The 71,277-nt window shown below is 44.4% G+C and overlaps 3 protein-coding genes, 1 long non-coding RNA gene and 2 pseudogenes across 5 annotated transcripts; 4 read left to right on the top strand and 2 right to left on the bottom strand.

Moving 5' to 3' along the window:
* Positions 1–13,774: 13,774 nt before the first annotated feature.
* LOC125916206 (uncharacterized) lies at positions 13,775–13,942 on the bottom strand (annotated as a pseudogene).
* Positions 13,943–17,983: 4,041 nt separating this feature from the next.
* LOC125916092 (zinc finger protein OZF-like) lies at positions 17,984–21,329 on the top strand. The gene is given in 2 exon segments (XM_049622259.1): positions 17,984–18,116; positions 19,409–21,329. Coding segments are annotated over 2 exon segments (1,335 nt in total). The 3' UTR covers positions 20,611–21,329.
* A 4,737-nt stretch (positions 21,330–26,066) lies between these two features.
* LOC125915893 (uncharacterized) lies at positions 26,067–27,873 on the top strand. Its single transcript, XR_007455788.1, has 3 exons — positions 26,067–26,295; positions 27,292–27,400; positions 27,558–27,873. It is a non-coding gene; the product is annotated as an uncharacterized LOC125915893 (long non-coding RNA).
* A 6,381-nt stretch (positions 27,874–34,254) lies between these two features.
* Positions 34,255–37,115, top strand: LOC125915871 (vomeronasal type-1 receptor 1-like). The gene has a single exon (XM_049621922.1). It carries the CDS (start codon positions 34,278–34,280, stop codon positions 35,073–35,075), a length of 798 nt encoding a protein of 265 aa, XP_049477879.1. The 5' UTR covers positions 34,255–34,277; the 3' UTR covers positions 35,076–37,115.
* Positions 37,116–41,196: 4,081 nt separating this feature from the next.
* On the top strand, positions 41,197–48,038 carry ZNF134 (zinc finger protein 134). 2 transcript variants are annotated; one of them, XM_049621902.1, is made up of 3 exons: positions 41,197–41,466; positions 45,520–45,619; positions 46,257–48,038. In XM_049621902.1, exons 2-3 carry the CDS (start codon positions 45,580–45,582, stop codon positions 47,489–47,491), a joined length of 1,275 nt encoding a protein of 424 aa, XP_049477859.1. In that variant the 5' UTR covers positions 41,197–41,466; positions 45,520–45,579; the 3' UTR covers positions 47,492–48,038. The 2 variants fall into 2 exon arrangements, with proteins under 2 accessions (XP_049477859.1, XP_049477858.1); XM_049621901.1 differs by lacking the exon at positions 45,520–45,619.
* Positions 48,039–60,934: 12,896 nt separating this feature from the next.
* On the bottom strand, positions 60,935–62,440 carry LOC125916091 (ornithine decarboxylase-like; annotated as a pseudogene).
* Positions 62,441–71,277: the final 8,837 nt, after the last annotated feature.

The raw sequence follows: 71,277 nt of genomic DNA, 5'->3' as shown, positions 1-71,277 counted from the left end.
ATGCCCTGCCTCCCATTTCTAGGGGGGTTGTGAGGGACATGAATGTTTTCTTTCGGTGGCATTGACCTCTCGTGTCATCACTTATACATTATGCTTTTATATGTTAGCACCTGGCACAGAACTACTGTCAATAGGTATTTTAATAATCTCTATAGAGTTAATGAAATTACAGTTAAAATTCTTAAATTTTTTTTTTCCCCAGGGGAGTTGAAAAGCTTACTTTGAAACTAGTATTAAAAATAAGCATATGGCCAAGAATAGTCAAGACATGTAACGAGGGCTAATCATGTATTTTCTGTGGTTTGTTATTATGACAGGATATTTTATTTATATCCATTAAGGCAGAACAGATTCTTGGGTCCTACTAAATGTACCCCTACCCCCCCCCCCCCCCCCCCGCCAATCTAAAAACTCCTTTATTCCTACATAGAGATAAGGGAACATATTGAACTTGTACCAGAGTATCCTGAGGAGTAAACTGAGATACTTGAAGAAACTAGTGATGATAGAAGCAGAAGATTAAAGCATTTTAATACTTTCTTTCAGGAAACATTAATGTTTTTTTATTTTGAGAGAGAGATTCCCAAGCAGGCTCCATGCTGTCAGAGCCCAATGTGGGGCTTGATCTCATGAACTGTGAGATCATTACTTGAGCTGAAATCAAGAGTTGGACACTTAACCAACTGAGCCACCAAGGCACCCCTGTTCTTACATTTTCTTCTAGAAAAGTTTCAGATGTCTAGAAATGTCATAATAATACTTCAGTGAACACCAATATGCCCTTGAATACCCATCACCTAGTGTTTACACATTAGTAACATGCTCACTCCCATCTAGCACCCCATAATACTTTTATGTTTATCATCTAAGCATCATAGCAACCGTGTTGCTATCAAGTTTAGGAAATTTAACATCGATAAATGGTATCTAACAAACACTTCCATTTTTACCAATTGCTAGAGATATTTTCGTTGTAATCTTTTCTGATCCATGATCCATTCTAGAGTCATAGATTTTGTTATGTATCTCAGCCTCTTTCAATTTGGAGCACTTCAACCTTTGTCTTTCATGGAACTGCCTTTTTGAAAATTAATGGTTATGGGGCACCTGGGTGGCTCAGTCGGTTAAGCGTCCATCTTGGGCTCAGGTCATGATCTTGTGGTTCGTGAGTTCAAGCCCCTTGTCGGGCTCTGTGCTGACAGCTCAGAGCCTAGAGCCTGCTTCAAATTCTGTGTCTCCATCTCTCTGCCCCTCTCCCACTCATGTTCTGTCTCTCTCAAAAATAAATAAATGTTAAAAAATTTTTTTTCAAAGGTACAGAAAGAGTACCATAAAGCCATCTAAATAATAGTCCAGAAGGGACATCATTGAGGACCAGACTAAATGAAATGAGGCCAAAGAAAAGACACTCATGTTCTAAATTTCTATTATTTTCCTACTTTTAATCATGTTTTGTAACATCTCCTTTTCATCCTGAGATGCCATGAAAGCGTGGTGTCCACAGGACCCGAGACGACTTGAGTCCAACCGTTCTATACAGGCTTCACAGAGACTCTGGGAAAATCAAGGTTATATGAAATGATTTTGGGAGAAGTTGACCATGCAAGGAAAAGGACATTAGGTGAAGCAGCCAGAACTGCAGCCAGTGGAGAGAAGAGAGAAAAAAGGGAGAAAACCATGCTGGCTAAGAGTGAGTCTCACAGAAGAAAGAGCTCATGAAAATGGTCTGACTCTTACAGAATAAAAGAGTGGAAGAAAAATAGGAATGCTACACACCACGGAGAGTACTATTGACACATATATACTGATTCAGTGACGTCTTCAGTCAATTGAATAAATAAAAGTGAGATTCTAGTGATTGATAACACGGTTATCAAAAGAAGATTCAAATACAGAGACCAACAAGACTTTAAAGGAGGAAGAGTAAGGTCAAGTGAAATATTCTGATTCCAGGATGGAGAATATGAACAAAAGACCAGAGGTGGACAGGTGAAGAAACAGACTGAACAAACAGATGACCGTCCACAACAGCAAAAGACCTCAGCAGTCAACACAGAGCAGAAGATGGATGTAAAATGGACACATCCCGTGTGATTCTTAGAAGGAATGAAGTATACAGAGGAAACCCTCCTACTAAAGGCTTCTTTTCTGAGGACTGATTCTGAGAGAGCTTAGGTGAGGAGCATTAAGGAGGAGAGAATAGGTTCAGAAAGAAAAGTTGCAGAAGAATTGAGACACACGAGAATCAGCACAGCCGTAGCCTCCTTAAGGGGGTTACAGTAGCATCGCTATCTTTACTAGAGTTTGTGATCCCACGTACCAGAGCTCTGACATCAGTCACCCTCATGAAAGCTGTTTCTCATGCACACTTCACAAATTGCCCAGTCCCACCTAGCTCAGCACCAGGTTTATGTGGCCCCTTTCCCTTCCAGCCCTCCCAATCCCACTGGAGCACAGGGAACATTGCAGGGATGCATATATGGAGTTTCTGACTGGACTGCAACCACGAGCAAACCCAACTTTGAAATTCCACTCTTCTGTTCAAATATTGTGTGATGCCCCATGACTGTTCTGAAGGTATCATCAAACAGCTAGCTTACTTCTGCAGTTGTGTTTGGAATTTATTTGAGGGCATCCAAGTGGCACCAAACACTTCTGGACTCAGTGGCAGCAACTTGAGACCCAAGTGACTTAAGAGTCTTCTCCTAGTGAAACTGCAGGGGGTGGCGTGGGGGGGAGAAGCTTTATCGTAAATGTATTCCTAAAGTCTTTACTAGCCCATGCAAGAATGAGAGGGGAGAATGGGATCTCATGTTTTTAGGAGTTTGTGTATTTAATCAAATAAAGCTGAGAATATATTTAATGACCATGTTGTTTCAAATGATTCTAAAAGGAGAGAAGGGTAGAGACAGGAAATTTAGCAGGACTTATAAGAAAGAGAGGTTGGTTTGTTTTTGTGAGAAAAATACCCACTTCTATTCTGCTGTTATGGGATGTGTACTGCAAAGTAGAAGTGAGAATACCTCCCTTATTTGTGCCTAGCTGTTGGCTAAATTACAAATAATTTTATGGGGCACCTGGGGGGTTTTGTCAGTTAAGCATCCCGACTCTTGATTTCTGTTCAGGTCATGATCTCACGGTTCTTGAGATGGCGCCCTGCGTCAGGCTCTGCGCTGACAGCACAGAGCCTGCTTAGGATTCTCTGTCTCCCTCTCCCTCTGCCCCTCCTCCTCTCATGCATGAGCGCTCTCTCAAATAAATAAACAGAAAAAAATAAAAAGGGTCAGGCTCACCCTGTCTTGTTCCTGACTCTGTTGTCAATCTGACTTGTCCATAAAGTGCTTAAATACATGGGAGGAAAGGTGAATTTATAAATGGACAGTATTCAGAGACCTACATTCTAACATTTGTAGTGACCTGACCAGTGTATGGAAATAGTTTCTTTTGCATAGTGGGCAAAGTGGAGCCTAAAGAGAAAGGAGCATGAGAGGACCGAGGGTGGGGGGCATACAGCAGTCAGTGCACTGAGACTCACCAGCCACAACTGGGTGCAGCAGAGTGAGCCAACCAAAAGGCAGAAGGATGAAGACAGCGAGGTAATGGAGACAAATGTGCTTACCTGGATGAGGATGCTCTGGGTGACTTTGGTCTCAGCAGAGCATTTGGGGGACAGGTTTTTGCTGTGAATGTGGAGAACGTCCTGCATACGTCTGTACAAGATGAACACCACAGAGCCGCTAGCCCAGACCATCAGGCCCAAACGCAACACACCAGTGGGAAAAAAGAACACTAAATACAATACGTATATATTTCTGTTAATAAGTGTCAAACCAGCACACCAGGTCTGTTCTCTGTGATTGGCTTTCCCTTGCGTCTGTAATACGCAAAGGAACATACTATTTACCAGCATGTGGGGGGTCCAGCAGACAATAATGGAAAACCTAAGTTCGAGCTTTGGCCTCGAACTTCATCCGCTAGGGTATGCTAGGGCTAATTGTGTAATTTCCTTTTCAGACTGCTTTCCCTTCTCCAAGAGAGGTTCTTTTAAGGACCACAGATATTGTCCATCACTGTGTGATGATCCTTTAATCACATCCAGGGTTCAAACAAAGAGCAGTAAATGTCTACATTTTGACGACTGTCACTCAAGTACATGCGGGTGCCTGTGATCAGAGAACTTACCGAGTGTCGTATCGCTCATCACACACATGGAGGTAACAATAGTATGACTCCTGCTGATCCTTAAAGCGGAGTCTGAAATTCTAACTACAGAATTACCATCTAGTAACTAGATGCCCTCCTTGCCAACCAGTGACACTGATGATCACACCAACTGAAATAGGAGGAGTCAGAGACGGACGTAGGATTTCTTAGCTGCCGCTGTGTTCAGAAGTGTGGTTCATGCCTAGAAAATGTCCTATCTGTATGTGTGGAAGCGTGTGTCAATACCAGTACCACCCTGATAAGCAGAGTTACTTTGCAGACGTTACACGTTGTTACTCCAATGCAGAGACCTTTTCTTCTGAGCCTCCGTCTCAGACTGGTATACAGAGAGTCATCCACAGTGTTGCCTTTTTTTTTTTTTTTTTTTTTTAAAGGAGGCTGGACCTGTGGTCTGTGGTGACAGTCACAACAGAGGATGGGAGGTGGGGAATCAGTAAATCCCTGAGGCATAATTTGAAATTCTCTGATCTCACCTCACGTTATCCAATCACCTGGTACAGTGACGGCAGTGCCTGTCTGGGAAGTTGAGAATAACTCTGGAAAGCTTTTTGTCTGTTCTGTCAATTAGCAGGGACAATTCATAGTGGTTAATGCCCTCCCGAGAAGGGAAAGACATTAGTGAGAGAAACTTTCCTGTGATCTGTGGAGACTGACAATCTGTCCCCAGAGGGGGGACAATGAATAGTGAGATCTAGGTCAGGAGATGCTGCGGACAGAGGAGAGAGTCTGAGTGGACTATGTCCTTCCATGATAACGTTTGTTCCAAATTTATCATTAATATTAACCATTCTTTGGACCTCAGAGAAGCATCCTTATTCATGATGTGAATAACAGAAATAACATCTTACAAAAGAACCAGAAAATGAGTTGATAAGGGGAAAAAGGAAAAATGGGAGACTATGGGATTGATTTCAAGAAAAGAGCCTAAAGCATCAAAAATACTAGAGTGGCTGTAGAAGATACTAGAAGGCTGGGAAGTGACCATAAACGTTTGCCGGCTGTGCTAACACTACTGCCACAGGAGTTGTAGGTAGAAGCCTATTGGCAGTAGGCGGCCTGCAATGAGAGAGAGAATGGAATGACAGGGTGCAGGAAACCACTCTGGGTTACTAAAGGAAAAGACCTAAAAATCTCTTCCTCTCCCTCGACCCCTCCCATACAACTAATTGAAGTGCACGAGAAGTGCAGAGAGAACAAAAAAAAAAATGGCCAACTCTCCCAACTCCTCAGTCGACATTACTAGTCAACGTATGAGTCAGAGCATGTCAGTCTTTTGGTTAAAACCCGGCAGCGTTTCTCAGTTTTTCTGAGAAAAGGCAAAATGCTTGCAGCGGCCTGGAGAGCCTCGCGGGACTTGGCGCCGTGTTTCCCCGTGGCCGCTTCCCCGACCAGCTCCTTCCGCGCTTCCGGTCCCGTGGGCACGGGCTGCCGGTTCCGCCGAACACGCCAGCGCCCGGTGCCTCTGCTTCGATCACACCTCCTCAGCTGCCCACCGGAGCACCCCCTCCTCTCTTTTCAAGTCTTGGCTCATATGAACGAGGCCTCCCCTTACCACCCTACTTAATAGCTCGTCCTGTCCCCACCCCCGCCCTACTCTCTAACTGGTCGGGGCGGTTTCTGGTTTCCTTCTGTGGTCTTTCTCACACACTGAGAAGAATGGGCGACCTGTTAGGTGCTTCACAGAGTTGAGTGAACATCGCCTAAAGGTTTCTCCACTTCCTCCTGGTTCCTCTCGAACACTGGCAATTCCTTCTCATCTCCCCTCGTTCTTCTCCTCTTCAAACCTGTTACTGTACGTGGTTCCCGGCAACAAAACGTAACCCTAGTTGGGAGATGCGACCGTCAAGTTGGCCGCAAACGCAGCCCTACCTTGTCCTCAGCGTCCATCCCCCCTGCCCAGACCTCACTGCCCTCGCCTCCCCTGTCGTCTCCATCCGGCCCTTTCAGGCCTTGTGGTTATGCTTGCCCTCGCTGCTCCCGCCTCCGCTCTCTCTGGACAAATTAGTACTGATTAACAGGGTACAGCAATTGAAACACTTCACAAACTTTCTTCGGAGACAACCTCAAGTCCCTGTACAGGCAAGGTCAGTGCAGTTACAGATGACACGAGTCACTTCCCAACTAGGGGCTGACCTGGAGGCCCGAACCTTTACCGTGAGGGTAAAATGCCCCCTTTCCGTACGTGCCCTATGACCATGATGGCCACTGTCCCTCCCAAGGAAATGATGTAATTTGGTAAATAGATTTTCTTTTTTGGCAAAACACAGAAATAGAATATTTACTAGAAAACCTAATATACCTGAAACTAATATAATACTGTATGTTAATTATACTGGAATTAAAAAAGAAAACCTAATAAATACCATGTGGAATTTTAATTATCTTGCTTCTCCTGAGGTTATAATATGAGCCCTGATAATTATGGATAAGAGGCATATTTTCTGAGGGTTCCTGAAATGTTCAATCTTTCTCACCTTCCTGTCCCAGGGGTGCCTGATATTAACCCCTGTCTTGTCTTCTATTGCTGCATCTGGAGTCTTCTTCCTAAGTAAATACATTGAACTCAGTGTTTTCATCTTCTTACATGTAAGACATGTAAGAACGTGCTCAGCTCATAACTTCTGAGTATACGCCTATTATCTCATGACAGGTGAATGATTCATTGTGCGTGTGCGTGTGCATGTTGTAAATGGGGGAATGAGTTCCCTTGTGGGAACTTTAAGAATCACTCAAACAGGGATGCAGAAATTACACTCACGGAGGCGTATGCAATAAAGGGTTTGTTAGGGGCGCCTGGGTGGCGCAGTCGGTTAAGCGTCCGACTTCAGCCAGGTCACGATCTCGCGGTCCGTGAGTTCGAGCCCCGCGTCAGGCTCTGGGCTGATGGCTCGGAGCCTGGAGCCTGTTTCTGATTCTGTGTCTCCCTCTCTCTCTGCCCCTCCCCCGTTCATGCTCTGTCTCTCTCTGTCCCAAAAATAGATAAAAAAAAAAATGTTGAAAATAAAAAAAATAAAAAAAAAATAAAGGGTTTGTTATATTCACATATCCTACACAAGGGAGACCCCATACCCCACTCAAGGAGCCATATTGGAAGTGTGCCCAGGGATAGGGCTCAAGCAAGTATGTGGGGAGCCCAGAAAGAGAGAGGACCCCTAGGCAAGTGTCTTTACTGAAGGAAATGGGGGGATACAGAAGTAAAAGGCATGAAGGGACTTTACTGATGTGATTGAATGTCCCTAGGTCACAGTCAAGGGAGGGCAAGAGGAGGAACGTGTGGCAGTGACCAGTGATCACACTGTATGTACAACTGGTCATCTGGTGGGGTGCTCATAGTCTATTTGTAGGGATGATGAGGCATCAGAAAAATTTGAAGTTTTATCAGTTTACAACACAATCTATTTTGTGATGCCTCAACATCATTAACAGTACTAACTAGGATGGGTACCGCTTGTCATCTGGGTTGTGGAGATATTAAGGGTCAGTGATATTGCTTGACTTAGCCACATAGACAAATTTATTGATAAGGGTGACAACAAGGAAAAGTCCTATGAGGCATCTGAGGAAGGTTTGGAACCAGTGGATGAAGAACTGTGGAAATCCTCAGTGTAACCATTGCACACTGGCATATGGTTTCGTTAGGGAAAATATATTGGGGGGGGGGGTGTCAGTACATAAATAAATAAATAAATAAATAAATAAATAAATAAATAAAATAATCTTTTAAAATAAAGTGCTGTGCCTGGGGTTTGGGGCTTAACAGAACCCACAGTTGCCATTATTAGAGTATAACGTACCCATGAGAATGTGTTGTTGTGCTTAACCAAAGGGAAGGAATGGTTGTGTGGTCATGGTTGTAGATTATGGTAGAAAACTGAAGGAGTATGGTAGGAAATACATCAAAGAGTGGGGGACTTGTTTGAATGATATGAGGCAGGTACCTCCTAGGGGAAGCAATAATTTCTCTTAATTTTAGGAAATTGCATATGTAGTAGCAATCTCTACCAAATTTCCCATCGGGCACAGGAGCATAGGCATGTACACTTTAGTAGAGAGCAAAGAATATACCAGGACCAAGGGCCAAGTGGATAGCAAGCTCAGAAGATAATAACATCCCTAATATCAAAGAAAGGAAAGCAATAAATGTCTTGTGTCTAGTTTGTGCTCTAAGGAGATGCAATTTCTAGGTGTTGCTGGAGGTTTTAGTGCCTGGGTGTAGCCATCTTTGATGCAGGGGTGAAGTCGTTTCCAATAGAGAGGCCTTAGGTTTGGCCATGTCATCTGAGACAGCGTCATCTCAAGTGGTGAGATTTGGGGTCAGAGTGATGTGGGATGGGGGTATCATTTCCCAGTGGGTACCCACTCAGCAGATGTGGGTCCCAGCATTTGCCACATTGACCTGAAGCAATGGCTTGTTTTGTGGTCTTGGGCCTCTGGCTTGTGAATTAATGAAAAGTAGACCAGTAATGATAAGACCGATGTCACAAGAATGGATTGTAAACAAATGACAGCACCCAAAGCAGAGTAAGAGGATCCACGGTTAACTCAGTGATGCCCATCTGTACCTGACAAGGTTTTGTAGTGGACTTTTAGGTTCAAATGGGTCCCATTTCTAATGGGAATCTGCCTGGCCTGTGGGATCTTCTGTGGTTAATTTGTCCCAGGAAAGTGTGGGTCCTCCATCTGGCCTCCAATGCTTATGGATAAATAGGTTAAGGACCAGAGCAAGACAGAGAATATTGGGGGTGTAAACCTAATATTGAGTTGGACTGGAATTTGAAGAAGAGTTGTCTGAGGAGACCACTCTGGCTCTCAGTTAAGCCAGTTATCTGGGAACTATTAGGGACATGGAAGTTCTATCGACTGTCTGTTGCAAGAAGCCAGCATTACGTATTTTGAGAAGTGAAAATGTATGTCTTGCTTACAAGTAGTACAGTGATGGTTTTAACTGTGGATGGAATAAAGTATTCTGGCAATGCCTTGTATTGTGGCCTTAGGATATATAGAGGCATGTGTGACTTTGATTTATATTTTGGGCATCTGTGAGTCAGGAGATAGCCAGCGTTATTTACCTTGAAGGGAACATTTTTTAGGTAATAGCCCAATCATTTATAATAAATATGAAGAGGGGCCATTGCAGGCCAGGGCCGCTGGTACTGAGATAACTACCCGATATCTGGCCAGATGTGCTGTTTCTTGGGTCCCACCCTCATCAGGGACATCCTAGCTAAGGGATGGAAAGCAGCAACACTCCATTGGGCTCATCACCTACGATGGTTAGCGATGTCATTTACTCCTACATCTGTTCATTCAGTTAATCCCAAGGGGTTCCCTGTGTAGCCAAGGGGTCTGGGGGAGGGTTAACCACCTTCACCCTGGCATCTGGAAAGGGACTGAGGGCAGCAGAGGTCACCTCCTCCAACAGATGGAATATGCCATAGGGCCTCGGTTTGGTTCCATCCTGTCTTAGGGAGGCCTCGGTAGCTGTGCGATGCCTGTGGGGTGCTGTTTCCACGCCCCACAGCATATGGGAAGCTGGAGGTGGAGGGCCACAGGCTCTCTGCTGAGAGTCTCCCCTTCCAGCAAAGCTTGGTGTGTGGCTAGTTATTTGTTGTTTTAATGATCCATATACCAAGGCTGAGAGGGGTAGTTTTTTGCATCAGAGGCACTGGGGCAGCTAATGGCTGTCATACTGGTCCAGACACACCAGGAGGCAGGAGAAGAGGTTGCCAAAGCCTCTTAGTGAAGGAGTTTCTGAGGACACCAGCAGAAGTGGCTGTTGAGATTAATTTATAAGTAAAATTTGTAAATGAGGACTATGTTGCCACCAAACCCCAAGGACTAAATGTTGGACTTTTTTTAAACTTTTTTTTTTTTAAGTTGATTTATTTATTTTGCGAGGGAGCATGAGAGAGGAAGAGAGAGAATCCCAAGCAGGCTCCACACTGTCAGCGCCGCCCCACGTGGGGCTCGATCCCATGAACTGTGAGATCATGACCTGAGCCAAGATCAAAAGTCAGAAGCTCAACCCCCTGAGCCACCCACGTGCCCCTAAATGTCAGACTAAATATGCGCATCAAATGAATCTCCTTGAAAGAGGATGTCATCAATATAATGTCACAACCATGCTTTTGGAGGGAGGTGGATGTCGTCAAGAACTGTGTGCAAATTGTGTGTGATGGCAAAGCTGTTGGGATAGCCCAGGGATGGACTAGCAAAGATTTATTGTGTCCCTTTGGAAATAGAAGCAAACTGCATTTGGGGGCCTGTTAAAATAGGCTGAGCTGAACAGAACATGTTAGCCAAATCTATAAGTGCAAAATATTTGCCAGTTATTGATTGAGTAGAATCAGTACTTTTCATAATCCTGGGTGTAGACAGGATTGTAGACAAGAAGCAAGAAGGTTGTAGACATCCACCAGGCATTGTCTCACCACCCCCAAGATTTAAAAGCAGGCAAAACTGGGCTGGAAAAACAGATGATCACCCCTTTGTTAATTGGGTTTCATATAATAACGTTTTTAAAATTTTTTGTTTATTTTTGAGAGAGAGAGAGTGCCAGCAGGGCAGGGGCAGAGAGAGAGGGAGACACAGAATCTGAAGCAAGCTCCAGGCTCTGAGCTGTCAGCACAGATCCCAAAGCGGGGCTCGAACTCACAAACCATGAGATCATGACCTGAGCCAAAGTCCGCCGCCTAACCGACTGAACCACCCAGGTGCCCCTCACGTGATACGTTTTAATACTGAAGGTCCTGGTTTAACTTATACTGGGCCATATTAACTATTTTAGCTGGGTGTTCATGGGGTCTCATTTATCAAACCAATGTGCAAGTGTCAAAACTTCTTTAATTTTATTATTTATTATGTAGAGCATCTCTGCCTAATATGAGTATTTTAGGGCAACAGCTACTATAACTATGGGAAAGACTACAGTTAAAGTGAGGCATAACCATTAAAAAGTTTTCCATTTAGTCACTTACTTTAGGTTATAGGGAGGTGCAATAGATAAATTGAACGGGGTCCTCAGTTGAAACAACGCTTTGAGCCCCAGGATTGATTAAGTGCATAACGTTTTGTCTGTTGGTGCATTTCAGCACATGTTCATTTTGTAGAACTAGATTGCACAGGCAGGAAAGCCAGTCAGTGCCAGTTTGATCTTTTTTTGTTATAGAAATTCTTCAGTGTATAAATTTTGGATCCTATTGGATCAGATTACGGAACTTGTTAATGCGTATGCACGCCAACACACGCAATTTGTTTGCTCGCCTTTTCTCTTTCTTCGCCTGTATCTAGGGGTCTGTTTTTAAAGCAGTTAGTAGTCTAGAGCTAGCATTAAGTTTGCCACACCTGGCATTTGCTTAGTGCCTAGGGTTTGTAAAGTTCTATTTTCCCCTCCATCTTGGGCTCATAGTCCCTAAAGTGGCACACACACCAGCACCCCCACCACCACCCCCTTTGTTTTTTTACTCTGTTCCTGTCTCTGGTTGATAAGCTGAGAGGGGAAGGGGGAGGAGAAAGGGCCCCAGTCTCTCTGGGCTGCAGCCTTCCCTGGGAAGGCCCCAACCACAGGATAATCTGCCCTTTCTGCCTTTTTTCTTTTTCTTTTTCTCTTTCTCTTTTTCCTTTTCTCTTCCTGCTTCTCCTCTTAGCAAAACCTTTAGAATGGCTCTTCTCTGTGGGTGGCTAATTGATTCCCCCCTCGATGGCTGTCCACCTGACCATGTTCCCTTGGTTCTGAGTGGCTCCCCCTCCAGCAGGGCGTCCCCAGCAGCCTCAGAGGTGTTGGGGGCCACCAGCGACCTTGGGAGGGATGCGGGGTAGGGTAGGGGCAGCCTGGACCCTTTAGGAGGGGCTGGGGAGGGCTGTCCAGGGACGGGCCACCTGTCCCCGAGGGCTGCTGCAGGCACCGAGCTCGGGGTAAGGGTCCCCCGCCCTGCAGCGCTCTGGGGAGGTGCGTGGCTCAGTGGCGGGGGACCTCCTGACATTGCCGTCACCAGAGGCGCGCTGAGAAGTATCGCTTCGCAAGCCGGGTGGCTGGGCGTCCTCATCCCGGTGCATTGTGGGGACGGGGACAGGGCGACTTGGCTGCACGCGGAAGGCAGGGGCAACAGGGCAGCAGAGCAGCCCCGAAAGCCAACAGGGGGGCCTTCCCGGGGGATGGGGGTGGGGGGAGCCAAGCAGTAAGTGCGTGGGCAAGGGCATCTCTTGGGGACTTCTCCGAGTTCCGATCATCCCCTCCTTGTGGGCCAAGTGGAGGAGTAACCCCCCTTATGGGGTCTTCAAGGGTCACTCCCACACGGCAGCAGAAATTACTCTTGGGGAGGTACGAAATTAAAGAATTTTATTATACTCACAGGTCCTAGAAGAGGGAGTCCAGGTGCAGTCGCAGAGGCCAGATGGGAGGGGAGCAGAAAGGAGACAGAGACAGAGACACAGAACGAAGAGAGACAGACAGGAAGGAGTCAGAGACAGGGAAAGCAAGAAGGGGAACTTGTGGCGCAGGCCAGCCTTATCACTCTGGTGCATTTGGTTACCTGGTGTTCACCTGGTGTGGGGATGTTGGAGCATCAAGAAAATATAAAGTTTAAAAATGTTAGTGGAGAGTGTGTGTGTGTGTGTGTGTGTGTGTGTGTGTTGTTCTTGTTTGATGGTTTTATCTTATGGACCATGCTCTGTTTGGTTGTCTGTAATAGCATTTCTCTAAAAACAGTGAGTGATAAGCATGAAACTGAAAACCTCCACCTTCTTTCTGTTGTATTTCTGGGTGCAGGATTCTCTTTATTGGGCCTGTGACATTACATTTGTAGTAAATATCTGTGGCCAAAGCAAAGAAGGTTAAATTAACTTCCATCTCCTATTTAGAGAAATAGAAGTCATGTTAAATAAGAAGTGATATGAAGGTTGCAAGAGTTGGAGAGCAAGAATGAGCAGGAATTGCAGATGGGGTTTGGTCTATGTGTGACCCTGACATATAGCCAGATGTAAAAGTGCTTTGATATATTCCGAACTAGGGACTTGCTTTGGATCTGGTGAATTTATTGGGATTTCTAAAGTCTTCATCCCTCTCAGCCTTTGATCAGTGATAACTTAGTCTGTTCTACCTGCTTAAATCCCAGCCAGAAAAACTGTGTGGTGGGCATTTTCCTCTTACTGTCCCTGAAAGAAAGATACCCCTAGCTTAGTCCCTAATTCTGTCTCTACAGTAAGTACTTTGATCAAGGAAATGAGATAGGACTTGATTTGTCCATGAATGACTGCAGTTCTTAAATGGCATGTTTGTCTAGAATTCACCAATATTCACAGAACTTTTATAGACTCAATTCACCTTTTTTATTTAAAAACTTTTTGTGTCTTTCATCTCACACAGATTGTACATTTTTACATACTCTCTATTTTTAGATTCTATTTTTGGCATTGCTTACTAAGTATTTGCCATAATTCTTGTAAGAAATACACACAGTTCTAAGTGGTTTATTTGTGTGTTCAGTACACATTTGTTAGAGCAGTGAGTAAACATGACCCCTCAAATTCTGTTTATGTTTATTCTTTTTTTTTTTTTTTAACCAGGTCAATGTGTGGAGTGGGCGGGGCAAGCTCCTATTCCATCTCCGTGCTCCAAAAATTCATTTAATATGTTGTCCTCCGATAGAGGACGTATCAGATATTAAATTGATTAGAACAGATACTATACTTGATCTTAGCCATAAGGCTGAGAAGCAATTATGTTTATTCTTCTGGCTACTCTCAATGACCTCTTTAAGTCTCCAAGCCGGTATCGCTCAATGTGCTCATGAATGAAAAAGAATCACCTTTTGGAGACGATATCTTCTGAGTGACCAAGGTTCCAGCACAAACACATGCTCAATGGATTCTAGCTCTTCTCAGACTTAAATGACTTGCTAAATTTCATTAAAGTCTGAAATTTTTACAACCTTCACTGATGGTTCCTGTCACTAACTTTAAAGAACTACATAAACATTATTAAAACTCTGTAATTTCTATTTCACTACTGTCTTTCTGAGATAATCTGAATTACTCTTGCAGAACTTTCCCTTCAGTAATAGCAGAAATGATCATTTCCCAGCAAGGCGATGAGATCATGAAGTTAAGGTGCTCCCTTCCTCTTGAGATTCGGATACCCCCTTAATATTGGGGTTCAGATGGCCCCCTTTGCACTCGTGCTCCCAGTGTGAAATTAGTCGCTCTCCATTTGAGACACACGGCAGATTCCTTAAAGGAATTGAATATCTTGGAATATGGGGAAAGAAGTATTCTACGGATTAAACACTGGGATTAAACACTGTTCTGCACTGGATAGGACACAATCACAATATACAGGTGGGAGAGACGTTTTCCGTGGGATCTAGAGGCAAAGCTTCACCCTGCCCAGTTTCTTCAGGGCAGCCCACATCCCTCTTCTGTCTGTTAGGAACCCGTCCACTCTTTTCCTCTTGTTCTTGACCAGATGCACTGACACTCACAAAAGTGACGCTAATGCTTGAGGTTACATGTGTATGAAGAAGAATACGATAATGTCGATTACTTTACAGCTAAGAATGTACATATTTTTATGTCGAAATGACTTTATGGAATATGTGCATTTGTATCAGTAACAGCCTTTGGTAGCACCTAAAATACTCTTTTTAGTCTCGGGAGCCTGCTGAGCTTCATGGGGTCTGAAAGCATGCTTCTGAGAACTTTTGGAGATCGCTTGCAGGCAGCACTCCCCACAAATCTGCGTAAATCCCTTAAGGAAGCCTCCGGGACCTTCGCATTCCCCGCCGAACCTGAGCCTCTGGGACTGTTCTGGTGCGGAGCATCTTCGCCAGCGCCTCTACTACATTACCCAGAGGGCTCCGCGCCGAGAGGCAGCGGGCTGAGCCAATGAAGGCCCAAGATAAGAGCTCTTCCGTGCGCTTACAGCGCTTCGGGCGGGACTTCCGGCGTCCTGGTTGTGGCGGTCGTTTTGGGTGTTCCTGGTTTTTTTCCGTGGCGACCGACAGGGAAGGGGCGGGAAGAGGCGCCGTCCCCGGCGCGCCGACTGGGGTTCGTGGCTCGGCGACGCCGCCTGTGCTGCCCCGCGCCGGGCCCGGGACCGCGGGGCCGGGACAGAGTCCAGTGGCAGTGGCCGCGCCCAGGGACCCGGCTGAGGTAAACTCGCTGTCCCCGGGCCCTCCCCGCCCTCTCCCCCCGACAGACCCTCCAAGCCGGAGCGCGGGGCACCTGCTCGCTCCCTGCGGCCCAGGTCCCGGTGTCCGGGCCCGGGAGGCGCTCGCGGGCGGGGACCCCGCGTCTAAGCGCCGGCGTGACGGGGTGCGGGAGCGGGCTGCAGGGGAGGGGCCTCTCGGTGCAGGGCTGCAGGGGGGCCCAAGGCGGGAGGATTCAAGAGTGTGGGGTCCGCCTTCTGCCCTCGGAGAACGGAGGATGTGCGGCGGAGTCACGGGGGAACTGGCGGGCTGGGGCGTGGTAGGGGCGCTGGGACCCATGGATGGTTGTGAAGACAAGAGGGACACGGTCTGATTTAGGGGTTTAAAAGTTTTCCAGGAGCTGCTCAGGGAGAACCGACTGGAATGGGGGTGATGAGGACAGCGAGGCACAGGGAGGTTGGGTCCAAGCGCAGAGAACTGGCAACGGGGAGCGCTGAGGACTGAAATTCAGACTTTAGTGTTACAGCCCTAGGTCTGGCCTCCAGGGCTGGAAAGATGCACGGGAGGTTCGGGCCGGTTGAAATACACCGTGGTCCCCAGCCTCTGTGGCCTCTATGGCCTGCTTCTGCCTGTAGGGCCCCGTGGCTGAAGTAGCACTCGTGGAGGGTGTCCCTGGGCCTCGCTGGTTTGGATCTTGCCCATGTCAACTTTGGGATTGTGGTGTTCTGGGACTCTTCACCTGCCTCTCTGCTAGCCCTTTTGGTGTGGGGATCTGGGAGAAATCCCACCGCCAGGAAGTGATCTAGACTCGTCCTGAGTCCAGGCTGAGGGTTGTATGCAGGAGTTCTTGTTTCTGGAATGGAAGGAGGCGTAGAAGGTTATCCCAGGAACAGGTACCAGCGTGTGCAGGTGCTTGTTAGTGTGGGAACAGGGCACAGCATGTCTTCTTTCTCTTAGGAACAAAGAGCAGGGGACTGGAGTTAGTCTTGGAAATGGCTGCCTGAGAAGTTGGGCAACTATAACGGACGTAATGGGAGATTGGGAGCGGAGGAGGGAGATGATCGTACCCAGGTCCAGATAGGCTCCATCGGGTTGTAGAGTGGAAAACAGACTTTGGGGGCGAGGGAGGAGGATGGGTGACCAGGGAAGAGGGTACTGGAATAGTCCAGGTGAGTGTTCATGGACCAGAGTGGTAGCTGTGGAGGTGGGAGAAGTGGTTGGTATTCTGGATGCATCTTTCAAGAAGGGCTGATTTTGAGGGTGTGAGAGAGAGAGAGGAAGGAGTGAGAGATGACACTAGAGTGTTGGTCTTAGCAGCAAGAAGGGTGGAAATTCTATCAGCTGAGACTGGAAAATCCGTGGTAGTGGTTTTCACTGGGGGGTGGCAGGAGCTCAGAGAACAGACGACTGTGGCATCGAGTGGGCAGCTGGACACAGGTCTGGAAATCTGGGGTGGGGCTTAGGATGGAGACACCCAAAGGGGTGGCTAGCATGTGTACCAGGCCGTGGATGATACTTAGAAGATGGAATTCAGGTCATGGCAGTGGTGTTATCAGCAGGTCAGAAAGAAGATTAAGAGTTCTGAGGACTAGCTCTATTGCTTGGGTACCTGGTTGGGGGTTAGGAGGATCATAAATACAGATGTAGGAGAGAAGTGGCCACGAAGGGAGTATGTGGGGAGGATGGTCTTGGCAGGTGACCAAGACTTCCGAGGGAAGAGCGGACCGGAGACAGATTTGGAGGCGTCGGATTAATTGAGATAAGATGGGTTTACTATGACTTTGTGGTAAGCTTTGGTAGGTTCTGGGGGTTTTGCTGGTGGGTAATGTCTGGGGTAAATGTGGTCGTCTGTGAGAATTACTATGCCTGGTACCGGGATGGCTGGGCTTTGAAGGAGAGTAGGTGGAAGGAACATGGTTGTGGCTGCTGAGGGGACAGCAAGTGCAGCACAGAAGTGGGAGAGGGTCACGGGTATCTGAAATTCACATGTGGTGCTATGTGACTGACATTGAAGCAAGGACTGGAGACAGGCGGAGAGGCCTTCAAAGCAGCATCCAGGGCTACCCCTGGTGTTGGGATTCATCAGAGGTCTGGGGTAGTACTGGATCCTGTTTGGATCTGCCCAGTTCTTTCTGGATGCCACGTACCAGGTAACCTGGCGCAAGTCCAGAGAGAGAGATGCATACGGTGTGGGGCAGGGAGTTGGTGGTGGCTGTGGGGATGCAACTGTGGGGTCCGAAGGCGTGAGAGGGGTGCATGTGGAGAGAGGGATATGAATTGATGGTCCTGGGACTGGAAACTTAGGGGTGATGAGTGACCCCAAATTTTATTGTGAGTCATGATAACAGAGGACTCCAGGGAATCTCATGGCAGGGAGAGATGCGGTCCTGGAATCCTCGGGCATATTCCCGAGTGTAGATGGTGTCTCTCTGCCTACCTGGCTGCACTTGTTGAGGGCTGGGCATTTGGTTAATAGAACCATGAAGAAAGAGTAGAACCAGCAGAACTGGGTTTCTCTGCTGAGGTGGGGAGCTTGGGAAGAGGATGGGCATGGGGTAGATGTGTGGGTTTGAATTGTGGGTCCTCAGGAGGCTGTGGTTTCATCTGTCCCCAACATGACAGGACAGTGTGACTTTGGAGGACATGGCCATGTATTCTCCTGGGAGGAATGGGGTCTCCTTGATGAGGTTCAGAGATGCCTGTACCACAATGTGATGCTGGAGAACTTGGCACTTATAATCTCCCTGGGTAAGGCCCTCACACCCACCAGTGACCTGGGTAGTGACTTTGCCTTTCTGCTTTTCCCGAGGGGCCGCTGTGTCTTTACATCCAGACCATGGCCACCGCGTCCTTCCTAGTCTCCTGGGTAGGTGCTGTTGTTGCTATGACTGGGAGGTACTGCCGTCTTCTCTCCCTGCTACCCCGGTACCCGCTGCCTTTCCTGGTAGGAAAGGGTTCTAGGGAATCCTAGGCAGTCTTGGCCATCAGCCGAATGGACCCCACCTGGCTTGCCCCCTCCCTAGCTGCGTGGCTTCTGCAGATCCCTGGTACCTACTTACCTCAGGTTTTGCTCCCTCTGACAGTCCTGCACGCCTGCACGTGCCAGGAATTGCCGTCACTGACACGGACACTGCTTACATGCACGATGAGCTGTTCCGTGAGACCTTTGTCTGAGGTTCTTTTTGTAACGTTCAGTTTTCTTTGCTTTGTCATGTCATAAGCTGGGCTGGTACAGGCCACCTACCTGTCCTGTCTTTCCCTTAGGACTTGGTTATCCTAGTCCTGTGTAGTTGCTCCGTTAGGGGTGTCGGGGAGAGTTCTGGCTGCTTCACAGAATAGATACCACTCCCGCCAAGGGACAAGGGGCTGGAGGAGGCCTGGCCCTGCTGAGTGGCAGCTGAGGGAAGACATGACATCGGGACCGTGTTCACATCATACCAGCAATCTGTTCAAATCAGTGTTTTGGTGCCATTTCCACTGGCCACACCTCATTTCCACCTTTTCTTCCCTGTTCTTGACGCTTGGCCAGTTTGTCCTTTTTACTGACTTCTGGCCCCTAGCTGCTCCCAACTTCCTGGCATCTGTCTGCTGCCTGCTCCTTTCCACTGCTGCCTCTGCAGGGCCCCCGCATTGGCTCGTGCGTAGCGGATGGTGAGCGCGTATCCTCAAATGTCCTTCAACACCAGCTACTCACTAGCAATGTGACTTTTCTGTTCCTGGACCAGAGCTTCTTCACAACACTCACGTGTGAGCAACAGCCCTCCTGGGGGTCGTCCTCAGAGGAGCAAGTCGGAAACCCCGGCTGCCTCTCTCCACCGTGCTACATCCCATTCCTCCTCGTTCCGCCTTGCGAGGCCTTCCTACTTCCGTGACCTTTTAGAGTCCAGTACTGCAAAACAGCCCCTTCCTCACCTTGCCTCCCAGCTCCCTCATCCTGAAAACAGCCTCACGCATTCATTCCTGGGTGTGTCAGGCACATGTTTGTAACGTGGCTGCCACCCGTCCCCACGTGTACTTGACTAGCATTTCTCTGTTTTCAGATTATTTTTGTGGGATAGACAATGAAGAGGCCCCTTCTGGACAGAATGTTTCTCTGGGAAGAACACCACCAAGCAGGACTTCGGGGCCAAATCTATCCACCCAGAAGCTTCATCTCTGTGAGATGTGTGTTCCTGTCATGAAGGATATTTTGTACCTGGCTGAGCTTCAGGGAACACATACCAGGCAGAAATCCTACACACGTGTGGCACGTGGGAAATGATTCTGTTTCAGTGCAGATCTTCGCCAACACCAGAATGAGCACGGTGGGAAAAAGCCCTATAGCAAGGACATGGACAGGGCTTCCTTTGCGAAGACCTATAGAGGCCATTCATTAGGGAAGCCTTTCACCTGTGGGGAGGTTGAAAAGGACTTCCTGGCCAGTGTGGCCAGTGCTGTGAGTATACACAGCAGTACTAAGTGTGAGGAAGTCTTTCGCAGTGGAAAAAGTTCTTACAGATGTGGCGAATGTGGAAAAGCCTTCTGTCGTAAACGTACCCTTGTTCAGCATCAGAGAATTCACACTGGAGAAGGACTGTTTAAGTGCAGTGACTGTGGGAAAACCTTCAGCTACAAGCATACATTTGTTCAGCATAAGACAGTCCACGCTGGAGTAAAGCCTTTTGAGTGCAGTGAATGTGGAAAGGCCTTCAGGTTCAAGTATAAACTTGTTCAGCACCACCGTACTCACACTGGAGAAAGGCCTTATGTGTGTAGTGAATGTGGGAAAGCTTTTGGGTGCAAATCCAAACTTGTTCGGCACGAGAGAATTCACACCGGAGCAAGGCCTTATGAGTGTGCTGAATGTGGCAAATTTTTTAGACAAAGCTCCGGCCTTGTTCAATATCGGAGAATTCACACTGGAGCAAAGCCTTATGAATGTGGCAAATGTGGAGAGTCCTTTAGCCAAAGCTCTATCCTCATCCAGCACCAGAGAGTTCACACTGGAGAAAGGCCATATGAGTGCGATGAATGTGGGAAAGGATTTAGACAAAGCTCCAGTTGCATTCAGCATCGGAGAGTTCACACGGGAATAAGGCCTTATGAATGTAGTGAATGTGGGAAGTCCTTTAGCCAAAGCTTCAGCCTTATTCTACATCGGAGAATTCACACTGGAGAAAGGCCTTATGAGTGCAACGAATGTGGAAAATCCTTTAGCCAAAACTACAGCCTCATTCAACACCATAAACTTCACACTAGATAAAGGCCTCAGGAGTGCAGCCAGCACAAGAAAGTTCATTAAACAGTCTGCTCTGATTTAACACCAAAACTTCACGACCCACGTTAGTTTTATGAATCAGCAAATGTGGAAGAAGTTCAGCCAAAGATCTAAACTCATTGAGCATGAGAAAGAAATTCCACTTAAGATGGTGGCCTTAAACCTTCAGCAAACGTGCTCTTTGTTCAGCGTAACAACACTAGAGAGCATCTGTGCAGAGCCATCTGCTGTGTATTCCAGTTGTGAGAAGTTTTCAGGAGCTGCATTTCATATTCTGACCTGCGCAGACCTTGCCAGAATTATGTCACTGCCAGGTGGTAGTAGAAGTCATTTTGCCTCTGACACCTGGCAGGTCCTTACGGCACACGTGTCACCTCAGCATGCTTAGGGAAGACAGATGTTTGCACTCTGTCTCCCATCCTCTAGTGAAAATCATAATCTGATCCCCTGGGGGTTCTCATTCGCTTTCTTCTGACTAGTATGGCAGGGACCTGACCCACTTTTTGCTGAAAGGATCCAGTCTAGGAACTGCTGAGTTTGTAAAGTTTTACCTTCATGGTGTTAATTGGTCTCATGCAATATTTTTTATAGGTTTTCCAGCCTCCAACTCACTGATCTGGGACCTGTGTGTCTCACATTTGCTCTGGTTTGTGCAATAATAAAAGTCTTACTAAGTGACCTTTAATCTTAAGATTTTTGTTTATTGTGTGGGGTGGGTTGAAAACAGAATTGGGCTCTGCCATTGTGGAGAGGTGGACAGCTTTCTTGAGACATCATGGGGACAGTATGACATCACAGACTACCCATTCACTATAGTTTTTACCTTATCTGCCTTCCTGTCTGGTTTAAAAACAAACATAATAATAAATATTTGGTGTTTGTCCCTACTTCCTAGCACAGAGATTCTAAAACCCTTGGGACTTCCTGAGTGATAAGACTGTCTTTTGTATGATAGTGAAATGACTCAAGATGGAGGCCAATAAAGGAACTTCAGGATCGGGGCTGGTCACCAGACATTAGAAGGTTTGAATTTTAAGCCCTACCTTTGACATCTGGGGATGGGAAGGTGTGAGAGATTGAGTTCATCCACCAATTGCCAATGATTTAGTCAACCATGGCTATGTAATGACACCTTGTTAAAAACCTCTAGACAATAAGGTTTCACACTGTCCAGCCAGGAGGGGAGTGCACACTGATTCCACTGGGATAGAGGTTCTTGTGCTTGGGGTTCTTATGGAATTCACCCTGTGTACTTCTTTATCCGGTTGTTAACGTGTGTCCTTTATAGTAGACTAATAGTAAATATAGCATTTTCCTGAGTACTGTGAGTTATTCTAGCAAATCATCAAACCTGAGTGGGGACTCAAGGCAACACTAAATTTGTAGTCAGACTGGCAGAAGTGGGGTTAACCTGGGACCCCATTTGTGGCTGCCATCTGAAGAGACAGTTGTGGGATGGAGTCCTTAACTGTAGGATCGAGTGGGGATAAGTGTCAGAATTGAATTGAATTGAACACCCAGTTGGTGTTAGAATGACACATTTGCTATCAGAAAAAGCCAGATACTGCGTAAGGCCTTCTAAGAAAGGTCTGTGGTCCTAATTTGTGACCTGAGTGCCAGGATTTTTTGTAGGACCAAAGATTGCCCTGAGGAGGGCACAGTTGTGACAACCAACAATGCTTTTGGAAGTGAAAAGGCTAGGACGTCATAATTTCGCCCAGTCATAGTGATAGAAATCAGCAGTGTTTGAATTATGCTTGAACCTGACATTAAGGCCCGATTTTTTTAAATGAATTAGAAAGGGACACCTGGGTGGCTCAGTCGGTTAAGCATCCGACTTCGGCTCAGGTCACGGTCTTGTGGTTCACAGGTTCGAGCCCCACGTCAGAGCCTGGAACCTGCTTCTTGGATTCTGTGACTCCCTCTCTCTCTGCCCTTCCCATTTGTTCTCTCTCTCTCTCTCTCTCTCTCTCTCTCTCAAGAATAAAACATAAAAATTTTTCTTAATGAATTAGGAAAATACAAAGTGCTTAATCTTTCTCTGACTGAAATCACTGAGATATATGAGTATTAAAACCAGTTTTAAAAGTTCTCATCAATAATTACCATTAAGCTTAGAGTTCAACTTAAGGCTTATCTCTGCATGGAAATTTGATTGAGACCATTGATGGTGACTTCCTAATTGCACAACATCCACCTACATTTTTATCAGCCCAGAGAAACTTTGCATTCTCTGTGTTCCATTTGCTCAGACACCATATCAGAAACAAAGCCTCACTAGTTCTCTTTTGTTTTAAGGAGAACACATATTACAAAGCTAAGCTAGGAGTCTAAGGTGTTTTGTTACTGGTTTTTTACCCCAAATCTGCAATCTTTAAGGTGACATCCAGATGCTAAGGGCTCCTTGAAATCTTATTTTTGCTTTGTCACTAACCCCACTTCAGTTGTGTGGACTCAGTGGCATCTTCAGGGTGCGTCATAGGCTATTTGTAGCAGAGTACCTGGTTCCTATTTAGGGTTCCAATGGGAACTTTCCTTACAGCGAAACCACTAGATCCAAACAATTAGGGAAGCATACTTGCCCCCTACCCCAATGACCGTCGGCCCAGTGGCACATGGCAGCCATTGATATCACAGAGCATACGCTGGCCACAGGTAGAGGGGAAAGCCAGATCCACCATCTGGGGTCACAAACACGTTCTCTACCATTTAGAGCCTTGTAACTCCCTACACCACAGCAATCACTGCTCTAACATTCCACCGTTGCCATCAGCTAAAAAAGACTATATTTTGATTCCTTACTAGGCTTGTTGCCACTACCTTCAAACCTCTCATCCCTGAGTTGGGGAATCCAGATAATCCAGGACCTCTGTTCTATCCTGCATTGTCCTAATAATTACCTGTAAAGAGGTCAGTCTGCTCAAAGAGCTGATGTTATGATCTGTCACTTAAAAGCTTCCCAAAGCCTGATCAGGACCTTACCCGAATCCTCCAGCTGTCCTCTGGAGGAGGACAGCTCCTTTTCCTCTCCCGTTACTTGCCTGTCCACCTTGGTGTTCCTAGCTCAATATAGTCATGAAAATCTCAAGAATGCCAAATAAATCAATTTTTAACTTTGTAACGTTCTTCCAGGATTACTTTTGTCTATGTTAATATTCTGCCACCTTTATACAGAGAATAGAAAATCATTATTTGGGGGGCACCTAGGTGGCTCAGTCGGTCAAGCGTCCGACTTGGCTCAGGTCATGATCTCGGGGTTCATGAGTTTGAGCCCCGTGTTGGGCTTTGTGCTGACAACTCAGAGCCTGGAGCCTGCTGTGTATTCTGTGTCTCCCTCTCTCTCTGCCTCTCCCCCACCTGTGGTCTCTCTCTGTCTCTAAAATAAATAAACATAAAAATCATTATTTGGTATCATTTGACAACATCTTCTGCCCCGTAAATCTAAAACAATTCTCTTATGGGCTCCCTGTGTTGAAACGGAAATGATGCCTCCCTTCAATGTAGGGTCAATTCCTTGATTATTGACACTTAAAGATGACCTCCCCATGTCTTAACTTTTAAGGGGTTTTGTTCTTGGTCTATCACATCTCTTGACTGACAAACCCACCCCTCACTGATCTTCAGTCTGTTAATCGCCTTTACAAAAAGTACAAAAGTACAAAAATCAGTAAGTCTGTGTACTTCATAAAATAACTACCCTTCACTCTGATCTAGTACATTTTCTTACCTAGCTTTGCTCTCCCTCACTCTCTATGGCTAAATTTTCACAAGCACTTTCTCTCTCTTTTTGTTTTTTGTTATTTCAACTCCTGTGTGTTTCCTACTCATTCGTATGAAAGTTTGTCTTCACAGCTTCATCATCGTCAATGAACTTATGAACACATTAATGACATTTAAATTTTTCCTTAAAGTTTTTTTTCAGCGGCTTTTGGCACCACGGGGTTTTTGTTGTTGTTCTGTATTTTTTTTTTTTTAATAATGTGTATTTTTGAGAGAGAGAGAGACAGAGCATGAGCATGAGCAGGGAGGGCCAGAGAGAGAAGGAGACACAGGATCCGAAGCAGTCTCCAGGCTCTGAGCTGTCAGCACAGAGCCTGACGCAGGGCTCGAACTCACGGACCGCGAGATCATGACCCAAGTCGAAATTGGATGCTCAACCAACTGAGCCACCCAGATGCCCCTGTTGTTTTGTATTCTTAACTGAATATGCTGGCTCGAGAAGAAAAAATATATTCTCTTAGTATTGTAATGAATGAGGGTCCAATTAACAGTCATCTCTTAATCTGTATCTGCTTTTTGGTGATCTTATGCAATGGCATGATTATAAATAATATGATAAGCTCAAAACTTTAAAGTGTGTATCTCCATTGAAAAATCCAGCGCTCAGCTATCTAATGATCTATTTGCAAAACCTATTTCTGGACATCTGGTAGACATGACAGACTCCACACTTAAACTTCTCCGAACTCTCTTTTAAAAAAATTTTTTAAATAAACTATTTTTTAAAGAGTAGTTTTAGCTTCAGAGCCAAATTAACAGGAAACTACAGAGATTTCCCATATATCCCATGCCCTCACATACACATAGTCTGTCTCATTATTAACTCCAGCACTACAGTGGTGCAGTTGTTATGATTGATGAACCTACAAAGACATGTTATCACTCAAAGACCATGATTTACATTAAGGTTTACTCTTGTACATTTTATGGGTTTGGATAAATGTATAATGACATGTGTCCACCATTATAGTTATACAAATTAGTTTCACTCCCCTAAAATTTCGGTTTACTGCCCTAAAAATTCTCCACCTAATCGTCCCTCCCTCCTGCCTAACCTCTGGCAACTACTGATATTTTTATTGTCTCCATAGTTTTGCCTTTTCAGAATGTTATACAGTTTGTAGCCTTTTCAGAATGGCCTCTTTGACTTAGTAATATGTGTTTAAGTATCCTCCACTGTCTTTTCATGGCTTGACAGTGCTCGCTCTCTCTCTCGTTCTAAGTGCTGAATAATATTCCATTGTCTGGACAGAGCACAGTTTATTTATCCATTCACCTAATGAAGGACATCTTGATTGCTTCCAAGTTTTGCCAGTTGTGAATAAAGTTGCCTGTATACATCCGTGTGCAGGTTTTTGTGTGGATGTGTTTTCAACACATTTGGGTATATACCAAGGAATGCAATTGCTGGATTGCCTGGCAAGCCTGTCAGTCTTGTAGGAAACTGCCAGACTGTCTTCCAAAGTGACTGTGCCATTTTGCTTCCCTGCCAGCGACGAATGAGAGTGCCCGTTGCTCCACCTCCTCACCAGCATTTGGTGGTGTCAGTGTGAGCTTGCTTCTCACTCTGCTCTGACCGCAGCTGTCCCACTCTCAGTTGATAGCGACTCCATCCTTCCAGTTGCTGAGACTAAAAATCCAGGGCTCGTTCTCATTCCTTTTCTCGTACCGCAGAACCAGTCCTACAGGAAATCTGATTGGGTCTACTTTCAAAACATATCATGAATCTGACCCCTTTGCGCCGCCATGCCTGCCCTCAGCCTGGTAAGAGCCACCATGCCCTATCTGAATTTCTGCAGCGGTCATCAACTGATCTTGATCCTATGCTTTTTCTTTTCAAGTCTGTTGTCAACGCTTCAGCCAACGTGACCCTTTCAAAGTATGAATCAGGTAATGTCCGTATTTGAGCAAGATCCCAGAAGCCCTCCTCATTTTACTTGGAGAAAATTCAGAATTCTTACAAGAGCTTGAGGAGCTACACAGGTCTTTAGCCCATGTTTCTCTCCGACCGCTTTTTTTTTTTTTTTAACGTTTATTCATTTTTGAGAGACAGAGAGATGGAGCATGAGTGGGGGAGGGGCAGAGAGAGGGAGACACAGAATCCGAAGTAGGCTCCAGGCTCTGAGCTATCAGCACAGAGCCCGACACAGGGCTTGAACTTACGAACTGCAAGATCATGACCTGAGCCGAAGTCGGACGCTCAACTGACTGAGCTACCCAGGCGCCCCTCTCTCTGAGCACTTTTAAACCTTGTGGCTCATTCATCTCATTCCATAGGCATCAGTACCAGACTTTGCTCGACACAATGATACTGGCTGATACCTGCGCTTGGGTCATATACTCAAAAATGCTGCATGGCTTACTTCATCTTTATTCAAGTCTTGCCTGAAGTTTCCATTTGCCATCAGGTCTCCCTTACTACTCTACCCTCTCATTCCCTGCTCATCCCCCAACTCCATTTTACTCCCCTTCAAGGCACCTGTCATCATATAGCATACTGAATATTTACTATTTATTAGATAATACTAGATATTAGATATTATTATTATCTAATACCTGTTTCAATACAGGTAAGTTCTCTTCTACCTTCCCCCTTCCTCTTGCCCTCTATAGATCACTTACACCAAGGATAATGTATTATCTACGTTTCAGGTGCTTAACATCTGTTTATTGAAGTAGTAAATAAAAGTTGCCTTGGGAGTGCCTGGCCGGCTCAGTCAGTAGTGCATGTGACTCTTGATCTTGGGATTGTGGGTTCAAGCCCCATGTTGGGTGTAGAGATTATTTAAAAATAAAATCTTTTTAAAAATTTGCCTCACTTTCTTCATATTCATTTTTAATACTTTAGTAATTTTTACTTAATGGTTCTTTCTTTTCCTCTTTCAGAATATGGGCAGTGTAAGAATCATATTTGAGAGGTAACATCCCCAGGTTGGCCAGTATCACAGACCAGCCTTGAATGAAGCTTCCTTCTGTCACTTCACACACACACAAGGTGAGCATCCTCATCTCACCTGTCATTTCCACCTGATACTTTTCAGAAAACTTAGCTTTGTTTTCCCGTGGCTGTTCCTGCTTTTTCTTTCTTTCTGAGATAATTAATCACTACTAATAGCTCCTAGTAATTTGTAGCTTTTACTTTTTTTTTCCAGAGGTAATTTCAACTCTCCATGCAGACACTGTCACTGCAATTATTGGTGAAGTGATCATCACTTCCCAGCAAAGAGATGAGATCATGGTGTCCCAGACCTTTATCTCGGATAAGATACCACCTTTGCACACATGCTCCAGATTGGACTCTAAAATCTGCTGGTTTGGTGGGGAATGACATTTGGTAAGTAGAACTTCCTTTTAGATCAAGAGAGAGTCTTAGAGAAAAATGATACTGCTAAGAAGACATTTTAAGAAATATTGTGTGTGAATATAATCTTATTTTCCTGGGGAGAGAAAATGGGCACAAATATATACAGAAGGGATATTTTCTAAGGGTTCCTGAGAAGTAGAGACCCAACATTCCTGTCTGGAGGCTGCCTGATGTCTGTCTTCTGCCTTCTTGGTCATAGCCCTCTGAATTTTTGGGATTTGGGAGCAGAAATCATCAGATAATATTACTGTGTTAAAATCTACAGGTGACCCTGACATTTAACTAGAACTTTCCCTGAACTTTATCAGTTGCTTTGAATCCATTGTGATTTCAAAAGTCATTATTCAAACTCAACCTCACAAGCAATAATAAATTGGTCTGTTCTAACCACAAAGATCCTAGTCAGGGGAGCTGTTAGTAAGATTATCCTGCCACTTTCCCAGGAAGTAAAATGTGTCCAATACAGTTCCTAATTGTGCCTCTACAGAAAGCAGTTTGCTCAAGGAATGAGATGGGGTTTTATTTGTACATGAATGTCTGTGTTTCTTAAAGGACACATGGCTCGAGCATTCATAGAACATTTGTGCTACGTTATTTACCCAAACATTGTTCTCCTCACTCCTACTCAATTGAAATATCTAATTATTATTAAAATTCATTTTTACGATTTATTATAAATAAAACTTTATTATAATTATGATTCAAGGGCAACCCTCCTATCTCTTTCTCTTTGTTAATTTCAAATGTGTATTTTATTTAATTTTACCTGTGATTTCCTAAAATTTTCAGCTGGAGTTATAAACCCTACTACCTTTTTCCCAAGAAATATTTGAACAAATTTATATGCATATGCATACAATAAATGTTCTTTTCTTCCTCACTCTCCCTCTTCCCTAAGCTCACATGTCACTGGGTTTATGATTTGTTATCAGTTATTGTGTATACTTCCAGAAATGCTTTGATTCATTAGCATGTACTTTCTTAGATTCCAGTGTTTCCCAAACTTTAATGTCAGTTATATAATGAATTTTAATTTGATAAATTATTGCCTATTAATATTATTATTAACAAATATTATTTGTTAAAGTTTATTTATTTATTTTGAGAGAGAGAGAGAGAAAATGCACGTGCATGTATGAGCCAGCAGAGGAGCGGGGGGAGAAAGAGAGAGAGAGGGATAATCCCAAGCAGTTTCCATTCTGTCAACGCAGAGCCCGATGTGGGGCTTGAACTCACAAACCCATGAGATCATGACCTGAGCTGAAATCAAGGCTTGGCCACTTAATCAACTGAGCCACTCAGGCTCCCCGATAACAAATATTATTACAAAACTGAAGACCACTCTTGTTTGATGTATCCTAATTTAATTCTCTGGAAACATCTAACATTTAGAAGGTTATAAAAAATTGCTATCTAATTAAATGTGGATAATAGAACTGAACATTTTTACCTAATAATATTTTATATATAGAAAGATCCTACTCCTATACCATTATACAAATTTTTAGACTGATAAACCATAATTAATTCATTTAATCTTTATCTAGGTGAGGTTATGTGAGATTACAATATGATAATGTAAAGTGAAGATGTGAATGTGATTAAATATTTGGCACAGGAGTATATTCCTGCATATAAATGGTATCTCCTTTTAAATTTATTATGTATTTACATGATAATTTCTAAGAAAAAACATTAAAAATTTTTAAAAATAAATTCTTATTTATATAACTTTCAATGTTAGAAAATATATGATCATATATCTCATGATTAGAGGTGGCATCTAGAATGTTATTAATTGCCTCTCCTTTCCATTATTCTTAGGTAAAATATTTTCTATTATTTTGTTCTTCATCTTTATATTTTAATTTAATCATGCCTTTCATCTTATATAAATTGTACATTTTCACATATTCCAATAAGTTTAAGTTACTAGGCTTCTGTCATATGGATTGTTTACTACATACATATTTATCACAAGTCATTATTTTAAAAAATATATACATCCTATATGGTTTATCTGTTACGTTTAGGTTTTTTACTTATATATATGTTTTTATTTAATTAATTAATTAATTTATTTATTTTTAAAGTGTTAATGTTTATTTATTTTTGAGAGAGAGAGAGAAACAGAGCAAGAGGGGGAAAGGGGCAGAGAGAGAGGGAGACACAGAATCCGAAGCAGGCTCCAGGCTCTAGCTGTCAGCATAAAGCCTGATGCGGGGCTCAAACTCACGAACCACGAGATCATGACCTGAGCTGAAGTTGGATGCTTAACCGACTGACCACTCAGGCGCCCCTACATGTTTTTATTTTTAAAATATTAAGACATTTAGGGTGCATCTGGGTGGCTCAGTCAGTTAAGTGTCAGGCTTTGGCTCAGGTCATGATCTGGAAGTCCATAAGTTGGAGCCCAGCATCAGGGTGTGTGCTGATAGCTTGGAGCCTAGAGCCTGCTTCAGATTCTGTGTCTCCCTCTCTCTCTGCCCCTCCCCCACTCACACTCTGTCTCTCTCTAAAAAATAAATATTTAAACAAAATTTTTTAAGTTAACATTTAAGAAACGTGTATATACATGCTTATTATTTGTATATAACGTGTATAAACGTGTATATACATGTTAAATAGCATGTAGTAGAAATGTAGGTTTCTTTTTCCACATAACTATGCAGATATCTTAATAATATGTATTAAATAAACTTTTCTTTCCCTACTGATTTTTATTTATTTATATTTTTATTAAAAATTTTTTTTTAATGTTTATTTTTGAGAGAGAGAGAGAGAGAGAGAGAGAGAGAGAGAGAGTATGAGCAGAGGAGGGTCAGAGAGAGAGGGAGACACAGAATCCAAAGCAGGCTCCAGGCTCTGAGCTGTCAGCACAGAGCCCAACGCAGGGCTCAAACCACAAACTGTGAGATCATGACCTGAGCCAAAGCCGGAAGCTTAACTGACTGAGCCACCTAGGCGCCCCTCAGAATAATTTTTAATACTTAACCACTATAATACAAAAATAAAAAAGGAAAGAAAGGCAAAAAATCCCAATATCCAGTAATTTTGGAAAAAATTAAAGCTGTGCTTGAGGCAGTATCATCTTTTTTTTTTAAGTTTTTTCATTCTTGAGAGACAGAGCATGAGTGGGGGAGGGGCAGAGAGAGAGGGAGACACAGAATCTGAAGCAGGCTCTAGGCTCTGAGCTGTCAGCACAGAGCCTGACTTGGGGCTTGAACCACAAACTGAGATCATGATCTGAGCCGAAGTCGGACGCTTAACCTTGAGGCAGTGCCTTCTTAATACACTGCATCTTTATTGCTGAGGCCCATGATTGGCAGCCCAGATGTTACTCCTAAACAATAGATGTGTTTTGGGGCACCTGGGTGGCTCAGTCGGTTGAGCCTCTGACTTCAGCTCAGGTCATGATCTAATGGTTCATGGGTTCGAGCCCCACATCAGGCTCTGTGGTGACAGCTCAGAGCCTGGAGCCTGCATCGGATTCTGTATCCCTCTCTCTCTGTGCCTCCCCTGTTCACACTCTGCCTCTCTCTCTCTCTCTCAAAAATAAATAAACATTAAAAAATTTTTAAACAATAGATGTGTTTTGCTTGCCTATATCGTGTTTTCATTGAAAGCTTGTTTTTTTTTTTGTTTTATTTTTTATTTTTTTTTTTTAACGTTTATTTATTTTTGAGACAGAGAGAGACAGAGCATGAACGGGGGAGGGTCAGAGAGAGGGAGACACAGAATCCGAAACAGGCTCCAGGCTCTGAGCTGTCAGCACAGAGCCCGACGCGGGGCTCGAACTCACGTGCCGTGAGATCATGACCCGAGCCGAAGTCCGCTGCTCAACCGACTGAGCCACCCAGGCGCCCCGAAAGCTTGTTTTTATAAAAATTGAGAATATTGCAGAAACCAGCCTGGGTTTGTTGATATGGTAATACCAGTTAAAAATTGGTCAGAGCTCGGAAATACCAACCCACTTGGTTGGGTTTTGCATTTTTCACTTTACAGCTCTACCTGTGTGGCTGGCTTTGCTTTTTTTCACTTTCCTCTCTTCATAATGAGGGCACTTAAATTGTTGGTGCTGGCTTAGGAAAAATACTAAGAGAAAGAGTAAGATCAATAGCTTTCAATGAACTCATATCTGAAAGTGACAGGGTAGGGGCGCCTGGGTGGCGCAGTCGGTTAAGCGTCCGACTTCAGCCAGGTCACGATCTCGCGGTCCGTGAGTTCGAGCCCCGCGTCAGGCTCTGGGCTGATGGCTCGGAGCCTGGAGCCTGTTTCCGATTCTGTGTCTCCCTCTCTCTCTGCCCCTCCCCTGTTCATGCTCTGTCTCTCTCTGTCCCAAAAATAAATAAAAAACGTTGAAAAAAAAATTAAAAAAAAAAAGAAAGTGACAGGGTAAACACGCAAAATAAGAAAGCATGGTGCTGTAGACAATGAAAGAACAAAATTGGAGCAAACAACAAACCTAGTATTTGCCAGTTATTACAACAAATCCTTTCCAACTTTAATATAGACCTTTTCAAACATCTGCACCAGAGAAGAAGGTAATGATAGGAACCACATGAACCTGTCACACAGCTCCAGCAGAAACCACCCAGGGTCACACTCATTTCATCTGCAAACCTGCCCGGTCTTCCCTCCAGCAAAAACTCAGAGGCCCTTGTATTGCCCTCTGGACCCATCCATTATGACAGGTCCTGCCACCTCAGGGGTCCCACAGTCATTAATGAATATTGCCTCAATTTAGGTGGCGTTCCACTCTGTCCCCCTTTTCTTTTATTAGGTTAAAACTTCTACAAAAAGAGAGTTTAGATAGCAAAGAAGATCTTACTCCTTTCCCTTTATTTTCTCCTTTTCAGTGTGTTGGTCTTCTATCATCCTCCAACTGTAAGGTTATTTTTTAAAGTAGTGATAAAAATGCATTTTAAAAACCTATTTGTTTTAATTTGTTACGATTACAATTTGGAAATAGTAATAGCTGGAAATATCCCACACTTTGTCATTGGGAATGACAAAATTTTCCTGTTAACTCTTGGCATCCTGTTTACATAATCTCAGTAGTTTGGGGTGGCTCTTTTGTTTTCTTCTACAATAGGAAGTTCTGAGATAGTTTCTGTAACTTCTACCCCAGATGTGGATTCATTCATTTCTTCAGGAAGTTCTAATTATCTTTTAATAAAATGTTATGTATACACTGTATATGTATGTGCATGCATTTATGAGCATATATAGTTTGTTTGTTTTTATGTTTGCCTGAATTTTTATAATACTTTTGTCACCATATATATTTAGATAAATATGTAAAAAAGAATTGTGGCACCAAAGCCACAAACCAGGTATATTGAGAGTGGTCTGACTTCATACTTTGTCCTGTGCTCTTTCTCCATTATCACCTACAGGTGCTCATTAAAAAAAAAAAAAAAAAAAAAAAAAAAAAAAAAATTTTAATGCTTATTTATTTTTGAGAGAGAGAGAGAGAGAAAGAGAGACAGAGACAGAGCGTGAGCAGGGGAGGGGAAGAGAGAGAGGAAGATACAGAATCAGAAGCAGGCTCCAGGTTCTGAGCTGTCAGCACAGAGCCCGATGTGGGGCTCAAGCCCACGAGCTTTGGAGCTGTGAGATCATGACCTGAGCCAAAGTTGGCCACTTAACCGACTGAGCCACCCAGGCTCATTTTTAGAACTTGTAAATGTATTCTTTTAGTTTAAAATTTTGGTCATATACACATAGATAAATGGATTGTAGTTATACTCCCTTTATTAGGAAAATAAGCTAACTGCACACAATATTCTGACACTTTCTATTTTTTACCTGATGATGTGTCCTGGAAACGCAGCTGTAGAGAGAACTTTACCCATCATGGCTGCCTAGTGTCCCATTGTGAACATACACTATGATTCCTTCAGTCTCCTGTTGATTAACATTGGTTGATTTCAATCTTTGTAATTACAAATAGTCCTGCAAAAAATTGTTTTGCACATACGAAAGGCATGTGTAAATATTCATATATTCATATCGCGGTGAGAAATTATATGACTAAAGATGTTTTCTTGGTGTATTGAGAGTAACAAAATTTTCTATTTTAGTCTCCAGATTCCTGAGATTCAAATCAAAACAGCCACCAGTATCCCTTTTAAATTGATGAAATGGTTCCTCTAACTTAAAACTGGGTATTGTTTTCCTCACCCAAACTGGAGTTGGGATCCTTGGAAACTCCTTGCTTCTTTGTCTTTATATCTTTTTTTTTTTTTTTTTTTTAATTTTTTTTTTAACGTTTTTTATTTATTTTTGGGACAGAGAGAGACAGAGCATGAACGGGGGAGGGGCAGAGAGAGAGGGAGACACAGAATCGGAAACAGGCTCCAGGCTCCGAGCCATCAGCCCAGAGCCTGACGCGGGGCTCGAACTCACGGACCGCGAGATCGTGACCTGGCTGAAGTCGGACGCTTAACCGACTGCGCCACCCAGGCGCCCCTGTCTTTATATCTTTACTTCACTCACTAGGCACATGTTGAGACCCACAGACTTGATTCTCATCCAGCTAGTCCTAGGTAACAACTTGGTTCTGTTTCATAAAGGAGTTCCTCAGACAATGGCAGCATTTGGGTTGAAATCTTTTCTGGATGATGCTGGATGTAAGCTTGTCTTCTATTTTCACCGAGTGGCCAGAGGGGTTTCCCTCAGCACCACCTGCCTGCTCAGTGGTTTCCAGGCCATTAAGCTCAACACTAACACCTCCAAGTGGTTGGAGCTCAAGGTTACATTCCCAAAGTGCTTTGGCTTCTGCTGTTTCCTCTGCTGGATCCTGCATCTCCTGTTGAATATCTTTATTTCTTTGCATGTTACTGGACCAAGAAAGAACAAAAACAGTGTGGAAAAAATTTATGAATACTGTAATTCACCCATTCCAAACAAATTTGTTGTTTTACTACATGCAGTCATGTTCTCCTTCACTGGTGTCACTTGTTTGGGCCTCATGGCCTGGTCTAGTGGCTCCATGGTCTCTGTCCTGCTCAGGCACAAGCAACAAGTCCAACACATTCACAGCAACAGACTTCCCCCCAAACCCTCCCACAAGGCCAGAGCCACACACACCACCCTGGCCCTGGTGAGCATATGCATCTCCTTTTATTTTGTCTCTTTTATTTTGTCTTTGTGGGTAACACTTATTGTGAACCCAAGCCACTGGCTGATGAACATCTCTGCTCTGGCATCTTCAGGCTTCCTGACCTTCAGCCCCTTCGTGCTCTATGGCAGTGACACCCGTGCCTGTCAGTTTTTCTCTGCTTCTAGGGAAGAAAAATAATTTTTCAAGTATGGTCTCTAAAACAGTAAGTTCCCTATAGGACATCCTATCATTTATTTAATCACTTTTCTTTTGCCGGTTAAAAAAAAAATGTATTCATTTTTGAGAGAGATAGAGAGAAAGACAGAGTGCAAAGAGGGGAGGGACAGAGAGAGGGGGAGACACAGAATCCAAAGCAGACTCCAGGCTGTGGGCTGTCAGCACAGAGCCTGACACAGGGCTGAAATCCACAAACTGTGAGATCATGATGTGAGCCAAAGTCAGATGCCTAACCCACTGAGCCACCCAGGCGTCCCTATTTAATCACTTTTTTGTGTGTTTGTATGCTCGTGTTTAATGCCAGATGATCTATTATCACATAGGGACTCAGTATGGAATAACAGCAAAAATAACCCTGGCCTCATACAGCTTATAAGATTTCCAAAAAATGAACATGGTATAAATAATATCTCAGTGATGACTTTCTAAAACTACAGGGTGCCTTGGTGGCTCAGTTGGTTAAGCATTTGACTCTTGCTTTCGGCTTAGGTCATGATCTCACGGTTTCGTGAGTTTGAGCCCCACATCGGGCTCTGCACTGGCAGTGCAAAACCTGCTTGAGATTCTCTCTCTCTCCCTTGCTCTCTGCCCCTCCCTCACTCACTCTGTCTCTGTCTTTCTCAAAATAAAATTTTAAAAAACTTAAAAAAATAAAATTATATAATGCTATTCAATGGAGAATATCAGGTAATGCTGATAATGACATGGGGATTTTTGTGTTTAGTTCTGTTGATTCAAACTTTGAAGTGACATCCATAAGATTCATTGCATTGTCAAAGCATATTGAGTGAAAAGTGTTTCAAGTGAGAAGAAAATGACTGGGAATACCCCAAATTGGTCCAACACAGGTGGACTTAAAGGAATTAAAAGAAGTTTATGAGGTTTAGCAGAGTGTGGCGAGGGAGGAAGGTAGGTGGTATCTTCTGGCAGGGGTTGGAGGTGGTGTCAATGATCAAAACTTTTCATAGGAAAGATCATGGGTCTCTCAGAACTTTTGTCCACTGAAAGAATCAAAATTGTGATAAAAAATAAAAATAATTTCAGGCGCCTGGGTGGCTCAGTTGGTTAACTGTCGTAGACTCTAAGTCTGAAGTTCTCTTTTGGCCAGCAAAAGAGTGGGACACAGGATTAAAGCAAGAGATGGCTAATGTCCGGGAAAAGATATGAGCCCCAAATAAGGGTCCTTGCCCTGTATTTATTAAGATAAGAAGGCTTACAAACGTGATGGGCATGTACAAAGAGACAAAGAAACTGTGAGCATTAACTTGGGGATGTGAGGGAAAAGGGGGGTTTTGAAGATATACAGTGTTTGGGGTTTGGGTCAATATAAAACAAAATCCTGGCACCGGGCAGATGGGTAGATGGTTGTTAATGGCAGATATGAGGCACCGTGTCTGTTTATCTTAGCTAGCCTGGGGGATGAGACAGATAGGGGGAATAACCTCAGGGTTAACAAGGCACCTTTTCTTTTGTTAACCATCTCCGCTCTGGGCTGCTTTGCCTGCAGCACAGCGGTCCATAGTCCGAATTCACCAGTTTACCTAACTTGGCCCCTTCCTCTTGTGAAAGCAGCTTTTCTGCTATGGTACTAAATTGGGGGGCATTTTTGCCTCGCATGCCTAATCTTGTTCACCTTATATACCTTTGTATTGAGAGCCTTTGCACCCATTCCTATTTTGGGACTTTGTCCCTCCTTCTCTATTCCAGGGGCTCTGCACTCCCTTCTATTCTGGGGTGCCTTTGCACCTCCCTATTCTTGGGGTGCCAGTATTTTTTTACCCGAACTTGGGTGTGAGCATTCTGTGGCTTTGTATTTCTTTATGCCTTGTTAACCCATTGGTGTAAGCCCGGGGATTTCTAAGCTTATTCTCCACAGTTAACTATCCGACTTCAGCTCAGGTCATGATCTCACAGTCTGTGAGTTCGAACCCCATGTCGGGCTCTGTGCTAATAGCTCAGAGCCTGGGGCCTGCTTTGGATAATCTCTCTGCCCCTCCCCGCTTGCACTCTGTCTCTCTCTCTCTCAAAAATAAATAAACATTAAAAGTTTTAAAAAGTAAAAAAATAAAAATAAATAAAAATAATTTAATTAGAATAATTTAGTACAAATTATTGTTTAGCTCTCTTTTACCTTAGTTTACAGTATGTTTTTTCTCTTAAATAAATAAGTGATAAAACAATGCATTTCCAATTCAGCAATATTTAGGGGTCAGAGCTGACAACGAGTCTCTCCTTGACCAAACTTTAGTAGGCTCCTCAGAATCCTATTCCCAACTAGACCTCAACGTTTGGACTTCTGTGCCCATCTTTGCATTGTCCAATTGTAGCAAGAATCCAATTAAGTTGATGTAGGCAGAATCCACCTCTGCTTAATAGTTCCTTGAATATCTCATCAAATTGCTCATCCCACCATCCCCCAGTTGGTACTGATCACCATGGCCTGCTTTCAGCAAGAATCCCCCTTACCCATGAAATTTCCCCTTAGTACCTTTCCATCCACTGACTCCCACACTGCTTCTTGGCTATGAACCCCTAGTTGTTCATGCTGTATTTGGAATTGAGCTACTTTCTATACTGAGGTCTCTTTCCCCCCATTACAATTGTTCCTTATTAAAATCTGCATATACTGCTTTAACTACTGTTCAGCTCTGGTTTTCTTTAATTTTTTAATGTTTATTTAATTTGGAGAGAGAGAGAGAGACAGAGCATGAGTGGGAGAAAGGCAGAGAGAGAGGGAGACAAAGAATCCGAAGCAGGCTCCAGGCTCTGAGCTATCAGCACAGAGCCTGATGCAGGGCTTGGACTCACGAACACTGAGATTGTGACCTGAGCCAAAGTCGGATGCTCAACTGACTGAGCCACCCAGGTGCCCCTGGTTTTCTTTAATAGACTTCGAAAATTATTATTTTTTGTGAAATAAAATTAATTTTTAGAAAATTTTGTCAGTTGTTGGTACTTAAAAGAAACTTTCAAAGAGTTTCATTTCATTTCACTTTTATTTTACATCTTTAATCACTTGACTTTTATGATGACTAACTTCAACAATTCTGCATTTCTATGATGTCTATAACTAAAATTGTATTAAAATTAATTTTATTTGTTGTATTTTTGAGACTGCCTCATGTAAAATACAGTTTAATGTATATAAAAATAAAACCTGTACTTAAATTATATAAATACAATTTTTTAAAGTTTATTTTGAGAGAAAGGGAGAGAGAGTGAGCAGGGGACAGGCAGAGAGAGAGAGAGAGAGAGAGAGAGAGAGAGAGAGAATTCCAACCAGGCTCCACACTGTCAGTGCAGAGCCCTACTTGGGGTTTGATTTCACCAACCAAACTGTGAGATCATGACCTGAGCCGAAATCAAGAGTCAGACATTTAACCAACTGAGCCACCCAGGCACTCCTAAATGATCATTTTAGTCCAATATATTTAAGCAACACGTTTGTTATGTATGATAAATGATGATACCTTTCTGGCCTCTAGTAAACTCAAGAGAATTATTGTGCCTCAAAAAAAGAGCTGTTCTTTTTCTTCATTAGCCCATCATCCTCTAATTGAAAATCTGCACACTCTCTTTAAGAAGTTTAACTGTGTTTATATTTTTCATGGGCTCAGGTTTTATAAAAGCACCCAGTGGCTTACCTTGAATGGGGGACTCCATTACCTAGGAATGTTGACTCATTTAAGTGTTTCCTGAAGAAAATTGCATGCCCTAAATCATCCCAGGGCTAGGTATCGGGTAACTAGAGATCACCCCTATAACCTGAAGTCCACTGGAATTGTTCAAAGTAGCCAATTCTCAGCTGTTTGCTCTGCTCTGCCCTGCCTTTCCCATGGAAAACACAATAAAGTCTCTGGGCTAGGCCTTTCCTTGGCTCCTGCTTCTGCCTCCTAAACAAATCCCAGCGTTCCTTCTGTGACCTTTCCTGGTATCCTGTGCCTCTCATTTCTAGAGACACAGTGAATAACATTAAACTTTTCTCTCAATGTCATTGACCTGTCCATGCTGTCACTAAGTCGCCTTTATAAAGTAAGACCTGGGCCCAAATCAGCCTCTCTCAAATGTATAATACTACATCTCATGACCCATTTCTCGGCACCCTCATCTTCTTTTTCTATTGTGCCTAACACATTCCAACATTGTACATAATTCATTGTTTGTTTTTTTTTTCATATTTCATATTTCTTCCCGTCTTTCATGAATACTGTAGAGTGTAAGCTTCTTGATGGCTGAGGTCTTTGTCTCTTGTTTTCAAATTTGTTCCATGTACTTAAGATAGGGGTTGAAATGCAGTAGGTGTTTATCGAATGTTTGTTAGAGCCGTGAATAAGCATGGTATTACAGTATCCTTGTTCATCTTTCTAAATGTTTTCATTCTCCCTGAGAGTAGATAATCAGAATTTTCAAGATTGGAAAGAAATTACATTTTGGAGACTAAACCCTGTTGTATTCAGTGTCTCAGCCCCACTGTGTGCTCAGCTTCATTTTCTTACCTCTCAGACTTCAGTGTTTCCAGCTCAGTTTTTGCTGCCATCTTTCACCTGTCAAAGGTATGTCCCCCAGAACCATTTTTGAGTATATCTGTGAACTACAGAACTATATAATAGCTTTCAGTAGTTTAAACTATCCATGTTTCTTTTTTTTTCTTCCTTTCCTTCCTTTTTTCTTCCCATCCTCCCTTCCTTTCTCCTTCCCTCCTTCCTCCTCTTCCTCCACTCACCCTCCCTCTCCTCGTCTTCTTCCTTTACCATAAATAATCTGTACTCCCAATTCAGACACTGTCCCTGTAATTGCAAGTGAAGTGAAAATTGATGTGGGAAACAAAGGCAAGAGAAAAAAATTAAATTTCCTTACTGTCTACAGCCCATTGACAAGTCCTTGAAACAGGCAGTGACCTTCCACTAGGCACTCAGCTGCCTTGATGTTGACACTTTGCTAAAGTCACAAGGCAATCTTAACATTATCCCAACCTCAAGGGTCCTGTGAGGCTACTGTAAGCATTTAGAAATTCCTATAGAAATTTTCTTTACCCCTAGCCCCCAACGTATATGTTGGCAGTCACACTCCAAGCATATGCCTACTGATAACATCTAAAGGGTCTCATGACTGAGATTTTACTAAACAGTAATAAATGTAACAAGGTTTCTAACAGCTGCTAGCCCCTCAGGGCCCTGGAAACATTGCGTATATAATCATCACCTGTCACAACCCCAATGCAGCTCTTTCTGCCCCTGAGTCCTGTTCTTGTGCTTTAATAAAACCACCTTTTTGCACCAAAGACATCTGAAGAATTCTTTCTTGGCCATCAGCTCTGAACCCCAACATTTCCACATCAGAAATCAGTTCCTAGCAAAGAAATGAGATCATGCTGTTCCAAATCTTTATTTCTGGGTTCAGACAGTCACTTTCGCACATTTGCGGCCACCAGGACCGCGTCAGCCACCGTCCTGGCACATTGAAAAGCATTTATAATGGTCCTTTCCAGATGGGTAGCATAGTCCTAGAGGGAATCAGTATATCAGCTTTTGGGCTAAGAAGGATCATTTGAATTAAAGGGTGCTGCTGCCTGGGTTGCCCTCCATCAGCACCCCCACCTGCAAGAAAGTGCCTCCCTAGACACAATAACCCTCCTGCCTCCTCCCCAGAGGCAATTTGCAGATCTGACCCCTGACCCCTGACCCAGCCAAAGCACCCAAACTTAAAATTTTCATCTACACGGATTTAAAAACCGGCAAGGAAATGAGAGTGCGCTGAGTGGACTCGAACTGACATTTGATGAGATGTGTCCACGTGGTTTTGTGGCTTTGGGAAATAGCCACAAGAACGTTTCCAAACATTTCTTTGACCTCCGCATAATACACCCAGCTCCTTGTGAGGAGCGAAGCCCCGTTCCATCCTCGGAGCTTCGAGGTACCATTTCCCAGCGCCCCTCGCGGGACCACTGGGCCCCCACCCCGGCCGGGAGCGAGTCCGCGGGTGTCTGGGGCCAATTGTTCTGGAGAACCACATTACCCAGAAGCCTCTGCGCCTTGCTTGGTGGCACTCTTAAAAGCGCGCGGAAGGCGACTGGGCGGGACTTCCGGTGTCTTCCCCGCGGCGGACATTTTGTCCGCTCTCGGTGGGCCGCTCGGACTAGAACCTCGGGATCGCTGGTTCGGCCCGGAGTGACGGAAGCGGGAGGACACGGGAGGAGACTCTGTGCTCGCCGCAGGGAGGCTCGGCGGTGGCAGCGCCCGCGAAGGCTCCGCTGCCCGCGACGGCGGCGCGCGGGTCCCGACCTGGGACTCCTCACGGCCCCGTATGGTCCTCCAGATTGTGATGGCGGCCGCGGTTGGTGGATCCGGCCTAGGTGGGTACTTTGTTCCCCGGACCTTGACGCGTTTCGTCCCTGCGCTCGGAATCACAAAGCCTCGAACGAAGGGTGTCAGTTGAGGCGGTTGCGGCCCCGCCTCCAGTGCTCTGGGCCGCGGGGGCCCGCTGTGGGAGGAGCCCCCGTTTGTCACCGCCGTCGAAGTGGTCCTGGCCGAGCGACCGGCGCGCGCAGAGGCTCGGAGGGGCGATGAGCCGCGAGGGCCGGGGAAAGTGGGGCCGTCATGTTTGCAGGGGGGGTAGCGGGCGAGCGGAAGCCTTGCGTGGACTGGCCGGGGGAGCCGCGGAGCAGCGTGAGGCGATCTGGGCTCCGGGGGGCGGGACGAGCCCGGGGGCGGGGGGGCCGGTGAGGAGCCTCGGACTCCGGGAGTGTTGTGGCGGCTGGAGAGGTTGCAGGTGGAGACGTGGTTGGCAGGGTTTCCTCAGCGTCGGATGTCGGATGACGGCTGCTCTGAAAGTAGGAGTCAGGGGCTGTCCCAGGTCCGTGTCCGGTTTTTCTCCCCGGAGGTCCGAGAGAGTGCGGCAGAGAGCTGCCCCGCAGGAGTCGGGAGTTGCGCTCGGGACGTGGCAAAGCCGAGGCGCCTCGCAGGGGAGGTGTCCCACGGGCATCTGGGGAGGGGGCTGGGGTGGAGACCACTGAGGGATGAGGCCTCGGGTCGGGAGGCCAGATTCGGGGGAAGAAGATTCAGGATGTGTTTGTCGTGTGTGGTCCTTGGGGTGAGAGATCGGAGGGCAGGGAGGAGGGGGTGGACGCCCTCATTCCCTCCAGGGAGAGTCCCTGCTGGAGGAGGAGAGGGCCGGAGGGTGTGAGGAGCCTGGCCTGGGATGCAGGGGCAGGTGAGAGGCGCTCCAGATTGGCCGGTGTGTGGACCCAGCAAAGGTTCTGCGCGTGGAGCAGGGGAGAGTCAGCCGGGCGGGGGGAGCCGCCGTAGCCCAGTCCAGGGCGCTGGTGCACCAGCTCCCCAGCTGTTCAGGTAAGGAGAGACCGTGGACGTCTTAGAGGGGCGGTCCGCACACTCCGCAGAGGAGGGTATACCAGTAGGCCGGTTTGGTGAAGGGACACGGGTACACCCGGCTCGCAGGAGCAAGTGGGCGAAGATTAACGTGTGTAGCTGTAAGTGTATACTGATGCCCAGTGACGGGTCAAAGCGCCTGCCTCTGTCTGATTATGATGGAAAGTCTTAAGTATCACGTTTTCTGAAAAGCTGAAAAAGAAATCCCCAATTTAAAAATCCCATCACTTCATTTGCACCAAAACCATTTGGATAAAAAGCCAATTCAGAGATCTTTGATCTGTGTTAACGTGTGTGACCCAAACAGCAGCCCTGTTTAGGTGGGTACCACTACTGTCTGCTTTACCGGTGAGGACGTGGTGACACCGGTCTTTGTTCGCACAGCTGGGCGGAGGCGGCACTAAGGTCTTAGTATCTGAGGTGAGACATTCAGAAATCGTGGGCGCGGAAGGGCAGGGCAGGGGTTACAGGGGTTCAGTCCGTGGTGCCCCATGTGGTGGCCTGCCGTCCTCAGCCCCCTCTTCCCTCTTACTGCCAGGTTGCTTTGAGGGTGGGAGCACTTAGGATCTCTGCATAGGTGAGTCCTCGGTCCTCGGTCCTCAGTCAGTGCACTTGCCCACGGTCTTGGTAACCCAGTATGGCAAATGCTGGTGTCTTAGCAATGTTCACCTCCCTTGTATTTGCCTTTGGGTGTGGGGATGCTGGTGTCACTAACGGTCTGTACCTTGAATTTGGTGCAGTGGGATGAAGTGTGGAACGGTGTCCAGGTATAGGAACAAGCTTGGGCAAAAACATCCCTGGAGGCTGAACTGCGAGTGCTCAGGGAGCCTCAGGTCTCCGTTATGTTTGGTGTGATCAGCGAGCAGGGGACAGAATTCAGCTCTGGAACAGCAGCCTGTGGAGCTAGGCTTCTGTTTTGGGAGTGGTGGGAGCCGTGGAAGGTTTAGAGCAGAGGAGTGATCCGATTGGTCTTCACAGGCTTTCCCTGGCTGCACAGTGAAGAAGATTGGGGTGAGGAAAGAAGACTGTTGATGGCTGGACTAGATTGGTGGTTCTGGAGGGGAGGGACGGGTGCTGGATTCTGGGTTTGTTTTTTGTGTCTCTTTAAGTAGGGCCAACCGGACTTTCTGATGTGGATGGTGAGAGAAGGGAGAGGACTCAGGGATGACCTCACAGCTCCCACAGTTTTTGGCGTGAGAAGGTATAAGGATGGAAAAATTCTCAATTGAGACAGCGAAGTTGGTGGTGGGAGTAACTTCTGGAAATAATATCAGGAGTTGGGCTTTGACCACGTTGAGTCTGTAGCGTCTAAAGACATCTGAGTGGAGGTTTCAGGTGGGCAGCTGGACGCACACGTTTGGATTTCACAGGAGGGATCCAAGTCCACAAAGTGGCAGCCAGTATATGGATTAGAGTAGAGCTGCGTGTCAGATTTATAGAGAGAATCTTTTTGTCACAGTGGCAGTACCATTAAGGGTCTGGAGGGGGGTGGACACGGCAGAGAGGGAGTCACTTAAGAGACAGAGGGAGTGTAGTGTCCATGGTGGGGGAGATAATAGGGTCTGGCGGGGTGCGGGGAGTCTTCCAGAGAGGGGAGACATGAGATGAGTGCTGGGGCGTAGCAGTAACAGAGATGAGATGAAAGTGAGGCCAAAGCAGGCACCCGTTTCCTTTCCTGGGTGCTCCCCAGGCTTTCGTGGTGACCTGTAGTGGGACCTAGGGAGTTTCTGCCAAGCTCAGAGGTAGATTAGCTCAGAGGCTGATTGGGTCAGCTGGCAGAGTGACTGTGCTTGGGGTACAAGGCCGGTGGGTGCGGACTCTGAATGAGAACGTAGTGTCGAGTGTTAAGCCCGACTGCTGAGGATATGGCATCCTTGGTATGTAACGGCAAAGTGGGAAGGGGCTGGGCTTATCTGATGTCTGTATGTGGTTCCGGATTGCTGAAGTTGAATCAAAGAATAGCGCCAGGAAGGGAGCATTTAAAAGCTGGGTTTAGAGATACACGGCACTGGGAACCATCAGCTGGAGCCAGATGTGATCTTGGCTGCAATAACCAAGAATTCTGTGGATGCCGTGTGCACATTTGCACGTGGGAGGTGCCTGTGTTGTGGGTATCCGTAGACCTGAGGGAGGTGTGGTCTAAAGAGTGATGTGTACTGGAGATGGAATCTGAGTTCATAGCCTGGGGGCTTTAGAGGAGAATTCTGAGCTCACATTTGTATGTAAGAGGCGTGATCTCCGGACCAGGGGAACTGGCTGGCAGAAGTGTCTGTTTGTCCCCCACCTGTTGTTCTGGGCTGGACAAAAGGATTACTAGGAAATGAGGAACGAGTGAGCCGGCACCGATCACACAAGGGCCTGGTCTCCTGTCTGAGTTGGGGAGCTGAGGAGGGAAGTGAAGGTGTGGTGGATAGACCAGGAGTCCTGGGGAGAGCTGCTGCCCCCGTGTTCAGTTATTGATGTCAATCAGGGTCATGTGACTTTGAAGGATGCGCTTGTGTGTTTCTCTTGGGAAGAGTGGCCCAGAGACTTGAGTCACACGGTCTTCCTGGGTAAGGCCCCACATACCCCAGTTTTCTGGGCCGTGCTCTACTCTTTTCCCTCAGAGGTTGCCATTTTCTTCCCAAAGCTGCTGTGGGCACTGCCATTTTCCCTCAGTAACACAGGTTTTCTGGGTGCCAGGGTTCAGCTGTGTGAACTGCCTCCTTCAGTCCCTGTGGTCAGTCCCGTGGACTACCCTGCTTGCCGTTTTCCTGGCTGTATGTGGCTCTGTCCACATTTGTGATAACCTCTGTGCTCCAGATTCTACCCTTTCCTATAATTGGCATTTCCTTGGGCCTACCTGTGTCATGAATTGTCATCATGGCCACTGCCTGTGGGGCCCATGGTGCTGATCTGCAAGACATTTCTGGTGTTCATTTTGCAATATTTAATTGTCCTTCAATCTCTTGTGGGCAGGCTGCTCTGGGCCACTGCTTTCCTACTTGCCCTGTCTTTCCTCTACGACTTGTTTCTTCCAGATTTTTTGTGGTTGCTGAACATAGCAGGGGAAAGAACTCTGAGTGCCTGACTGAGAGGTCATGACTCTAGCCATGGCTGGAGGGACGTGGACAGGCCCTGGTGAGTGGGAGCGTGGGGAGGGAGCTTCAGGGCTGGCTTCAAATAGCACCAGAAACCTGTCCTGGGCACCACTTCTGTTTGGTGCCCAGGTTATAAACCACACCTATTTCTATCTTTTTCTCCTCGTTCTGGACACTTATTTATATCGTTTCTGTCCAGACCTCCAACCCAGGGCTGTCCACGCCCACTCACCAGTGCTCTCTGCTGTTCTTTCTGCAGTGCCGTCCTGTGTTGGACAATGCTGATGTGTCTGAGACACACATCTGTTCTTAAATTGTTTTTGAACACAAGTTGCTCATTTTAAATCAGATTTTCCTGGGCCTAGACATACATTTCTGTGTAGTGCCCACCAATAGCTAAGGCCCTTCAAAAGTCATCTGCAGAGGAGTAAATTGGATATCCTACTTGCTGGTTCTCCCTGACCTACACCCCGTCCTTGGGTCTTTGTCCCTTGTGAAGGCTTCCTCATTCTGTGACCCTTTGAGGCCCAGCATTGCACAGCAGCTTTTTCTTTAACCTGATCCCACATCTGCTGTCCTACCGACACCCCCGTGGGCTAAATACTAGACACGTTTGTGATGGGGTTGCCCCTTCTCCAAAGTCCCCATTCACTTAAAGAGCATTTTTCTGCCCGCAGGTTATTGGTGCGCGGCGAAAGATGAAGAGGCACCTTCTGAGCAGACCGTTTCTTTAGGAGTCTCCCATGATAGCATTTCCAAGGCAGGTTCATCAACCCAGATGGCTCACCCTTGTGACATTTGTGGCCCCATCGTGAAAGACCTCTTACACCTGCATGAACACCAGGAAATATGCCAAGGACTGAAACCTTACACCTGCGGGGCGTGTGGGAGACGGTTCTTGTTCAGTGCAAACTTTCACCAGCATCAGAAGCAGTACAGTGTAGAGAAACCTGTCAGAAGAGACAGAGGCAAGACCTCATCTGGGAAGAACTGTAGGGTTTGTGAAGAACCTCACCTGTCGGGAAAGCCCTTTCTGTGTGAGGAGCAGTGGAGCCTCCAGGCCAGTCTGGGCAGTCACCAGCGACAGGCCACCCACAGCAAGAGGAAGAGGAGGACTGGGAGCGGGGAGGCCTCTCACAGCGGACAGATGCAGTACAGCTGCAGCGAATGCGGGAAGGCCTTCAACCGCAAAGACACGCTTGTCCAGCACCAGAGAATCCACACCGGAGAAAGGCCCTACGAGTGCAGCGAATGCGGGAAGGCCTTCAGCCGCAAAGCCACACTTATCCAGCACCAGAGAATCCACACCGGAGAAAGGCCTTACGAGTGCAAAGAATGTGGGAAAGCCTTTAGCCGCAAAGACAATCTTACTCAGCACAAAAGAATTCACACCGGAGAAATGCCTTACAAGTGTAGCGAGTGTGGAAAATACTTTAGCCATCACTCCAACCTCATCGTACACCAGAGAGTTCACAATGGAGCGAGGCCTTATAAGTGTAACAACTGTGGGAAAGTCTTCAGACACAAATCCACACTTGTTCAGCATGAGAGCATCCATACTGGAGAAAACCCTTACGTTTGCAGTGATTGTGGGAAATCCTTTGGCCACAAGTACACCCTCATTAAACACCAGAGAATTCACACTGAGGCAAGGCCTTTTGAGTGCATCGACTGTGGGAAATTCTTTAGTAGAAGCTCTGACTTTATTGCACACCAGAGAGTTCACACAGGGGAAAGGCCATTTGTGTGCAGCAAATGTGGGAAAGATTTCATCAGAACATCCCACCTTGTTAGGCACCAAAAAGTTCACACTGGAGAAAGGCCATACGAGTGCAACGAATGTGGGAAAGCCTATAGTTTAAGCTCCCACCTCATTCGGCACCAGAAGGTTCACACTGCAGGACGGCTTTAGGAGTGCTTTCGACACAACAGGACTTGTGTGGAGAGGGGCTTTGTGATTGCCCTTGGAGAGGAAGACGCCAGTCAGATGTTGAACCTCATGTATCTGAACATTAGCACTGGGGAGAGACCTTAAGGATGCCAGGTACAGGGACACTTTCATGGGTTGCGTTGCACTTGCAGACCTGCTCAGGTTCCTTGCCAAATTTGCCACTCAATGTCTGTGGCAGAAACCATCTCAGTTCTACCACCTTCGTTTCTGTATGTCCTCAGGGACACCTCCAGTCTCTGGAGGAAATTATGAGAATCCTGAATTGAATGGGGTTCCTCATTCCCTCCCCACTGACTGGTAAAGGTGTGGACCTCACCCATCTTTAGCCAAGAGGACCTGAGCTGTGTTCTGGAGGCTTACAGAAGAGCTTTACTTTCTTCATGGACATTGTTGGCCTCATGTGGTACATGTGACACATTTTTCTCCGAGTCACCCCACCTGGAGAACCACTTGTCTTCTGTTGCTCTGGTCTCTGTGATAATAAAGACATTATTTAAACCATCGTTAATCTTGGACGTTCTTTTTACTGTTTGGATTGGTTTGCAGACAGTAGGCCCTGCCAAACGGAAGCGGTAAACGGTGCTTGTGGGGGCCTCCAGCTTCAGGTACCTCAAATGGAAGAGCAGGCTGGCACAGAACCACTCTCAGTCCAGTTCTGGTGTTGCTGACACAAGCTTTTTAGGTGAGAGGTCAGGGGTTTGTGGGCCTGATTTTGTCTGGATTTCAGCGTAATTTGAGGGTGGTGTTGAGGAAGGTTGGGGCAGCCTTCACGGTGTTTGGGAGCGGCGTGGATTGAATGTGTCTTATTTCCAGCATAGGTGCCACGTTTCCCAGCACTGCTAGGGGAAGCTGTTTCTGAGGACCTGCCAAGTTCCCGCTGCCCTGAAGGTCAGAATCTGATCTGCTGCCCAAGTCTCTGGCTGCAAGACCTACCATCCCAGGAAGGAAACAAAAATAAATTTCTCCCTGGGTGTGAATAATTGGAATTGCGGAGACTGCAGCAAGTGGGAGTGGATGTGCCCATTTTAAAAACGTCCACAAACATTCCAATCACTGTGACTGTATGAGATCGGGATGCGTGGAAATTCTTAGGATCTCCAGGGCTGTGTCACTCTCTGACCAAGGTCAGTGGCAGAGCAAAGAATGTAAAGTTTACCTTGATACTTGTACCTCCCTGGCTCTTTACCCAGTGTCTTTGCCGCATGGGCAAGAACTGGCACAGACATTGTGGTCCAAAGTTGTAGTTTTTGTGACCAGCCAGAGCTTCTGGGGACTCCCTTGCAAACAGCCTTCACTGCTTGCCAGTTTTCCTTAGTGCTGAGGAAGAGGCTCTCTTCACAGGGCATTTGGAGAGGGAGGGTAGAGTCACTATATTGGTGCTCGATCTGGTGTTCCAGTAGAAGCACAAGACCCGGATGTTAGTGGAATCATTTTTTATAGTTTCATTAGGTATAGTCCACATGCAGTATACTGCACACACTTAAAGCGTACCGTTTGGTAAGCCTTAACATATGCACAAACCTGAGGATCACCCAGCCATGTTCTTGGACATACCTACCCCCCAGAGTTACCTCATGCCCCTTCCTAATACTTCCCGTGTCTTCCCTAGGCAACCGTTGATTTACTTCCAGTATGGATAAATGTGTCTTTTCTAGATTCTTCTTTATAGTGGAACCTTAGAAGTTTGTTATCATCTGCTGTCTTCCATGCAGCCTTATTTTAAGAATCACTCCTGTTGTGTGTATAAATAGCTCGTTCTCTTCATTGCTGAGTAATGCTCTGATGGGATATACTGCAGTTTATCCCTTTATCTTAATTGCCTTTTGTTTTTTCCCCCCAAATTCTGAGTATTCAAAACAAAGCTCCTGCAAATGTTAATATAAAGTCTTTATATGGACATTTTGAGCTGAGGAAATTTCTAAACACGTTGTTGAATGTGCGGCCTTGTCTCTTACCATTTATGGTAAAATGTAATAGGGAAGAGATAAATGTAGGGAAGAACTATTAAACAGAAAAGACCCAAGATTTGATGATTTGGGAAATTCTTATCCTGTCTTAGTTGCAAAAGACATTGAAAGGAAGTGACTCATGGTGAGAAAAGCATGTTCTGGAGAACTAGCCACAGGTGTTGCTGTACAACCTTTTGTAAGATCTCAGCAAGATCAGAAGAACAGTATGCGGGCACATGACATTTCTTTGAAGAGATTGTGACTAAGCAGGCCCCTCTGCAACCCGAGAGCACCTAAGAAGCTTAAAGGCATCCCACGGCCAGCTCAGCAAAAGTCAAAAATAGATAACGGGATCATTCAGGGGGGAAGTCTGTGGACCAACCTCTTGTGTAATGGAATCAATCTCTGGTAGATACAGAAGAGCCACAAAGCTCTCAAGAAATTCATTCTAGTAGAAATAACGTGGGATCTCACATGAAACTGGCTAAGCAAATTTCTAAACTGTAAACCTTTGTTACCTGTGATGGGAAAGGAGGACTCCGAGGGCAGAGTAGAACCCAGGGTGGGGAGCTGTGAGCCCAGTGGCCAGAGGCCTGAACCACAGAATATATTCCCAGGCCTTGGTACCTAATGTAGTTTGCTAAACTTGATTTCAGATTTTCTTGGGACTTGTGGCTTTTACTTATTTTTTCATTTTCTCCCGTTTTGAAACAATGCGTATACTGTTATCCTAGGTCCATTCCACCATTTTATTTTTGGAGCAGTTACCTTGTTTTCTAATTTTACAGATCCACAGATGGAGAGGATTTGAGCCCCGGGGTGGATTATATCCAAACCCTCACCCATACCTGATTTAGACAATTTAGATGATGAGATTTGGGTGTTAGACTTGATACTGTAATAGAATGAGACTTTTTGTGATCTTGGGATGGGCATAATATATTTTGCAAGTAGGACACATAACGAATCTGAGGACCAGACAGTGAACTGTAGTGGGTGGAATCACTGCTCCCCAAAATGTCCATGCCCTAATCCCCAGAACCTGGGAACGTTCCTGCAGATGGCCAATGGGACTTCGCGTGTGTAATGTAATGCAGTTTTTGGTGAGACTTGACCAGGTGGGCTCAATGTAATCACACGAGTCTTTGAAAATGGAACCTTTCCCAGCTGCAGGGAGACAGAGGCAGACGGAAGAGTCGGGGCTGTATAAGGCCCTTTGACGGCCCATTGCTGGTTCTGAGAAAAAAGCTAGGAGCCAAGTTGAGCATCACACATCTGATAGCCAGCGTCTTCAGTCTTGATTCAGTAAGATCAGGCCAGGGTATTGAGTCACAGAAAGAGCTCTTTGAAGAAATTATATGACTTTGCAGATCTCAACACAACCAGAAAGCACCTTGGACGCTTAGGGATCTGTTCCACAACCACATGGAACTAAATTCTGCCAACAGCCCACACAAGCAGGAATCTGATTTCCCAGAGCCTCCAGAAAGGAACACAACCTGCCAACTTCCAGGCACAGCTGGAGCCCCAGGGCCTGGGGGAGAACCCGGCCAGTGCACTGCATTAGAGGTATGCATGCCAGGGTGGGACTTGCCTGCGGAAAGGCTTTGGTTCAGAGAGGAAGGAAGCCGGAGCCTCTAAGTGCCAAACTGCTGGCTTAGGGGTGGGGTGTCAGGTGGGCACCCTGCCAGAGGCCAGGGAGAGCTCTGGTCTAACTGGCTGTACCTCTCTGGGCTCTCTGGCCTCCAGGTGTACGGCCCCCCACCCCCTCCCCCGCAATCCCTAGCAGTCCAGCTCTGGGGCTCTCCATGTGCCTTATTGGCCCAGCCTGGAAATTCCCCTCTCGCCTAATGGCTTCTTGGCAGCAGCGTTGACTCCTTGGCCCTCCTGCACTTTCGAGACGCGCAGCCCCGGTGGCTGCCCTGGCCCTGTTCTGCACCCTTGGCAGCCTGCTCCCTCCGTGGCCCAGCCTCCAGGCCGGCTCCTGCCCCACTGTCCCCACACTACTCCCACCTTCCCCCTGCGTCCCTAAGGCTGCTTCCCTCACCTGCTCCTGCACCTACTGTCTACTGCACCCTGGTGTCTATAACCCACCTTCTACCACCTGGTCTTGAGTTTGGCTGGGTGCTGTAGGCCCCTGTGCCATCCCTGGCACCTCAAGGTTTTAGCTTTTCTCTGCCTCCCGAGCCTGCTGCAAAATCACTCCCTCTCCCTCACCCTATGCCACAGAGGAAACCCTGAAATAAGTGTAGTTCTATTAGATCTGGGTGAGAGGAAGTGGTCCAAAGGATCCAGAAAGTTGTGGACCTCCTCTGGGTGGTGAGATCATTCTGAGGTTTGAGGGAAACCCTGGGGTTTGCAGTACCAATGTGAACAAGAGGGCTGCTTCCCATTCGAGGGTAATAGGGGCTTTTTCCATCACAGGTGTACCTAAATCAGGGTATTTTACTGGGCACCTATAAGTGGTTCCCTAGGAATAAGTGAAGATCCATCCTCTGGTTAGATACTCAAGTCTTTCCATCAGAAAGACTGTTCTCACATGGTGACAATTTCATTCTCTGATTTTCAGGTGTTTTTTGTTTTTGTTTTTGTTTTTTTCCTGCCTGGCAAAGACTCTCATTTATTTTCTTTCCTGTTTTCTGGTCAATTTCTCTGGTCTTTGTTTCCGGCTGTTCAGCGAATCTTAAAGAATTCTTCCAGAAATTCAGGGTAGCCACTGGGACACTGCTTCCCAGTAGGGAAACTGGAGTGGAGCCCTTTGATTTCCCTCCCTTAGAGCCTGGAGACAAAAATCAGGGTACAAGACTAATGTGACTAGAATTTAGTTATGAAAGGGTAGGAGCTAGAGTTGGGAGGTACAGGGAAAGAGGAGAGGCAAAGAATTGAGGAGAGATCCACTGAAACTGTTGACTGTGTCCAGATCTATACAAGTGCAAGAGTAAACTATGTGAGGTTTAGGAAAGCACCCCTAGAAGGCAGTATACTGAATAATTCTTGCAGCTCCTGGAGGGCGGGGAATCATTTATGTTCTCATCTGCCAGCATGGAAACATCCATTATACAGTGTACAGAACAACAGGTAGAATCCTCAGAAGTATATCACCTAGATAGTGAGACTTAGTTAAACACAGACTAAATTTTGCTCTGGACTCACACTGAAAAGAATTAAAAGCAAACATTCGAAGGAAAAACAGCTACCAAGTACTTTTAGTGAAAGCCATGACAAAATTTGAGACTATTTAAAGGGACACAAGCAAATGCAACACTTGCCAATGTAACGTTTATCTTGTCTGGCACCCAGTAAATTTATCATGCACACAAAGGAGCAGGAATGTAAGACATATAGCATATTAGCATAAGAAGAAAATAGAAACAAACACCAAAAGTGACTGAAATGATAAAACTAGACAAATATTTTGAAGAGCTTTTATAAATATACTGCATTTGTTGTTGGAAGCATAGGAAAACCAATAACTTGATTAAAAGAGAAATAGATTAAAAACATACAAAAATAGATCTATGGAATTTATGGGGAATATATCTAACAAAAAATACACTGCATGGTATGAAAATCAGATAAGATATTGAAGAAGAAAAGATCAGTGAGTTTAAAGATGTAGTTATAGAAATTATGCAAAATGAACCAAATAGAAAGGAAAAAAATGAACAAACAGCAAAAGTGACTTGTAGAAAAATATCAGGTGGTCTAATACACTATATTTGGTATACTAGAAGCAGGAGTATACCAGGGAGGGAAGGAAGGGAGGGAGGGGGGTGGGGGAGAGAGAGAGAGAGAGAAAGAAACGAAGGGAGGAAGGAAGGAAAGGAAAAACAAACAAACTGAGTCATGCCTCTATAAAACTAAAAAACCAGAGATTGGTTTTTATGCCAGTACCACACTGTTTTAATTACTACCACTTTGTAGTATAACTTGAAATCTGGAATTGTGATGCCTCCAGTTTTGTTTTTCAAGATTGCTTTGGCTATGCAAGGTCTTTTGTGGGTCCATACAAATTTTAGGATTGTTTGTTCTAGCTTTGTGAAAAATGTTATTGGTGTTTTGATAAGGATTGCAGTAAATGTGTAGATTGGTTTGGGTAGTGTAGACATTTTAACGATATTTGTTCTTCTAACCCACAAGCATGGAATGTCTTTACATTTCTTTTCATCGTCTTGAATTTCTTTCATCAGTGTTTTATAGTTTTCAGAGTACAGATCTTTCACCTGTTTGGTTAGGTTTATTCCTAGATATATTATTGGTTCCGGTGCAATTGTAAATGGTATTGTTTTCTTAATTTCACTTTTTGCTGTTTTATTATTAGTGTATAGGAATGCAGCAGATTGCTGTACATTGATTTTGTATCCTGCAACTTTACTGAATTCATTTTTCAGCTCTAGTAGTTTTTTGGTGGAGTCTTTAAGGTTTTGTATATACAGTATCATGTCATCTGCAAATAGTGAAAGTTTTACTTCTTCCTTACCAATTTGGATATCTTTTATTTATTTTTGTTGTCTGATTGTTGTGCCTAGGACTTCTAGGACTATGTTGAATAAAAGTGGTGAAAGTGGACATCCCTGTCTTGTTCCTGACTTTAGGGGAAAATCTCTCAGTTTTTCACCATTGAGTACAATGTTGTCTGTGGTTTTTTTCCATATAAGGCTTTTATTATGTTGAGATATGTTCCCTGTAGATCTACTTTACAGAGGGTTTTTTTTTTTAAATCATCAGTGGATGTTGTAGTTTGTCAGATATTTTTTCTGCATTTATTGAGATGATCACATGGTTTTTATTCTTCCTCTTATTGATGTGACATACCACGTTGATTGTTTTGTGAATATTGAACCACCCTTGCATCCCAGAAATAAATCCAACTTGATCATGGTGTGTGCTTTTTAAAAATATATTGTTGGATTTGGTTTGCTAATATTTTGTTGAAGATTTTTGCATCTATGTTTATGAGAAATATTGGTCTGTAGTTCTCTCTCTCTTTCTCTTTTTTTTTTGTGGTATCTTTATCTGGCTTTGGTATCAGGGTGATACTGGCTTCATAGAATGAATCTGGAATTTTTCCTTCTTGTATTTATTGGAATCATTTGAGAAGAATTGGTATTAATTCCTCTTTAAATGTTTGATAGAATTCACCTGTGAAGCCATCTCTCCTAGGCAGCATATAGATGGGTTTTGTTTTTTTATCCAGTCCGTCACCCTATGTCTTTTGATTGGAGCATTTAGTCCATTTACATTCAAAGTAATTATTGATAGATATATATTTATTGCTATTTTGTTACTTGTTTTGTGGTTGTTCCTATAGATTTTCTCTGATCCTTTCTTTTCTTGCTCTTTCATGGTTTGTTGGCTTTCTTTAGGGATATACTTGGAATTCTTTATTCTTTGCATATCTATTACTGCTTTTGATTTGTGGTTACCATTATATTGGTGTAAAACATCTTATTCATATAGCAGTCTATATTAAGCTGATAATCACTTAAACCATTCTTTACTCCTCTCCTCATATTTTGGGTATATCAGCTCATATTTTACATCCTTTTATTTTATAGATCCGTGGACTGATTTTTACAGAAATATTTATTTTTACTGCTTTTGTGTTAAAAAAATACTCTTATTTTTTACTCTTCATACTCTTATTTATGGTCCTCCCTTCCACTCAGAGTCCCTTTAAAATTGCTTGTAGGTCTAGTTTAGAGGTTATGATCTTTGGTTTTTGTTCAAACTCTTTATCTCTCCTTCTATTCTAAATGATAGTTTTGCTGGATAGAGTATTCTTGGCTTAGATTTTTCCCTTTCAGCACTTTGAATATATCATGCCACTCCCTTCTAGCCTATGAAGTTTCTGCTGAAAAATCCTCTGATAGCTTTATTGGATTTCCCTTGCATGTAACTATCTTCTTTTCTGACTGCTTTAAAAATTTTTTTTCTTTATTGCTACTGGTGACAAAACACAAGAAACAACAGGCATTGACAAGGATGTGGAGAAAAAGGAACACTCCTGCACTGCTGGTGGGAATGCAAATTGGTGCAGCTACTGTGGAAAGCAGTGTGAAGTTCCTCAAAAAATGAAAAATAGAACTACTGTAAAATCCAGGAATCACACTACTGGATGAAAGAGTACACTTACCATGATGAAAAAAATTCAATGATTACAAAATATATCCGAAGCTAGGAAGAGGCAAGGAAGGAATCTTCCCCAGAGCTTTCAGAAGAAACATGGCCTTACTAACATCTTGATTTCAGGCTTCTAGCCTCCAGAACAGTGATAGAATAAATTGCTGTGATAGAATAAATTCTAGCCTCCAGAACTGTGATAGAATAAATTGATGAACTTGTTTCATCAACCGTAGGAAACTAACACATCAACCAACTTGGTCTAATTGATATTTAGAGAGTCTTTCTCCAACAACAGCAGAACATATTTTAAGGTCCACAAAGGATGTTCATCAAAATAGACCATAGCCCATAAAATAAATTGCAATAAATGTAGAATGATTAAAATCATGAAACTATATACTCTGACCATACGGGAATTCAACCAAGACTTCATAAAAGAATACTCTGAAAAAAGCCCCCACATATCTGGAAATTAAAGAAAACATTGATAAACGATGTTTGGGTCAAAAAAGAAACCACAAGAAAAAGTAGATAATATTTTGAACCAAGTGAAATGAAACCCAATATTTCAAGATTTACTATCACTGAGATTAGAAGAAAATGTATATGTATGTGTGTGTATATATATATATATATATATATGTATATATATGTGTATATATATTTATATGTATATATATGTGTATATATATATGTGTATATATATGTGTATATATATATGTATATATATGTGTATATATATGTATATATATGTGTATACATATACGTATATATATATATATATATTTTTTTTTTTTTTTTTTTTTTCAGTGCAAAAATGTGGTCTTATTAAAGCACAGGGACAGGATCCATGGGCAGAAAGCTGCATTGGGTTTGTGAAGAACAACTGATCAAGTACTCATTTTGTAAATTAAAAAGATAAGTAAATACTTTCAACATTTAAGTTAGGACACTGTAAATATAAAACAAAAACAAAGTAGACAAAAGAAAATAAATATTAAAGAGCAGAAGTTAATAAAATAGATGATAAAAATAGAGAAAATCAATGAACCCCACAGCTGTCATTTAACTAGATCAATGTAGTTGATAGATCTCTGTGTAGATTGTTAAGAAAAAAAAAAAAAAAAAGACAAATTACCAATATAAGCAATGAAAGATGGTATAGCACTAGATATATTAGAGATATTAAGAAGATTATACATGATATTTTAAATAACTCCAACAGCTCTATGAAAACTAGAAATTGACAAAAAAGAAAAACTTTCTTGAAATACTTCAACTACTCATGGTCACTGAAGAAATGAGTAATCTGAAATGCCCTCTATTATAGACATTGAACTGGTAGTTTTAAATTTTTCCACCATAATTTCATGCCAATATGGCTTCACTAGTGAGTTCTTTTAAATATTTAAGAAATAATTCCAATTCTACTAAAATTATTAAAAAAAAAAAAAAGGATGGAACTCTTCCCAACTAGTTTTATGATTTTAACTTTAACTTGATACCAAAACCAGGTAATACTATGAATAGAAAACTGCTGGGGTGCCTGGGTGGCTCAGTCGGTTAAGCAACCGATTCTTGGTTTTCAGCTCATGTCATGATCTCATGGTTTCATGAGTTCGAGCCCCACTTTGGGCTCCGTGCTGGCAGTGAGTCTGCTTGGGATTCTCTGTCTCCCTCTCTCTCTGCCCCTCCCCCACTTGCACTGTCTCTGTCTCTCAAAATAAATAAATAAAATAAAATTTTAAAACAAAAATAAAAAATACTTGAAAGAAAGCTGCAGACCAACACCATACAGACACTGATGCAAAACATCCTTAAAATTTTAGGAAATAGGATATAATGATGATACATAGATATAAATTACATTACAACTCTTGTGAGGTAATATATATATATATCTCTATATATATCTATATATATATATCTCACTATAGTTGTAATACACACACACACACACACATATACACGTGTATATACATATATAAAAATATTTCCTAAGTAAATGGAAACTATCTCATAATGTCGATACAATGATCAAAATGAGAAAATTTAATGTTGATCCAATAGTATTATGTGTTTCAAAGATGATATTAAAATGTCAATTATCCTATTTTTTCAAGTCCAGAATGCAATCCACTACCATTAATTATATTTTTTTCTCATTTTACTTTAGATAGATAGACAGATTTATCCTAGAAATTAAAAAGAAAAAAAACAACAAGATTTTCAGGCATTATTTAAATGATTACTATTATTTACCATGATTATTACTGTCATTATTATTCACATTGCTTACTATGATTAAACATTCCCTAGAGCTGATGAAGAATCAAATGCAAAATTATGAAAGCAAAACAATTCTAATAAAAATCAACAAAGTACACTGAAAGACACACCCATATCACATTGCTCCCCAGTGAAGAGAAAAGGAAGATTGAGAAATAGCCAGGAAGGAAAGATAGATGACCTAAAAAGGAATGTCCTTAAACAGAGAATAAAATTTTAAAAGAAATAATGGAAAATAGGGGAGAATCACATAATGTTTTGAAGATGTAGAAATAAAATTACTGGCAACTCAGGGTTGCATATCATTTTCAATAATCCTACAAGAGCGGGACCATCATGAAAATATATGCAAATAAACACTCAGCGTCTTACTACCAGCAATGCTATCAAAATGGATTTCTAACTTTGTACTTGAGAAAGAAAAGTTATCCTGGACAAGAATGGGATGTGCAAATGAATAAAAGCATTTGAAATAAAAGCATTCTAAAGCTTTGAAGAGTTTGGGGAAAGGGACTAAATAATTTTATTTTTTAAAGATTTAATTTTTGGGGGGGCGCCTGGGTGGCTCAGTCGGTTAAGCGTCTGACTTCGGCTCAGGTCATGATCTCGCGGTTTGTGCGTTGGAACCCCACGTCAGGCTCTGTGCTGACAGCTCAGAGCTTGGAGCCTGCTTCAGATTCTGTGCCCCCCGCTTCCCTTCTCTCTGCCCCTTCCCAGCTCACGTTCTGTCTCTCTCTTAAAAATAAACTTAGGGGCGCCTGGGTGGCGCAGTCGGTTAAACGTCCGACTTCAGCCAGGTCACGATCTCGCGGTCCGTGAGTTCGAGCCCCGCGTCGGGCTCCGGGCTGATGGCTCGGAGCCTGGAGCCTGTTTCCGATTCTGTGTCTCCCTCTCTCTCTGCCCCTCCCCTGTTCATGCTCTGTCTCTCTCTGTCCCAACAATATAAAAAAAAAAAAAAAAAAAAAAAAAAAAAAAAAAGTTGAAAAAAAAAAAACTTAAAAAAAAAGATTTAATTTTTTTAATTTTTATTTATTTTTGAGAGAGAGACAGAGACAGAGTGCGGGCACAGGAGGGGCAGAGAGAGAGGGAGACACAGAATCTAAAGCAGGCTCCAGGCTCCGAGCTGTCAGCACAGGGCCCGACACAGAGCTCAAACCCACAAACTGAGAGATCATGGCCTGAGCCAAAGTCAGAGGCTTAACCGACTGAGCCACCCAGGTGCCCTTATTTTTAAGTAATGTCTGCACCCAATGTGAGGCTCAAACTCATCACCCTGAGATCAAGAGCTGCGCGGTCCACCAACTGAGCCATCCAGGCACCCCAATAATTACTAATTTTAGATTCTGACACAACAGTAATGAAAGTGAAACTCTACAAGGTAACCTCCAAGAAAAGTGAGAAAAGGATCTTCTAGACAAGTGGGGGGTTGTATTAATTTTAAACAACTCAAAGGATAGAAAGAAAAGACAGAGGTACATCAGTTTATGATTATGAAAAAATAAAGTTAGAAATTAACCCAACCCATAAAATTTAAATTTGAAGTAGAATGACTTTTTATTTTAAAAGTCTCTTGTTAGACTTGTATAGATAGGGGCAGACAGGATTTAATTGCTAAAGAAGCCTCACAGGATTCCAAATGACTGAACCCCAACTGCAGTTTGTTGCAAGGAAAAGAATACAATATAGCAAAAACATTTAAGTAAGAGTATCTATTCCAAGCAAGGCCTGCCTCACAGAAAAAGCTAGAGAAGTCAGATGTAGATCCAGTGGTGTTCCCTCTGTAAGTAGCTCTGCATTACTTTACTCTCAGTTCAGGAGCCACTAGTGTAGGCAGGAACACCTGGGAACCAGGGAACTCAAAATGAGGTTTATACACTTCCGGTCCTGGAGGCATGTTCCCTCTGTATAATCAGCCTCAGCACTGGAGAGCCTCAGGCACTCACAGACCCCAGGTGAGAACATATTAGTAAACAATATCAATAAACTTGTGTGAACTGCCCCCATACTCGCCTTGAATTTATAAGTACAAAGCAATACCAACCATCAGTACGTGGCATGCTTTGACCATGAGTCAGTGTTGTGTACTGTTTTCAGCAAAACCGCTCAGGCTAGTTCCAGACCAGCTGGACTGAACTCACAGAACAGTCTACCCCTCTAACCATTGGCCTTTTCATGACCAAGACAATCATTAAAAAAAACCCACATTATTTCAAGTTCCTTTTTTTTTTTTTTTTTTTTTTTTCAGAGCATGGTAGTTTTTATTTCTCCTTCTGATCATATTCTGTGTTTATTTTTTTCTTTTTTCAATATATGAAATTTATTGTCAAATTGGTTTCCATACAACACCCAGTGCTCATCCCAAAAGGTGCCCTCCTCAATACCCATCACCCACCCTGCCCTCCCTCCCACCCCCCATCAACCCTCAGTTTGTTCTCAGTTTTTAACAGTCTCTTATGCTTTGGCTCTCTCCCACTCTAACCTCTTTTTTTTTTTTTTTTTTTTCCTTCCCCTCCCCCATGGGTTTCTGTCAAGTTTCTCAGGATCCACATAAGAGTGAAACCATATGGTATCTGTCTTTCTCTGTATGGCTTATTTCACTTAGCATCACACTCTCCAGTTTCCCTTTTTTTAAAGTAGGCTTCACACCCAGGGTGGGGCATGAACCCACAGCCCCCCAGATCAAGACCTCAGCCGGGAGCAGGAGTGGGTGCCCAACTGACTAAGCCTACCCAGGCACCCCTCAAGATACTTTATTTTTAAAACAGGTCACAGCACTAAGCTTTCGGCCCATTCTGCCGACGCACAAGCTACAAACGCTTGCCCAGCAGCTGAGGGGCATTCTTTAGGGAAGTGAATAAAAATCCATATAAAACAAATATTCACATAGTTTCCATAGGTTCGAACACAGATAAGTGACCCCTCTCCTAGTCTTCCGTATTGGTGCATCCGTGCCAACCCTACTCACAAAGACATTTCAAAACTAGTGCTAATTAAGTGAAACGGTCCCCCCCAAATCCCATAATTCAAGCTAGACTCGAAGTTAACAGCTCCAGGAGCGGCACGCACACGTTAATGCTAGCTTAACGCTAGCGTTGGCGCAGACGGCCAAAGGGGGGGGGGGGGGGGGGGGGGGGCGCGGGGGGCGCTCCATCCTGCTCTCCCAAGCACAGGCCACAGGTCGCAGGCAGACTGCTGGCGTCCTGCTCCTCCACTTCCGGTGGGAAGTCGTGGTTCCGGATTTCCTGCATCAGTTGCCATGTTGACCCGACATCACACGGTAGACAGTTGGCCTCTGGGCCGTTGAAAATAGAAACAGCAGCAAGTGTTAAGCACCCATGTTTTCAAAGAGCGTCCAATCGCTGGCATGCATCTCGGGCAAGTCACAGCAACGGTCCCCATATGCTGCTTGAATAATACTTGTCATCTGGTTTGGGTCTCTTCTGCAAAAGGGGCTTCATGTGTGCATGAGCATAAAGGATGCAATTAAATGATCCGGATACTCCATCATTCATGTAATGCATAAAGATTTGTTCACGCGACTCCTCATCAGAGCGTGTCTGTTCCTTTAACAGGAGGTTTTTTTGTTGTTTTTTTTTGGCAATGATATTAACTGTAAGCATGAAAGCTGATGCAACATCATATATGCTGGGTTCAGCTATGATTCTCATCCTCGAGTCTGATGGGAAATACTTGTTCAGTGCTGGGATGATAACACTGGTGATCTCTTCACATTTAAGCTCAGGTCCAGGAAAGCCACACCAACATCAAGCAGATTCGTGTTGACACCAACCTCAGCTCCCATATCAAAGACACAGTGGGCGTCAGAGATGGCCTGCAGAAGGTCTCAAGGTCGGTACAGCTGCTTCCCACACGGAAGCTGCCACCGATGACGTCAATACTTAGCCCTCTTGCCGGTTCCCAAATAAGCCTGCTGGTTTTGAGTGTGGCAGCAGATTAACACTGAGGGGACAGACTGCTTTGGAATCATCACTGGCAACCCGCAAAACCAACCTTGCCTTTGGATGTTCCCTGGCAACCTTCATCATTCAACTTTACTAATGAAAGTCATCATCGGGACTCCATTACTGGCAGTACACTTAACCTGAGTCACTTGTTTAAAAGGATTTGTCTAGATAATCCTCCCTAGAGCCATCCCGAGACTCTGTACCAATTGTATTTCGGTCTTGCACAAATTCTGTCCCAATGGCAGCTAGCTACATCTTCACCGTGGTTCTGCTATCATTGCATTTGACTTGTGTAAAAGGCCTGAGCTGCCGAAGAGCTTTTAACCACCTCAGATGTTTCTTTAGGATGTCTCCCAGGTCTGTGACAAAGAAGGCATTGTTATCATCAGAAGACGAAACTTCATTAATTTTTTGGTCCAGAATGTCCTTGGCAGTAAAGCCTTCCTCAAGGAAATGGCGGTCAAACTCTGCATTACTAAAGCTGTTCATTGTTTCTTGATGTTCCTATGGAAAACTGAGAGATGGAATTTAAAGAAACTATTGCCAGTTTTTCACAAAGGCAATTCTCTGGAATTCCAAGTCCCACTGAAAATGTGTGTGCCCTCGGTACAGCAGTGGAAATGTTCTGATGAACACAGAATTTCTGTCTTAGAGGGCACAGGCTCCGTGGGCCACGCCCCATGGAGATGTCGCCGCCAAATATGCAGGACTGCCACCCGAGGCGACTCCACAGCTTGGCAGAGGGGAGGATGAGAGGGCTGACCAACCACATAATTGGACAATTAAATGCACAGACTATGCATCATATAATAAACAGTGATTGGTACGGGTTTAAACCAAAGCATCGAATATCACCAGCAAAAGTGTCTTCCATATTTTGTTCCAATTTCATAATTACTTTGGCTGCCTTGGTCTACGTCTGTCTGTACCTTAGAGTATGCATATGTTGAACAGTTAAGAATTGTAACCGATTTATTATTCATCAATTTTAAATCTACAGGCCAATTCTACCTAGAGATAATACCCTGTGAAATGAGAAATAGAAAGCATAACCACATTAGTATGTCCCATATAGTCATAGTCAAATCAAACAAAAACTGTCCTATGAGTTTTGAAAGATACTATTAAGCATGAAGGTGGGGGAATCATAAAGCTAAAGGATGGAAATATCTTTACCAGGTAAATATTTATCAGAATATAGCTGTAATATTTCAAAAAAGAAAAATCCTTCTTTGTTTTTTTTTAGTGTTTTATTTCTTTTTAAGACAGAGACAGAGCATGAGTGGGGATGGGGCAGAGAGAGGGGAAGACAGAATCTGAAGCAGGCTCCAGGTTCTGAGCTGTCAGCACAGAGCCCGACGCAGGGCTCGAACTCACGAACCGTGAGATCATGACCTGGGCCGAAGTCGGACGCTCAACCGACTGAGCCACCCGGGCGCCCGAAAAATCCTTCTTTAAAAGCCATGTCGGGATATGGGGGCACCTGGGTGGCTCAGCGGTTAAGTGTTCGACTCTTGGTTTCAGCTCACGTCATGATCTCACAGCTTCATGGATTCAAGTCCCACATCGGGCTCTGTGCTGGGAGCACGGAGCCTGCTTGGAATTCTCTCTCCTCTTTCTCTGCCCCTCCTCCACTTGTGCTGTCTCTGACTCTCTCAAAATAAATAAACTTAAAAAAAGCTTTTAAAAAAAAGTCATGTCAGGATAGAGATGGTTGCTCTCAAGTCATTAAAGATTCAATTTGCTGTGAAACCATGGTAATAAAATACCTGCATGCAGCCAGACAGTGTCATGTGGGAGCTGCACAGGGGATAAAACTTCCAGGAGGAAATGACCAATCTGAACCCAACCCTGTGGTTGGTCAAATCTCTTGTTTGGTTTGAGCTACCGATGCTGTACTTTTCTTAAAAATTTTTTTAAGGTTTTTTATTTATTTTTGAGACAGAGAGAGACAGAGCATGAACGGGGGAGGGGCAGAGAGAGAGGGAGACACAGAATCGGAAGCAGGCTCCAGGCTTTGAGCCATCAGCCCAGAGCCCGACACGGGGCTCGAACTCACGGACCGCGAGATCGTGACCTGAGCTGAAGTCGGACGCTTAACCGACTGAGCCACCCAGGCGCCCCTGTACTTTTCTTTCACAAGCTGCATTTAAATACTGTCTTCCTCATAAGTGATAGCCCCCACTCACTCTTTGGGCCAATACGATTCCTCTTCTTCCACGTCTCTTACTTTTGTGCAACAGTCTCTCAAGGGTATTTTCTGATATTTCCCTGTTTCCATGCCCCGAGCTCTTATTTCATTTCTGTGGGATCTCGCCCTGTCTGTCCTCTCGCCCTGTCTGACACAGAATCCAAAGCAGGCTCCAGGCTCTGAGCTGTCAGCACAGAGCCCGATGCGGGGCTCAAACCCGCCAACCAGGAAATCATGAACTGAGCTGACTGAACTGAACGCTTAACCGACTGAGCCCCCGGGCATCCCCAGGTGTGACCGCTTTTAATCATCAACCTCATTCCCTCCAAGGTGGCACCCTCACCATCTCACACTCGAACCTTCTAAATGGTTTCTGTGCTTCCAGCCCCTTCCACGTCCATCCCCCACAGAGTGGCTGTGCACCGCTTCCGGTCAAGGCCTTGTACGGGCTGTGGCTTCCCCTGAGGTGCCCACACACTTCAGCGGTGTGGCCCCTCTGACTCGGTCTCTCCACCCTCTCCTCCGAAATGGCCTGGTTTTGGCCGCATCACCCTGCTGGCCCTTCCCTGGACACACCACGTGGGCTCTGGCCTCTCTGGGTGTTTGTGCTGCTTCTTCTGCCTGGAAACAAGGCATACACCTGGCTCAAGCCCTCACGCTCACCTCCGGGTCTTTGTCAGATGTCGTCTGATCCGGGATACCCCTCCCGTCCTATTCTAGTTACAACGGCCGCACATGCCCGCCTCCCTACGGCACTCACCACTCACTCCATATTCATTGTCCACAGCAATGAATGATCACCAAATGACCTGTGTTTGCTTCTCATCCTCAAGCAGAATGTAAACTTTATGAGGGATTCTTTGCCTAGTTGGTTTCCGTGTACATCTTGATGGTTTAGAAAACTACCGGGCGCAGAGGAGTTACACGTGTGTGCTAAACCACACATGTGCTAAACCACACGTGAGTGGTTTGTGGCCTCTGGCAACTTGTCCCTGCTGCTTCCTCTCGCTCGCCTCAAGGCCAGTGTGTGGGTTTCTTAGTGACAAGTGATAATTTTGGAGAATGGAATAAAGACCGTAAAGGCAGGAATCAAGCCTTGTATTCTGCTTCGTTCTCTTCCTTCTCAGACTTCAGGGTCTTCTGCTGACGTCCCATGAACGCCTCATCATCTTTGAGACACCTAAAGTAAGACTTCCCTCTAGTTGTTTCTGTTCACCTCACCCTCTTGGGTAACTTTACTGATAAACATTAAGAGCTGTCAGTGCTGCGCACAAACCACAGATGTTTTTCAGAAATAATCTCAGATCCCTCGGCAGAGACCATCCGCGCAATTACAGATGAAATGATGGTCACTTCCCAGCGAGGAGGTGAGCTCACCGAGTCGAAAACCTTTATCTTAGTGTCTGGATGACCCCTGTCTACACCTGCATGGATCCTGCCCCTGCAGTCACTGGCATCGAACAACAATTTGGTAAGTAGCTGTTCTTTTCAAATAACCGTTAGACTCTTAGAAGGAAGAGAATCCACGTCATCATCTCATATTTATAGTAGGAGCAGTACACGAATGCAACAGTTCTGCCTGCTGGGTTCGGAGTGTGAACACACACGAACAGAGGCAGGAAGGTGGTGTTCTGAGGGATTCCGAGAAACGCTGTTGCCCGTGGCCAGCTCCTCCGAGACTGGCTGGCATCACCGCTCCACCTTCTCTGCGCCCTGAAATCGCTCCCTTGTTGCTGACGAACCCACTGACCCTGAAGATATTTCCTCTAATCTTCTTCTCTGTAGACACATGAAGGGAGATGAGATAATGCTTGTCAGCTCCCACCCCTGGGTAGACGCCTGGCGCCCACTGGTACTTGGTGGTGCTGGCATCTGGTTTCTTCATCTCTGGGAGCCAGGGCCTGATTGGTCCGTAATAGAGCATCTCTGGAATTTCTACCCTCAGCGGACGATAATACACTCCCAGCTCTGTCGTACAGAAATAAGTCTCTTTAAAGGAAAAGTGACTCCAAGACTGCAGTTTTTAAAGGTGCTTTGATATTTCTATTTATTTAGGAATACGTTAACCTGTCTGTGCTCAGAGGGCCTCCCTATCATCAAAGGGGACTCTGGGTGTCCCCCTACCTGTCCAGATGGGTTTATTATTCCAGCATTCAGCATTCTAACCAACTGGGTGCTTTCCCCTCTCCTGAGAGCAGGATGCTTTTATTTTTTTATTGGAGAGAGAGAGAGACAGAGAGACAGAGAGAGGGGCAGAGGGGCAGAGGGAGAGAGAATCTTTTTTTTAAATTGTTTTAATTTTAATTTTTTTAACTTTATTTTTTTTTAATTTACATCTGAATTAGTTAGCATATAGTGCAACAATGATCTCGGGAGTAGATTCCTTAATGCCCCTTACCCATTTAGCCCATCCCCCCTCCCACACCCCCTCCAGCAACCCTCAGTTTGTTCTCAATATTTATGAGTCTCATCTGTTTTGTCCCCCTCCCTGTTTTTATATTATTTTTGCTTCCCTTTCCTTGTGTTCATCTGTTGTGTGTCTTAAAGTCCTCATATGAGTGAAGTCATATGATATTTGTCTTTCTCTGACTAATTTCGCTTAGCATAATACCCTCCAGTTCCATCCACGTAGTTGCAAATGGCAAGATTTCATTCTTTTTGATTGCCGAGTAATACTCCATTGTGTGTGTGTGTGTGTGTGTGTGTGTGTGTGTGTGTGTGTGTATACCACATCTTCTTTATCCATTCATCCATCGGTGGACATTTGGGCTCTTTCCATACTTTCGCTGTTGTCGATAGTGCTGCTATCAACATGGGGGTGCACGTGTCCCTTCGAAACAGCACACCTGTATCCCTTGGATAAATACCTCGTAGTGCAATTGCTGGGTCATAGGGTACATCTGAGCTGGGGTCCCAATCCTGAGAAGCATTTTTTTGAGACAAGTCCTGCTGTCTGGACATGGCAGAAAATGCTGTTTTGCACAAGCTAGGATGACCAAGAAGGTTTATAGACTATGAGGCAAAATGGAAAGTTGATTAGGGCTGAAGATAACACTAAAATCTCATTACATTTTAGTTTCCTATGACATGGACAACAAAATTTATGAACTCTTCCTCCCCTATATTAAATAAAAGTTCAGATTTCACACAGCTGTTCATAGCATATGTCATACCGTCATCAGGCACAAAGGGAGATCCACAGATCTGATTCTTATTCAATTTGCCTCAGCCAAACCTTCAGGTATTTTCTCAAAAAGGACACCTCAGACAATGGCAGCTTTTGGATCAAAATACTTCTTGGGAGACAGTAGGTATAAACTTTGCTTCTATTTTCACAGAATGGCCAGATGGATATCGCTCAGCACTTTCCGCATCTAATGTGGCTTCCAGAGACAGACACAAGAGACCCCAATCCCCTGTTTTAGGACATCATTTACTGGATTTGCCCAATAGCTTTCCCTACAATATGTAAATCTCCAACATGTAGCTTAAATTTTCCTGGAATCATATCATATGGGCTCTGTTTGGCCTTACTTCTTTTGCATGATAAATGTAAGATTGATCGACATTGTTTCATGTTCTCTGTCCTACTCATTTTCAGGGCTCTTAAGAATTTTGTGGTCATAATTCATCTAGCCATTCTCCCATTGTTGAGCCTTTGGATTGCTTCCAGTTTGGGGCACTTACAACAGTGCTATTATACAAGTTCTTGTCCATGTATGCTGACGCATATAATCACATATCATTCTAGGCTAGAGGTTCTCAAAACTTTTGGTCTCAGGACACTTTTACACTCTTAAATATTACTGAGAAATTCAAAGAGCTTTTCTTTATCTGAATTCTATCACTTGAGAGTCTTTCGCATTTTAAGGATAAATCCATCTAGAATCCATATGGAATCCATCTGCAATTGATTACTTTTTATTGTGAAAGTTTTCAAGTAAACAGCAAACAGAATGAATTTTACAAGGGACAGCTGTAAGTCCACTGTGTATGTACGATTTTCTATGCAGGCATTAATCCATCTTAATTTTTAAACATTCAAAGTAAGTTACATGCATCTGCACACTCCCCGCCCCCAAAGAATCCAGCGTGCATATCATAGAGCTCAATATTTATTCACAGTTTATCCTCTTGATGTAAAATTTAGATACAGTGATGGGGCACCTGGGTGGCTCAGTCCATTAAGTGTCCAACTTCGGCTCAGGTCATGATCTTGCCCCGAGCCCCACGTCGGGCTCTGCACTGGCAGTGCAGAGTCTGCTTGGGATTCTCTCTCTCTCCTTCTCTGTCTCTGCTCCTTCCCTACTTGTGCCTTCTCTCTCTCTTGAAATAAATAAACTTTAAAAAAAAAAAAAAGAAAGTTTCACTTTCTAGAAAAAAAAATAGATACAATGAAATGCAGAAGAAACAGAATGAAAATTCCTCAAAAAGTTAAAATAGAACCACCCTACAACCTAGCAATTGCACTGCTGGGAATTTATCCAGAGAACACAAAACTGCTGATTTGAAGGGGCACATGCACCTTGATGTTTATCCTCAACAATAGCCAAATTATGGAAAGAGACAGTGGACTCTAACATACGCACTGTATGTTAACTAACTAAAATTTAAGTAAAATAAAATATGCTGCATGGGATGGGCAGCAGATAAAACAACTTGTAACAAAAGATCAGTGAACCTGTAGCTATGGACATTACAGGGAAAGAACCACAGGGAAGGAGAGAGAGAAAAAAAAAAGACTGTAAATGACTTGTAGAAATATATAAATAGACACATTTGGGATGGCAGAAGCAGAGGGGTAAAAAAACAAAAAACAAAAAACAAAATTAATACAAAAGGTCTGAAACTTTTTTCCAACTTGTTGGAAACTAAGAGCTCGAGAAGTCCCAGTCAGAATAAAAGAATTCCACATCGTAGCTCAGCACGATTAAGCGGCTGACAACTCACGCTTTGAAAACAAAACCTTCTAAATGATGAAGGATCCAACAGAGAAATTTGCTCAACCGCATTCTCTCCTTTAATAGATTTCAGCGTTCGCTGTGCGTCTGCCTTGCCGTCCCTTTTTACTCCCCTCCCCCCGTATTTCCCAGGTAATACCTTTCTCAGATATTTTGCCACATCTGTTGGCAATCTTTATTATTAAATGTTAATAGTGTGTGGTTCTGTATACACAATTCACAAGTGTTTTCACAGATAATTTCCTCTCCCCTTGCAGACAGTCACAACTGTCACCTGCAATCACAGGTGAAATGCTAATCCCTTCCCAGCAAGGAGACGCGATCGTGGCCTCCCCAACCTTTATCCTGAGGTTCTGTTCCCGAACAAACATCCACTGTCCTGACCACAGATGCCAGCTGGGGAGGTAGCAGTTCTTGGCAGATAAGCAACATTCTTAGAAGTATTTTATATCAGGAAATCCAGAAATAACTATTCTCCGTAGAATATTTCTGCTTTCTGGGGTCAGAGAATACACATTTCTGATATATTTAGGAAAGATGTTTGCTGAGAGAACCAGAAGCCGGCCTCCACTCTTGTCCGCTGGCCCTGCCACTGCTCAACACCCCCTCTCTCATCCTGGCGATACCCTCTTTGTAATCTTCTCTTCCTTTTCTGCCCGCACGCCTGGACCCACCAGCTTCGCACCACAGGCAAGTGGGGAGTAGCAACATAAGGAAGGGGACTGCCAGCCGCTGAGCAGAGGCCTGGTGCCTGAGTTTCAGGCTGTTGTGTGCATTTCTTATGGTGGCAGAGGATGTTGGGCTGAAGGAAGTCTGTAATAACATGTCTCTGCCTTTCTCTCCTGAGTAGGGGCTGTTCACATGACCCTGCCATTCAGAGGAATGAAAGTCTCACTTGGTCTCCTGTTTATAGGCATTCAAATCACACATAAAAGTAAAATGCTGCTAAAGATCGTGATAAGGAACAATCAGGAAGTTTAAAACACGTCCCTCTCAGTTACATTTTTAAATACCTTGCCGTTGTCATTGAAGCCTCCAAATTTCTGAATCAATCTCTTTCTCTTCCCTCTCCTCTCTCTGCCACTCCCACACTTACCTAGTTTAGGAAATTTCTTTTTCCATAAAAAAATTTTGACCAGAGACCTTGATTGACAGGCAAGTTCATCTACCTGCCCTTGAGAGCAGGAGGCACTTAATTGAATCCTCCCTGTGTCTCCACAGAGCTCCTGTGATCAGGGGAAACTGAGGCATGGTCGCCTGTGAATCACCACAGTTCTTCAGGGGCTGCAGGCTCAATAACCACAGCGATGTGGTCTCTGTGGCTTAAGGAAACGGGTCATTCCATCCCAGGGCGATTGACCTGCATTTTGTGCTTCACATCCATTTTATGATTTCTCTTCAAAACGGGTCCTAGTCTTTCCCCTTCCCCCTGCTCTTATCTCCAGTTCTGTAGTATATTTTTGTTACACCTGAGAGTTCATGTCCATGGACCACAGGGGATGAGTGCTGGTGGGGTCAGCACGTCCCCTGCCCGGCACTGACACGCCCACGGGCCCACCAGCATGGTTATGAGGGGACGGTTTCTTCCCCTGAACCACAATGCTCATTGTCCTCTATTATAATTACATTGTTGACAATGTAATCGAAACTACTGAAATATGATTGTGAAAGACAATCCTTTTTTCTAAAGTGCCAAATTAAATGCCTTTTAAGCTAAAAATCGCTGGCTGTTAAATGCCATTGAGGTAAAAATGGATGACAAATCTCTACAAGATGAAATATAGAAATCTATGATTATTCTATACTCAGATTTTCAACATTTTTATTTTTTAAGTATTTTGTATTATTTATTTATTTTTTAAAATGTTTGTGCATTTATTTTTAAGAGAGAAAAAGAGCACGGGGAAGGGGCAGAGAGAGAAAGAGAGAGAATCTCAAGCAGGCTCTGCAATTTGAGCGCAGAGCCCAACGTGGGGCTCGAACTCATGAACTGTGAGATTATGGTCTGAGCCTAAATCAAGAGTCGAATGCTTAACTGACTGAGCCACCCAGGGGCCCCAGATTTTCAACATTATTAAACATTAAGGCTGTTTTGTTTTGTTTTGTTTTGTTTTATATTTTGTATTTTATTTTATTTTAAGTTTATTTATTTTTGTTGAGACGGAGAGAGTCAGAAAGAGGGAGAGAGAGAATCCCAAGCAGGCTCTGCTCTGTTAGTGCAGAGCCCAGTGTGGGACTCAAATTCACGAACTCTGAGGTCATGACC

Source organism: Panthera uncia (genome assembly GCF_023721935.1).
Source record: "Panthera uncia isolate 11264 chromosome E2 unlocalized genomic scaffold, Puncia_PCG_1.0 HiC_scaffold_19, whole genome shotgun sequence".
Lineage (NCBI taxonomy): Eukaryota > Metazoa > Chordata > Mammalia > Carnivora > Felidae > Panthera > Panthera uncia.
The sequence above is the reverse complement of the archived record's forward strand: the minus strand, read 5'-3'. Positions and strand labels throughout refer to the sequence as shown.

Coding starts and splice junctions, on each gene's coding strand:
- LOC125915871 (XM_049621922.1), top strand. CDS start 34,278: ATGTTGAGACCCACAGACTTGATTCTCATCCAGCTAGTCCTAGGTAAC.
- ZNF134 (XM_049621901.1), top strand. CDS start 41,418: ATGGTCCTCCAGATTGTGATGGCGGCCGCGGTTGGTGGATCCGGCCTA. Junction 41,467..46,256: donor GGTTGGTGGATCCGGCCTAG/GTGGGTACTTTG, acceptor TTCTGCCCGCAG/GTTATTGGTGCGCGGCGAAA.